The 72,089-nt window shown below is 32.1% G+C and overlaps 2 protein-coding genes and 1 long non-coding RNA gene across 3 annotated transcripts; 1 reads left to right on the top strand and 2 right to left on the bottom strand.

Annotated features, from left to right (window-relative positions):
* Nucleotides 1-11,839: 11,839 nt before the first annotated feature.
* On the bottom strand, nt 11,840-19,825 carry LOC123668744 (galactose mutarotase-like). The gene is made up of 10 exons (XM_045602439.1): nt 19,526-19,825; nt 19,175-19,268; nt 18,934-19,097; nt 18,082-18,291; nt 17,593-17,680; nt 17,358-17,505; nt 15,719-15,824; nt 14,477-14,620; nt 13,049-13,153; nt 11,840-12,059 (listed from the first exon to the last, which is right to left on the bottom strand). Exons 1-10 carry the CDS (start codon nt 19,823-19,825, stop codon nt 11,967-11,969), a joined length of 1,452 nt encoding a protein of 483 aa, XP_045458395.1. The 3' UTR covers nt 11,840-11,966.
* A 1,408-nt stretch (nt 19,826-21,233) lies between these two features.
* On the bottom strand, nt 21,234-55,459 carry LOC123668937. The gene is made up of 4 exons (XM_045602629.1): nt 55,259-55,459; nt 22,594-22,767; nt 22,083-22,378; nt 21,234-21,997 (listed from the first exon to the last, which is right to left on the bottom strand). Exons 1-4 carry the CDS (start codon nt 55,457-55,459, stop codon nt 21,307-21,309), a joined length of 1,362 nt encoding a protein of 453 aa, XP_045458585.1. The 3' UTR covers nt 21,234-21,306.
* A 391-nt stretch (nt 55,460-55,850) lies between these two features.
* Nucleotides 55,851-56,866, top strand: LOC123668938. Its single transcript, XR_006745642.1, has 3 exons — nt 55,851-55,996; nt 56,247-56,469; nt 56,715-56,866. It is a non-coding gene; the product is annotated as an uncharacterized LOC123668938 (long non-coding RNA).
* Nucleotides 56,867-72,089: the final 15,223 nt, after the last annotated feature.

Here is a 72,089-nt window from a genome sequence, read left to right as displayed (position 1 = left end):
TCTCTTGCGCTTATCACGCTCGTCGTACGAGTTTAAACAACGAAACGCCGAATACTTACTTCACGAAATTAACCCTTAATACGAAAATAATAACATCTTTTCTCGCAAGAGTTAGATGCGCATGATTGAATAGATGATAAAATTTATTTACCCACACTTCGTTGCATCGTCAGAGACGTGTATTTAAGTTTTTCACCAAAAACTACGAAATCCGTTATGATTTCTTCATAAACATTAATGCTATATAACATTCCAACCATTATATTATACGTAAATAAAAAAATTCAATTAAATGGATGAAATAATGATAAATAATTAGAATACAAGTAACAAAGTAATGGATGATATAACTGTTAATATATTTCAAAACAAAATCATAAAATTTTTATTTAAATAATCATTATTATTTATGTGCCTCCTGTAACAAGTCAACTATCATCATTTTACAGCAGAGATAAACAAGATTTAAAAAAATTCTTGCTCATAAACGAATTCGTAGTCTAGGTTCAATTGGAGTATTTTCTTTTGTAGGGTAACACTCACTTTCTAGTTCCTAGTTCTCGTTCGTTTTATTTATATTATTCTTTTTGTTTTGAGGTAAATATTTCATTTTAAAGTTAGATAGTTTACGAAAAAGATTTTGAGTTGTACCTTTTTTGACAATTATTTATTAACGGAATGTTCCTCAAACAAAACATAAAGATATAACCCTATAGACTTAATTTTTTTGTTATCACTCACATATTTTACGTCAATTCTACCAGTTTACGAATGTTTTAGGTTCAAAATGATATAAATCTATATACATCAGTATTCACAAAAATGTACTGAAAATTAATTGCGAAATCCAATACAACCGCAGTTAAATTACAAAGCACGAAATATACTGTTAAGTAATGCCAATGAGTGATTATTTACATAGGGTTACATCTTAACAAATATTATTCACGAGATATTAAAACATTTATTTTCACTTTCACTTTGCAAAAAATAAACATTTCCGTAACTATAAGAGATAATAGAAGGTGAATTAGACCAAAAAAAAACGTTTTTTTTTTTTTTGATAATGCCAACGCTTCAATCGCAAAAAGAGTACAACTCGACTTACACCACTCATCACAAGAGATTCATTATCGAACGCTGCGCACGACTTTAAGCCTTTACCTAAGATTCTAGATTTTTTACTACTTCTTAGTAATAGAAAATAGTTCTAAAACAACATTACGAGATTGAGGATAAAAAAATTAGCGCAATATTTTCTAAAAAAAGTTAGTTTAGCGAAACAAACTTTTAATGAGGTTTTACGAACTGAAACATTGATAAATAACTAAAGTCAACATCACTGGTTGGCGATTCTTTTATAGTACAAGACAACATACTTTTTATGAAAGACCAATCTTTGCTTAAATTGTCAATTAACAATCAACAGAGTCTATTATTAACTAGCTGTGTCCGCGACTTCGTCGGCGTGGAATTTCAAATAAAAGTTATTTGTTCAATTCGCAGTTATAAAATAAATAAATTTCTAAAATAAAAGTAGCTAAGTTACTCCTTACTACATCAGCTATCTGCCAGTGAAAGTCCCGTCATAATCGGTCCAGCTGTTTCAGAGATTAGCCATAGGCTGAAGTGATGATGATGCGATGATTTTATATATATATATATATATATATATATATATATATATATATATATATATATATATATAGCTACTAGCTGACTCGGCAAATGTTGTCTTGCCGCTAAACGCTATTTAAACATAGGGGTTGGTGGAAAAAGGGTAAAAATTTAGGGCTGTATGTATCTTTCAACGCCAAATCATAATAAAATAAAAAATAAATAATTTATCTAAAAATTAAAAAAAAAAATATTTAGGGATGGACTACCCTAAACATTTAGGGGGATGAAAAATAAATGTTGTTCGATTCTCAGATCTACCCAATATGCAATCAAAATTTCATAAGAATCAGTCAAGCCGCTTCGGAGGAGTTTAACTACAAACACCGCGACACGAGAATTTTATATATTATATTAATTATTTAAAGTACCGGACTTGATTCCCCTTATTATTGATTATCCTTTTATTGAGTATTCGAAATCACAAAAAAGTCACATAAGAGATGATAGGACATATATCCTAGCGAAAGTTTTTTTTATTCTCGTTAAATGAAATCGCGATTCTAATAGAGCGACCTAAATTCATCGATATATTCATTTATTCGATCGATTCGATTTATTCGATTATACAAAAAAAAAGACAAAGATCATGATAGTCGGTAAATGGATGGAATTTTATTTTATTGCATAGAATGTATATTCTGGAATGAAATGTGAAAAAAATGAAAACTCTTTAGTTTTCATTATCTATACAAATAAATAAAATTGGCGTGTCTGTATTTAATATTAAAGTAACCTCTTTTTAGTAAATGTATATGGATGTATACACGGCACATATACCAAAATAAAATTTCTCACAAGCTTTGTCTGTCTGTCTATCTGTTTGTTCCGGCTAATCGTGGAAACGGCTGAACCGATTTTGACGGGACTTTCACTGGCAAATGCTGCTGTAATAAAGAGTAACTTAGGCTACTTTTATTTTAGAAATTTATTTATTTTATAACTCTACAAACTGATCAATAACTTTTTTCTTAAATTGCACGCGGACGAAGTCACGGGCACAGCTAGTTGAATCATAAAATTAGTCTAAAATACTTATTACCTCAATCTGCTATTTGTCAACAAACGTTACATCAATATACCAAACCGGAATAAAAAGGCAGACAGGAAAATCAATAATGGATTTTTATTACAAGCTTTGTTTGTCATAATTATTAACTAAAAGCTTAATATTTTATCAGCATGCTTTTATGAACCGTAGTTCAGTTACTAGTCAAGAGTTTTTTTTTTATTTTATTTTTTTGTTATGGAATGTGCAGAAAAGCTTTAAGTACTTAATATTAAGTACCTGGGTGACCGAACTTAGCTCGGTATTTTTAGTAAATCGTATTTTTTTGAAATCATATTTAAATACGAATTACATATTGATAAAATTTATTATGTTACATATCGATAAAATAAAATATAAAAATAAAATAAAATAAAATATGAATAATATTTTCCGAAAAAATCATGAGTACAATTAGAAAAAAAGAAAAAAATAATCGATCTGGAGGACATAGAGACTTGAACCGTGGTTTTCTCGGTCGATACCGACCAGCCGATTTCCCATCTGAGCTATTACAACTTTATTGAAAAGCGAAATTTACTTTCGTATTCTAACGACATTGTAGCGATTTTTTCATTTCCAAAAAATAGGGATAAAACGACATTTTTTGAAAATAAATCCAAGCTATATCGATTTATCGCCCCCGAAATCCCCTGCATACTAAATTCCATGAAAATCGTTAGAGCCGTTTCCGAGATTCAGATTATATATATATATATATATATATATATAAGAATTGATCGTTTAATAGTATTAGATTTATATGAACCATCAGCGGTAGGAGATCCATAAAATCAAACTTAAAAATATCTGATACAAAAATAGTGTCCCATATCATAAAATATTTCGCCAAAACAATTAAACGAGTGTGGAGAGCTTACCTTAAAAAATATTTAATATTATATAAATATTTTTTAACGTTTCTACTTAATATTTATTATCCAGAAGTAATTAATAATTAAATTGGAGATTTGTTTTATCGCTGACAAGAATTTAACTAAAAAAATAATAGAATGCATACCTCATATCTACCCCCCCCCCCCTTCCCGCTTTTATATTATGCCATCCCATCGGTGTCCCGATCCCATCGTGTTTATGGTTTACCCTCCACGTTGCTTGCCTACGAGTCAACGGAAATTATATATTACAGAATTTCTTTAGAAACGGTTTCCTCGTGGTAGAGTCCTTCACTGGCAAGCAAATAAAATTTGGATTCGATAGGCATAATCAGCTCTCGATAACACATTAGTACGCACACAAACCAACTAAAAAAGAATAGAAAAGAATAAAAACCCATCATTATCTTCAAACTAATTAGTATTCTTGGATTCGTGGAGTTCTAGATCTTTTTTGTTTTATCGAGACGTGTTATAGACTGACCTTTCGTAATAAATAGACTATCTGATGCAGAAAGAATTTGTATGGCTGTAGTTTATGAGACCAACTTGCTAAATAACAAGGAAGATAATCTTCTATATATTAATACGTGAAGCAAAAACTTTGTACCCCTTTTTACGAAAATTGCGCGGACGGAGGAGAATGAAATTTCGCACACTTATAGTTTATATAGAGAAGGATTGCAGAATGCTAATTTTTTTTCAACTATGCATAAAAATACATTAAATCAATAAAGAAAACATAACACACCATGTTTATGACACACACACGCTTATACATTAACACACGCTCCTTAGTTTATTATTATAGTCTTTGACAACATAACCTTAACAATGTTCAAACTTATAATTTAAATTAATTATGGTCGCATTCCGACCACTGGACGACCACTAGTATAAATAATTCTGTTACCACGCTTGCTGTAACGGTAACACATAAAGAACAAAACCTATTACATTTTTATAAAACGATATCATGTTTCTAAGAAAGAATTGTTTCATAGAAATCTGCGAAATTCTTAATAAGGCATACGAATTAATAAAATAACTTTTAATTTTAATTTTTCTTTAATTTAAATTTTTTATTATGGTTGAATTTCGACCTCTGAGCGACCACTAGAATATAGTAATACGCTAGGGTTAAGATATACTCCACATAAATTATATATCATTTTATAGATAATTTCTTGCTCTACCGGCATCCACAAGTAAAAAAATGATTGCTTTTGTTTTTGTAAATTATTATTTTATTTATTTTTTAACTTATTTAGTGCGAATTATTCGCACGGGTATTGCTACTTATAAATGTTAGTATTATTCGTGAATCGATATAATAATAACTTTCCTCGTTTTTTTATTTAAAATCAAACTGGTCAGTTAACTTTATTGTGATAGATCTATCACGGGTAATGAAACTAAGGTTTTGTATTTAGATTTATTGACTTTTCGAAATCTAAATAAAATTTGACCTAATTCCTCCTAATTCCTTTTTAGAAAACGTAGTTATTAGTAAATAAAAGAATAAACGAAACTAATAAAATATTCAAAATATTTATAGATATATCTACAAGTTTTGTATTGGCCATACAGATGTTTGTCATGGTCTGGGTGTTCGTGGAGGCGTTGTGGGTCTCCCCAGCGTGCCTCGGATAGCACGTTAAGCCTTCGGTCCCGGTTGTTATCACGTAAACCTGATAGCGATCGCTACTAATAGTAGGGAATATATCCGCCAACCCGCATTCGAGCAGCGTGGTAGATTAAGCTGATCCTTCTCCTACATGGGGATAGAGCCCCTTGGCCACCAGTAGGATATTACTGCTGGCTGAAGCGAGATCTACAAGTATATAAATATGTATTTAAAACAAATATTGCATATACGACACAAGTCACATTTAATTATACTAGTATACCCGCCATTTCGTTTGTCTTATGTTATCAATACGTTGTGTAAATTCTTAACTTAGCAACCAAACCTAGACATATTTACAATATCTAACAATGTGCACATTATGCCTACCATTTCCTCCCCCAAAATAACTGTGAATTTCGGGTTACATATATCGAAGTTTGAAGAATACAAGTAAATAGTTTTTGGACAGGAGGCTTAGAAATAGCAACTGTACCTTTGCATATTAAAACTCGTACCTTATTAAAAGGAAATAAGGCAAAAGTGCAGTTGAATAATTTTATAAAGGTGTTTTTAGATCTTGCTCTTTATAATATAAGTACAAAAAAAAACTATAAAAGGTATCGATAAAATTGACATAAAATTAAATAATTCCAAGCAGATTTTTTTTCACAGAGGTTTAATCTTTATAAAGTCTTTTAAGGGGGTGAAAGACGTACGAAGTTAAAGAACGCGGTTTTTAAGATCGCGGCTCGACGTCGTTGACACACGTGAAGCTTTCTCATTCTGTATTGCGATGTCGTCGACAGAGGAAGCTTTGTGTTATTTGGGAATTGTATCGTATTACAATTTAAAAACCAAAAATAAAGACGAAATTTGGAAATAATTCATTTTGAGTAACTTCACAATCAAAAGTAACAAAAATTACAAATACCTACACTACAAACGTTGCGCGTCCACGGACTGGCGAAACATAAATATGTTTGCTCGCAAACGAAACAAAACCGACTACAATTACGACCAGTAGTAACACATCGTAGGTAGATAAAAAATACAGTCAAGTAAGTACGCATTATTAGATATAACCCAATAACTTCTTATTAGTTAGCAATCAAAATTAAATGGGGCCACATGACACACGCCACTTGATTAAACTAAAAATCTGTCCACCCAGTCAAAAGTTCTAAGGTTCTGAATCGATTTGAGAACCTCCTCCTTTTTTGGAAGTCGGTTAACATTAGTGGCTCGCGGCTCGCAATGCTGCCACACGCACGAGCGGAGGCGGGTTACGAGCAAAATTTCAAACTTGTCGGATCGCCAACGATCTTACTCGGCGGTTTTAAAGTACGCGTACTTAGGATGACACACCAGCGAAAAAGGTCGTCGAGCTACAAGTTCGCGAACTTACTTGCACGTCTATCATCCCGTTTAGTTTGAGTATGGAATGGTTTAATAAAATTATATCTTATTTAGAAATGCTTTAAAAAAATACATTTCTTCTTTCACGTGCACCGATTAAGTGGTCAGTATTCCAACGAAGTGGTATTGGGAACTCACACGTTTGAATGAAATTAAGAAATATAGATATATTTTCAAAGTCCAAGTGTAAGTGTAGTGTGTACCTAGTTTTTAAATTCACTCGAATTTACTCAATTGATCCCTCTTTTAGTTAAAAAACTACAATTGCTTTTCAAAGACATTTAAATATAATAGTTTTCATTCATATTCAACTTCCCACATTAATACATATAGAAAAAGTACATAACAATAAATGGGATTTTAGTACTATAAGTTTTAATTTAAGTACTAAGTGTTTTTTATTATTATTTGCATTTAAGTGTCATATTCAGACTAACTTTTACTTATTCAAATCGAATGTTAATTGTAAAACACTTATATATATATAATATATTTAACCTAAACTCGCATTTCCGTGCCTCATTTATATATTTTCATTTCATATCACTAGATTCTAGTAAAATGATGATTAATCTTTCAGGTCAAGGGCGAAGATCTATTGAGTTGTTATTATTAGAGATCTAACCCGGTTAATATTAACCTACACAATGGTGATTTAATTAATGTTCATTGAGAGTTATCTGTTACTAATAATACCTTGGTAACCCTGCACAATTTATTACTTATCTGTGTTTTGTGTAAACATTTTGTGATTTCAAGACGGAAAGGTAAGTAGTTTTTTTTATACAACCAGGTTGCCAAACAAGCGTACGAATCACCTGATGGTAAGCGATTACCGTAGCCTATAGACGCCTGAAATATTACAAATATCGCAAGCGCGTTGCCGACCTTGCCTCCAATGCCCTCAGGAGCTCAGGTACCTTACACGCTTCAGCCTGTAATATCCCACTACTGGGCATAAGCCTCTTTCCCCATGTAGGAGAAGGATCAGAGCTTAATCCACCACGCTGCTTCAAAGCGGTTGGCGGATCATGTACCTTCCTCACCACAGGAATTCAAGACTGCTTGAGAGCAGCATTATTTAGCTTTCATCTTCTTTAAGGTAGAAGTACGTTCACAGTCGAGCTGATCCAGTTTTTGAACAGGATATTTCCTGTTGTGCACTACCTCAGCCTTTTAGTGGCATCAATATTTGTATTATTATATATTGACTATTAGAACTGTAATACTTATAATAAATAATTACTTATTTATAATATATTTTTTGTCAGAATGTTCTCCTTCCATATTATTTTTCATAATATTTCCAACCCCGATCCATTTCAGGTTGTTTAGTTTTTTGGTAACTTATTTTTGTTATTTTTCTTGTTATTGCCACGCAAGGCAGTTTAGTATTAGTTTGAATTACTGTTTATATATTGTAGTATCTGTTATAGTGTTGTATCTGTAATTATTATCTATTTCAAAACTATGGTTTAAACTATACATTTTTTGTCGATTGTATACTCTATAGTCTATACCCTTTTTGGCCTTCTTCTTGCAACTTGTCACCTTGTAACGTAAAGAATCAAAATTAAATTGTACTTTAAAATTCTATTGAGTTCTAATTTTATTAAGGCTCCATTATGTATCAAATACACTTGTATTTGAAACGGCCCACCGATCTCAGTAACGTTTACTACCTCATTTTTACAAGTTGCAACCCAATCCTTGCGACACGCACCTAGATGCTTTTATTTTAAAATAGGTTTTTTTGTAGCTTTTCCAAATATTGCATATTCTCCTATCTATTTCTTTTAAATAATTTGGAAATGGGAAAGTAGTTTAGGAAGACTGACGACTTCTGGCTCGTCCAGTACGTTTATATTATCTCTTCCCGTGGGTGTCGTAAGAGGCGACTAAGGGATAACACGGTTCCACTACTAATTTGGAACGTAAAAAGCCGACCGATGGCGGGATAACCATCCCACTGCTGGCTTTGAAATACACAGGCCGAAGACGGGCAGCAGCGTCTTCGATGCGACAAAGCCAAGCCCTGCGGTCACCAACCCGCCTGCCCAGCGTGGTGACTTTGGGCAAAACACATGAGTTCACACCATTTTTGGCATGAACTTGTGGAGACCTATGTCCAGTAGTGGACTGCAAAAGGCTGCTGTGACGATGATGATGTGATGACCTCCGCGTAACAGGTCGCGAGATATTTGCGAAAAACTGATGTTCGTGACATATTGACCTTTATAACTTTTTAAGCCAGCACGATATCAATTTCAATTTTTCACAACTTTATTACAACGCCGTAATAAAGGTGTATACAAAAATTCAACTCACTAGGATTTTTTCCGCAGATTGGGGGTTAAATGCGTAAAATGACTGGTCTATTAAGCGTGTGAGCTGATAATGTACTTAATCGATTAAAATGAAACAGAACAACTTATTTTTTTTTATTCGACTTATACTTTTATTCCCTTCGTTGAGTTGTGAAAAGAACTAGTTGGGTCTAGCAGTTTTACCAATGTAATTTCCGGGCGTAGGTATTGATATAATAATGATTAAAAAATATATAAAATATGTAATTTAATTTTTAAATTTAAACGGACAATTAAATTAAAATTGTGATTTTCGCTTACAAATAATAATTACTTCTATAAAAAAAACTACAACATATTTATTTATTTATTTAACTATTTTTTATTTATTTATACTTTATTGTACATCACAACTACATTTTAAACATTAAACACGTTTAAAAACATTTACTTGACACTTACTCGCACTTACACTTACATTGACTTACGGCTATTTAGCAATTTCTTCCAGACAACCCAATTTTTTGCAGTTTTTGTGTTAATTTATTAAGCATTTTTAATAATCACACAGTTATCACATTTCATTTATCACAGTTTTAGCAAGCTTTTTTATCTATCTATATTTATAAACGCGAAAGGTCATTCACTCATACACTATCTAATCACGTAATTACGAAAATACTAAATACATCTATTCTAAACTAATAAATGAAGAGCCGGTTTTTTTTTTGGTTGGTTATACTGCGAAAACTACTGAACCAATCGGAATAATACTTATACCATAAGATGCAGCATGTTTTGGAGAAGGTTTTATTATGTTATGGTTATGATATGTTGGTGATTACTTATTGTGTAAAAAATATTGACGGACAGAGGTTGCTACTAAAATACAAATTCAAGGGTAAATTTGCCCATTTATTTAAGGGTTGAAATTAAATAATTAAAGGGATACTAAATAAATACCCCTTGCATTATGCAATTACTTAGTAAGAGGGGAAATAATTAGTAGGTAAGTTTGTGTATAATTTTGTAGTTTTTGGGCTTAGTAGCATGCTAATTTGTTTTTAGGGTATTAATAAAAATAATTATCATAGAAACGTGATGGGTTGGAAGTACATTGAATTGATAACTTGCAAAAAAGTGTGTCGGCTCCGATACGCAACTGGAGTTTACTAAGAATGCATTATAATGTATACAAGTATACATACATACATCGTTCCAAAGTTAAAAATACGCAAGAAACGTTGCGAGGTAAAACTTTATTGTCAGCATCACTTCTCCCCGTTATTGTTTCACACAATTTCAATCAACATATTTTTACACATATCCTTACGTCAGTGACTAAATGCATTTATCTAATAAATGCTTTAATTTGCCTCAAAGCATGTCTATATACAAGTTTTATTATAGTTTTGACTAAAAAACATTTGTATATAGAAAAAAAAAAAAAAATAGCAACAATAATAAAATTATACCCGTTACTTAGATTACACAATTTTTAATTACAAGTATTATTTACGTGTAACAAGCTAATTTAGGTTTTTGTCGATAGTGATACGTTCCTAGAAAACTGTCCCATTACTCCGATTGATAACGGCTTCTATAGAAGGATAAAGTTATTTTTGGCGTAATTTTGGCAATGGGATCAAGAGAGCAAATACTTTAAATTTTCATATTTATAAGGTTCAATTATTTTTTATACTCGTACAACTAAGTGTGCAAGCGGTTCGCTCGTTTGCAGGCCTAATTATATACAAAAAACAGGCGTACAGCACACCTGATGGTAAGCGATTACCGTAGCTTATAGACGACTACAAGACCAGAAGCATCCTTCGCCAGAAGCTCTGGCTACCTTACACCACCACAGGAAAACAATACTACTTAAAACAGAATTATTTTACTGTGATCTTCGTTCGCACGATCTATAATATCTAATGAAGTATATATAGATAGCATCACAGTGTGAAATTGAACAAATATCAAAGAAGGTATCATATGTTTTTTTAGTACCTATAGCAGAAAAGTTGAAGATGTTGAAAAGACGTATGTTTGCAGCTTTAAGAAAATAGTGACTCGTCGTCACCAAAACTCACACAAAGTCACGCCAATCGACCAATTAAATCGTAGAAAACTAACGACGTATTCATATTGAACAGTTGAAGTAAGCCCTTCAAAGAGCCTACTTTTGTAAGTATGAATTTGCTCAGTTCCTGATTTTGCTGTACTTATAAAGTTCGTAGTCTTTATTCACACATAATTACACATTTTTAAAACAGACACATGACCGTAACAGCCAAGTGATAGAGCAACATTTTTAATTTTCAATAAATATACATTTATTATTATTACAAGAACCGGGGCAGGAATCTAAGGCGCAAAACGTGTATAGATAAAGGCGTACAGTACCCAACCATAAATAATGCACATCGACCTTTGGAAATACACAATCATTACTGAACATTATCTAATGTAATGATTATCAGAGAAAACGATCTACGAAATTGAAACTAGCCGACTGTCTCTTTCCTAAGGTCGACGTGCATTATTTAGGCATACCCAGGTTATGTACACTCTTGTATGTTCCTTAAGTTTTCTGGTAGATAATAATTTTAACATTAAACCGACTTTTTGTAAAATTCTATAAAAAAATTCTATAATTCTATAACTCTAAAATTCTATAACAAAGCATTAATAAATTTGTAGCCAACAATTAACCTTAAGCGTGTAATCAATTAAGGAGATTCATTAACATTTTATAATTATAAATTAAAAACAATGCATAAATGAATATAATTTTAATTATAAAAACATAAAACTTTTTTCTTAAAATATTCAAAACGCATCTAGTGATTTATAATATTTATATAAAAATTATCAATTTATAATATGTTAAACGAGTTATTTTTAGTTTTCGACACGTTTTACATTTTTTTCTTATTTAACAATCGACATTTAAACGGCAAACCCTTAAGGGTTTGCCGTTTAAATGTCGTTCAAACATATTTGCCAAGTAATATACCGAATTTGTACTGAATTTTATGTATATATACTTCTCCAGGATTTAACACAGAATTAGGAAAATTTTTCTGAAAAAGGAATTCACAAGTTAGTTAAAAAACAATGGACATCTAGTGTTACAATAAATTTTATGTTACGCATTTTTTGAAAATAAACTGTTGCTTTTAGCATTTAAAATCAACTAAAGTAGTTAACTATTTATAGTCGCTTCGTCGCTTCAGACTGTAATATCCCACTACTGGGCATAGGCCTCTTTCCCCACATAGGAATAGGATCAGAGCTTAATCCACCACGCTGCTAAAAGAGGTTGGTTATACATTTTATAGTATATACTGCCGGAATATAAATATTATCTAAGAGACGATAACCTTTTCGGAATAAAGTTTGCACGGTATCTTCAACATCATCGTAGATACGTTCAATCACAAGGTAATGTTTTAGTTAGGAGAAGGATCAGAGCTTAATCCACCAGGCTGCTCCAATGCGATTTGAAGGATATATTCCCTACTATGAGTAACGATCGCTATCAGGTTACATGATAACAACCGGGACCGACGGCTTAACGTGCTCTCCGAGGCACGGTGGGGAGACCCACAAGCACTACACAAACACCCAGACCACGGCAAACACCTGTATGGCCAATACAGATGTTTGTCATGTGCGGGGATCGAGCCCGCAACCGCCAGCGCAACAGATACAATCCATGGCTGTGACCGCTGCGCCAACGCGGCGTCGCAACTATTTATAGAACTATTTATACTATTTATTTATAGAAATCTACCAAAATACCAAAGCTAACTAAATAATGTATGGACCATAATATTACAATAGTGAAATTCATCAAAATTACATGAAATAATGACTAGAAACTAGTAACAACTTACTTGAAATAGTTCTAAGATGTAGTTTATTCTACTAGCTACAAATTTATTTTTATAGATAGGTTTAGGTAGGAAAAGGTGAAATAATAAATATTTAAACAAGATATGAAACAATCGTTAGGATAAAGGACAACGTTTTGTTATTATACTATTATTGTTATATGTATATTAAATACATTGTTAACAGCATCTGGATAATTTTGCGGCATGAGGCAAAACAGCCCATGTTTTCTATAGCACGCTCCATTTTTCCCCATCAATGGTACATAACCATAGCTTTTCTTGCCCTGAAATAAAAAGAAAACAATAATAATTAGTCAATGAATGAATGACAAAAAAAAGGTTTGAACACTTTAGTGTTGGGATTATAGTCAATTGGCGTTAAGAAAATAGTGGGTCATGAGTGCTAACTTGTGAGCCACGTCTATTGACCACTTAAATTGTAGTAAATTAAAGCTTGTTTGTGAAATTGACCAGTTAAAATAAGCTATTTTATTCAGATCTGAGAATTCACAGCGCTGACTCTTTTTCTGTTTTTGAAACATTTTATACTCGTCTTATAGTACTAGTGTGTAGTATTTGAAAAATAAATGAATATTTTTTTTCTTCATTTTTATACAAGTTACAGACACAGCGCAAAAGAGATACATAGACGTTTCTTTGGCGCGTATGCAGTGTGACGTCACATCTTATGTTTACTTATAAACATTAGACAAGGACAATATGTGTGAATGTGTTGTACGCGTCAGCTTGAATTAATTTATATGTACTAATAAATTAGTAAAAAATATTTGGATTATTAGGTACCCATTAGCTTCTTTATCCATCTATTTCAAGACAATCCAGAGTTAAGAAATTTGTAAAATAAATAAATATCTCACAACACATACACACGGTCGCCCGTTAATACAGTAAGAGATTTAATGCTTGTGAAGGTAACAGCAAAAAAATTTTTTTTCATAAGTATACATAGAAATAATACTTCAGCAAAGTGTTATGCATGAGCCCACAAAGGTTTCTGAGTTGGCAAGACAAAAAAAGCATAGCAACGCGCACAGGATACAGCTAGTATATAATTAAATATACAAATATTACACCCAGACTCAGGTAGGAGTCGAACCCACAACCCACGGAGCAGAAATCAAGACCACAACAAACTGCGCCAATCTTATAAGTTTCATAAATATAGTTTAATACTACTTATTTCACAGAACACATACTATTCATTCGATATTTTTACGCGTGTTTTAAATCTGAACAATATTTCAAAACCCCTCGTGTGTGTGGATGTGAAGAAAACAATAAAATTTTTTGTTTTCAGAGTTTGAAGTTTGGATCTGGCGCCTAAAGTGGTACTGAATCAGCATTGACGGAATGTATTTTCTTTACAAATAAAATAAATGGTAAGCACTAGTTTTTCGTTTATTTTTTTGTTAAACCCCATCAAAAAATCTCACGAGCGGTACCTGGTCTGGACGTTTGTGCTAGTGTCCTTTGTATTTCCGGGACCCCGACACAGGAGCTTCCGCTGGGGGTTGTTAGGCGTGGGACTTTTTGAACTTACTTATAATACAATCTAATAGTGATTTCAGTTATTTATTCACCTTGCTTTCTTCTCCATTCGCCTCTTCGAACATTTCTTCCCCTGCTCTCTCCTCTCTCACACTTGATACGCTGCTCGTGTCACTATCGCTCCCACTTTCAGACTCCTCTCTTGCCTTCGTTTCTTCTTCTTCACCAAAAGATTCCTTCACAACATTACGTATTTAGTTATTATTGACTGAGGTAGGACACAGCAGGAATTTCCTGCTCAAAATATGGAGCAGCCCGACTGGGGTAGTACCTCGACCTTACAGAAGATCACAGCAAAATAATACTGTTTTCAAGCAGTATTTTGTTCCTGTTGGTGAGTAAGGTGACCAGAGCTCCTGGGGCTCATTGGGGATTGGGTCGGCAACGCGCTTGCGATGCTTCTGGTGTTGCAGGTGTCTATAAGCTACGGTAATCGCTTACCATCAGGTGAGCCGTACGCTTGTTTGCCGACCTAGTGACATAAAAAAATATTTCTGATGAACTATTGAAAAATTAAAAAAAATAAGAATCATCATCATCATTTCAGCCGATCACAGTCCACTGCTGGACATAGATAAGTTCGGGCCAAAAATTGCGTGAACTCGTGTGTTTTGCCCATAGTCACCACGCTGGGCAGGCGGGTTGAGTAGACGTAGTAACGGCAGAGTTGGCTTTGTCGCACCGAAGACACTGCTGCCCGTCTTAGGCCTGTGTGTTTCAAAGCCAGCAGTTGGATGGTTATCCCGCCATCGGTCGGTTGTAAGTTCCAAGGTGGTAGCGAAACTGTGTTATCCCTTAGTCGCCTCTTACGACACCCACGGGAAGAGAGGGGGTGGCTATATTCTTTACTACCATAGCCACGTATTATAGTAATAATAATACAAACTTTATATTTCAAGTTCATTACCTTTTTAAGCTAAAATTACTGAAGTATTATCGTAGTGTTAATATGTTGATTGTTAAAATCTATTTTTTATCTATTATAAAAATTGGACAGAACACTATCTGTATATATATATATATATATATATCTAGGTAGTTAATAATAAAGTTTTAAAGATCGGTGTAGACTTACGTAAATGACTGCCTACAGAAATAACTTCTAATATTTTATTTTCCTAACAGTCGGGTATAATTTTCAAATATATGGTTTTTGTAAAAGCATGTTAGCGTACGCGGTACTGTCCGTACAATAAGTCTACATATTGCTAATGTGCACACAGCACTGCGTGATAATATTAGTCGAATTATCTTTAAAACCCTGTACAACAAACCTCAACAATTTTATCGGGGTCAGGCAGTAAATTGCCCGTGTAGAACTGCATACCGGGCTGGTTGCTGTACACCTCTAAAACTCTTCCTGTCATCGGGTGGAGTGCTCTGAAACGTTCAATTAAAGAAAGCAAAGCTTAATATACTTGTCAACCTTATTATTGATTTATACCAAAAGTACATTATACAAAATATGTTTAGTAAAAATTTTATAAATTAATCAATATTCATCTATACAGATTGGTAACAACTTATACGTAGATAATGTTATACGCTTATTCATTTGAAAACCAATAAAACGCTTTATATTTTAGTTTTTTTCGACTGGCCCGTTACGTTAGCGCAGTTGGCACTGACCTTTGTCCCCTATAGGACCGTGTGTACAAGTCCTAATCCGAGTCTAAGTTTAATATTAATATACGTATACAATATATATGTTTATGTATTCATTGGCTGTGATCTGAAGCCTTTATGTTCTATAAAGTAATTACCTAGATAATTTACAAGTAATCATTAATTACAGTTAAGAAATATAAATGTAAATCAACATTACGAAATTGTATACATTATGTGTACGGGTAAAAAGTAATTAAAGTTTATTAATTTGTAAAGGATAGGAAGATTCGGTTGGGTTCGTCGAGTCTTCACTTCAAAGACTCCGCAATGTTTGAACTTTGAAGATTGTAGTCTTCGAGCAATGCGACCTGCCTGTGTTATTAATACGGAGCCGAGGCGTGGACGAAGGAACTGGTCCACAAGTTTAAAGTCAACGTGCTCAACGTGCAATGGAACGGGCTATGCTTGGGGTTTCTCTCAAAGATAGCATTAGAAATGAGACTATCCGCGAGATAACGAAAGTAACCGACATAGCCCACAGAATTAGTAAGTTGAAGTAGCAGTAAGCTAGATCATCTGCGTCGTAGGACCAATGGCCGTTGGACCAGACATGTCTTGGAGTGGAGGCCGCGTCTTGGCAAACGCAGTGTGGGACGTCCTCCGGCCCGATGGACCGACGATCTACATAAGATTGCCGGTGTAGGCTGGATGACGATTGCAGAAAACCGGGATATCTGGCGTGAACTTAGGGAGGCCTATGTCAAGCACTGGACTGAAATAGGCTGAACTGACTGACTGACTGACTGAAGTAGTAAAGTTTACTGAGGTTGGGCACAGCAGAAAATTTCCTGCTTAAAATATGGAGCAGCCCGACTGGGGTAGTACCTCGACCTTACAGAAGATCACAGCTAAATAATACTGTTTTAAAGCAGTGCAATGTTATCGCTTAGCATCAGGTGATCCGTACGCTTGTCTGCTAACCTAGTTATATTATATATATAATCAATAGTTTTTTGGTAAGCATGCTATTTGCGTTTAATTTTCACACATTATTATATGTACATATATTCACAGTGACTATATACTTCGTTCCTCTAAAAAAAAATCTATAAATATTTGGATGTCAAGTGAAACCCATATTACATGGTAGTACTAGCAAGATCGACAGAATAAAAAGAGATTCTAATGATGGAAAATAAAAATATACATGGTAAACATTATAGAATACTCGAGTCCTAATCGGGCAAGCGCGGGTTGAAATCTTAGGTCGTGGGACAATTACGGTTCGTTACTTTCGCTACTTACCTAGCATGGAAAGTTAAGTCTTGTTCCGTTCCCTGAGTGACGCAATAATTAATATCGTATCCTCCCATTGGTATTTTCGGTAACATGCTCCTTATAACTCTTGGTACTCTGAAATCGTATGCCGTTCCACCAACAATGTTTTTCTCTCCTGTTTTATTTAAATTATTAATTAATAAAACGTTTCATAAACACAGTGCTACATTGCAAAATGGTTCCATAGTTTATAGTATTTTACCGGTGACCAATCCGTCGTCATCTACCGCAGTGTACTTATCAGCATTTATGGTGATTATGTGATCGTACATTAGTTCCGGACCGCAGTGCTGGAATAATAAACATTGTATGGGGAGAAAGATTTCTAAGCGTAAGTTGGAAATATTTTGTTTATCGCTATTTTGGATACTGAAAATTTTATTTGCATTGTTTATTTATTTTAATTGTGATTTAATCTTGATAATTATATTTTATTTCAATTTAAGTTATTTTGTTTCAGTGCTTAACTATGTAAATATGTACTTAAATTCAATTTTAATTTTTTGACACTGTTCTATCTATTTAGGTAATTTTAAATTGAAAATATGTTTAAAAAAAAATGCATGAATAATTTCGTTAATTTGTTATTTAAAATCTGTCCACTGGTTTCGGAGGAGTATGTTAACTAACATTGTGACATGAGAATTTTATATATAAGATAAGATTAAAAAACAATTCTAATCGCACTCACATGGCCAGCCAGATTGAAATATGGAGCGTTACTCAAATTAACAATTGTAGGTTCAGTAGTAGAACATTTCATTTCAATTTTAAGCGTGTTATCGCATGTGACCTCAAACGACACCTGCGCCATTACGGTACCGGGATAGCCTTCGTGGAATCGTTCCGACACGTGGCTCATGATCACTTTGTTACCAGTGACATAGGAACGCCAGTTTACCTATCAAAGATTTTGTAAATCTTTTTTTTTTATAGACAACTAGGTCGACAAACAGCTGTACGGCTCACCTGATGGTACAGTAGCCTATAGACGCCTGCAACACCAGAAGCATCGCAAGCGCGTTGCCAACCCTACCCCCTACTCCTCTAGGAGCTCTAGTCTCCTTACTCACCACAGGTACACAACACTGCTTGAAAGTATTATTTAAATGTGATCTTTTAGGTCGAGGTACTTCCCCAGTCGGGCTGCTCCAGACTTTGAGCAGTTTAAATAGAATGCTAACATATTTTGCTGAAAATATTGATTTAACCTTTGTTTGGTCATTAACTTTTAACAATTTCGAGTGTTTAATGTCTTACTTTTGATCAAAGTAAAATATTGTATATTTTAGTTATAATTCTATAGCATTTCATTAAAAACAAATATGTACCTATTTTATATATATGAATTTTTGTCTTACAAAAGATTTTTTCATACTAACATACTTTTAAGATTTGATTAGGTATAAGATATAGTATTTCAAGCGTGTCAAATGTATATTGAAATAGCCATTAGCGATTGTTACGTAATAAGAGTTTTACTTTTTGATCTCAAATATTTTACTTCTAATAACTATTTTATTAAAATATACGTATTAGATACCTTATCAAATCCAACATGTCCCCCATTATAGTGGTGATGACCTTTATTTGTGCTAAGCATATACATCCTACCGGACGGTCTCACTACCATACTGCCATCACGAATAAAATTCGCGTATCGACCAATTGTCGCACCAAAGTATGGATTTCTTGGTTGGAAGTACTCTGTAAAACCATATTGTGACAGAACACAACTGCAGAAATAACAAAATGAGAATAAACTGAGCAAAAGAAGTAAATACCTTCTAAAGAATCAAATCCGGCAATAACCTCATCTGGTACACCTTTTTTGTCAGGAACTTGTATAGACGTAATCGTAGCGCCATAAGTTATGACCTAAGCAAAATATATACGACAGCAATACATACTCGTACAGTTAAGACAAGATTATAAACAGAATATTATTAAATATATTTATCATAGTATAATTAAAAATAAAACGCCGAAATGGATGTACGCGCATAAATTCCAAACGACTTTACCAAGCTGGTGATTCTTTTTTTGTGTTCGTTATTGTCAGAACGAGGTTTGTAGACCAAAAAAAACAAGTTCACGAAAGTTCGCTAGATCAGCTAGTTTTAAGCACATTTTACCTGGACAGTCATTCTATTCTTAGTCTTCCAAGTGTACCTTCTAACTATATCGATGTTTGTACTTGATGCGCAGGGGCTATGTTCCGATTCAGGAGATTTTACATCTTTGACATTTTTAGATAGCCTTCTAGAAGACACTTTCATTTTAGACGACGAGGTATTCTCTTTTGGCATGAAGCCAAAGCCGTCGACTATTAGTTCCACGTCAGGTATCTTAGGAGGCTCAGGCTCAGGCACAACATCAGATTTTGCTATTGACACAGTATCTCCACTTGCTTTTTCTATGGCTTCTTCGGCCATTTTAACAATTTTTTTTTAAGAATTTATGTTTTGCAATGTGTTCAAAGTATACTAAAATTTAGTAAAATATAAAGAAAAATTTGATTTGATTTTTCACGAAAACTTTGACATTTTTATTAATTTTGATTCATCAAAATGACATTTTGAAATAATCAAGACAACCTAATCTAAAAAGTTAGCACTTCTCGATATTGTTATAATTATAAAGAAATAACTCCACAACTTAAACTGCCAAATAATGTATATAATCATTTTTAAATATAAAATGTACGCGCAGTTTTAGCTCTGTTATACTAAAGCAATTTAAATGAAGTCGGCTAAGAGTTTACCCCTGTTTGCGGTAATTCTATATTTTTATTTATCGCTTCAGCCTGTAATATCCCACTGTTGGGCATAGGCCTCTTTCCTATACAGGAAAAGGATATATGTATACATGATAACAACCGGGACCGACGGCTTAACGTGCTCTCCGAGGCACGGTGGGGAGACCCACAAGGACTGCACAAACACCCAGACCAGGGCAAACACCTGTATGACCAATACAAATGTTTGTCATGTACGGGATCGAACCCGCAACCACTAGCGCAACAGGCACAATCCATAGCTGTGACCGTTACGCCAACGCTGCGGATTTTTATTTGTTTCGTATAAATGATAACTATTCATGTTTAAATAGCTGTACAACCTGATATCAACTCTGGTAGCTATTGTTACTAATTACTGTTATTATCAAGACGATCTAATGTAGCAAAGCTATAGAAAATTTACAGCCTTAAATAAAATTAAAGCTCATTTATTAGTTGGTCTGTAATCTACTAAAGTACTAAGTTTAATTCAACTGCGTTTAGTATGTTCTGTGTAGTGTGTATCACTTATCACGTATCTCTAATGACGAATATTTTTACAGGGATTTTATCTCTGTATTTGTAATATTTTCAATGATAGTCGACATTTAAAAAATATCTCTACAAAAAAACACCTTTGCTACAGTTCCTTAATCCTATGTTGTTTTTATGACAATTAATTATTTTTGAATTTTGACAAAATAATATTTCTGTGTATTTATCAGAAAAACATAAAATTCACGACATTTTATTTCAAGTAATAATCTGCCTCCTCATTGGTATAAAAACTCGAAATTGTGAATAAAAAGTTTCTCTTATCTTTATATTAAATTTTAAAAAAAGGCAATTTGGTACGCAATGCTCTTACCAAATTGCCTTCATTTTAATTTCAGGGTCATTTATGTGGTTACGGAGTTTCTTTATACTTCATTTTTTCCTTTATTTGTATTGTAACAAGACATTTAAATAATAAAACTGTTTAAATCTGTCTTTATTATAAATAAAACCGGCATCATTACCTTTGTAACTTACTTTAAGACAAATAAAAATAACGACAACGAGTGTTTCATAAAAGCAAATCTTATTGAACATAAATTTGATTGACAAATATATGTACTATAATTATATCGTAATAATTTAAACCCAAAAAACTTTGACACTTTGCTTATCTAACTCAATGGTGTCCGTTTTCCACTTTTCTGTTTCGTCAGCTATCTCTTCTAAATAATCGACTTCTTTACATGGTGACGGTGGTATTATGCTTATGATTGGAATGCCAATCTCCTGAAATGAACTCATAGACGAAAAACCACTTTCATCCTCTATAAAATTTGATGACCCATTGTATTCGTTTCTTTTGTCAACCGTTTGTACTACTTTCCCACACGATGTAACTAAGCCATTTTGCGCACCCGGTTGTTCTGGTTTAAATAGCTTCACACCAGAAGAATTGTTTTCCGACTCAAAGCTAAGCGGGGATTGCGATACAATAAAATCATTTAGAATACTATTCTTCATGTCAGCGAATTTGTTAGTTATGCCATTGTAAACCTCGCTTTTGCAATCCGTATTCAGAACAATTTTCTCGGGCGAATTTTTTTTATACGAGTTCAAAGAATCAGTTTCAAAATTTGGTGTGTTTTCTTCTTTCTTGGATTCCTCAGTTAGTTGAAAGGTTGGTTCAGTTCGAAAATGGACGCATGCACACGCTAGATCGGGAAGTTTAGTACTAAGTACGGTATTGGCAAGAGTAATCAGTCGTGACATTTCTTCTGTTAATTTTTGTCCAGTCTCGTTTTCGGAAACCAATGACAACTTTGAATGATTCCTAAAATGAACATAAAATATTTTAATAACCTGATTTTAAAATAATGAAAACTAATTATTGCGCTACATTGCATAACTCCACTTACCAAATGCTGCTGCAATCTTTGTATCCATTGACATTACTAATTGATTTACTGATTTTCCTTGTACTAATTTTCTTTGCAGGGCTTATCGAATAATCAAGATTTTTACTGACATGCAAAACAGATCGAGACCGAGGCAAATCAGGTATGTTTATTGTTCTCGGAAAGACCATCGGCGACCCTGTCTCTAACCTAATATCAGGTTCATTTTTTTGGCATTCTATATGTTCCTTGACTCTGTTTAGAAAAGTTACTATTTGTTGTAGTAAAGCTATATGCATCTGCCTGTTGGCTTCTGTCTGAAAACGATCATGCTCAAATTGGCTTTATGCAGATATGTAATACATTTTAATACAATATTATATACATTATTTCGCATACAGCAGAAAATTCGCTAAGCAATTCGCAGCGTCGCAAGTAAGAATTTATAGCAGAAATACATTTAGTAATATGAAAGAAAAAAAAAAACATTGGTGCACCAATTTAATACAAATTCAGTTTCAAAAGTTATTACCTGTGCTAACTGCCACCGCAAAGTATCCACTTCCATGTTTAAAGCGTTTACCTCCGTGCCTCGCATGTCAGCATTGTGCTTGACCATCTTATCTGGGGGCTTTACAATTTCCCCATTCGGTTCTAAATTACTACTCTTCGAAAGTTGAGAACATTGCTCAATTCTTTCTGGAACCTAAAACAAAATTATATTTTATTATTGGAAAACTGTGTCACCTTACTGTATACCATGTCATTATACTATAATTTAACTCAAAACCCAGTTATAAAAAAACGCATTGAAAGATTTCTCGAGACACATTTACTATATCTTTTCTTTAATAAGTCGTCTCTATATTTAATCTGTGAATGTGTTACATTTTTTTAAAGTTAGAATGATTTTTTTAAGATTTTGACGTATTAAATGATATCATTTTGTGTCTCATTAAAACTAAATTAGTACTGGCATTGTGCATCGTGAGATACATGAATTTAGCAACTTATATAATGCTAATGTTATAAAGAAAAAATTGTTAGTTTTTGTAACACTAAACAATAAATATAATTGTTTCAAAGCTTTCACATCGTGATAACATCTAGTTTCCAGATTGTTATAGGTCACATGATAAATCATTATATTTGGATGTTTTTAATGTAAACAATAGCATTCGTATAGATTATTTAACTTTTAATAATAATAATACAGTTGCGTGTTTAAAATGACTAGTGGTCACTCAGGGGTCGAAATTCGACCATAATTAAAAAAAATTATAAAAGAAAACCAAAAAAAAAAAAATGAAAAAAAAAAACCTTTTTTAAAATGTTGATATCAATAAAAGAGTATATCATGCGTGTGTATGTCAAATACATGCTAGTGTGTGTAATATCTTTTTTTTATTGATTTAATATATTTTTATGAATAGTTTAAAAAATATATTAACACTCCTTCTATAAACTATAACCTATAAATATAAAATAATTATTTGCAATGTAGGGTAGACCGAGGCGAATCGGATCACTTTTTCTTTGAGGTTGAGCAAATCATACTAAAGTGTTATATAATATTATTTTTATTGATAAAAACGTAAGAAGTAACAATCAGCTATGAAATAAACATTTGAAAACTTAAATCATACATATATTCTCTTAATTAGCTATTAAAAACTAAAAAAAGAAAAATATCCGAATCGCCCCAATTTTCGGGGTGAATCGGATCGTACACAAAATGTAACAAAATTTTAAGTTTCTTAACACTATAGCTTTGGAATCGCTGAAAACTTAATGATGAGATCAATTTTAATTATGGGCACATAATTCACATATATATGGTCCCCTTTCCCCCCCATATCAGCACATTTTTCGTGGCACCATTCTTCGCAGGCATTGCACTGAATCCAATCCTCTGTTGGTGGATGAACGAATATTTCGGAACAGTAAATGCAGTGCCACTCTCTCTGTTTTGCAGATGGACTCTTAATTTTTATCGCAGGCTTTGCTTTATTCTTCATCTTCTTTAAAGTATTTTCTTTGCCTACAGCCTTTTCCTTATTTTCCTTGATTTTATTGTCTACCTTAAATTTCTTCTTTGTTTCTTTTTCAAGAAGAGCAGTCTTACTCTGAGGTGATGTTAAATGCAAGACCGGTTTTGAAACTTTACGAATTTTTTTAGAGGGAATTGGCGACTTTAACGGTGATGGAAGAATTTCTTTAATTATTTCTGCACAGGTGGGCTGGGCTTCGTGAGCTTGTTGCGAACTTGTGAATGGCACTATATTATCAAGTGGTTTTGTATTTGTGGCTTGGACTTGTACCATTATTTTTGACTGCACTTGTTCTACACTTGAGGATTGGTCTTGTGGCTGCACCTGTTGAAAACTCTTGGATTGGACTTGGGGCACTTGACACTTTCTCTGTTTTGTTGAGGAACTCTTAATTTTTATCCCAGGTGTTGCTTTATTCTTCATCTTTTTTCTTTCTTCATCTGCACAGGTGGAAGACTGGGCTTTGTCAGACTGTCGTGAACTTGCCGATGACACTGGATCAACTACTGGTTGTGTATCTGGGGTCTGGACTAGGGACTCTACAATGTCCGACTTTTGATCACCGATGAACTTGTGGTCAGGTATTGCATTGGCGTTTAGTGGAAATATTCCGGTCTTTTCGAAGCCTTTTGTAGCATTCCCAACAGTGGCAGCCTGATTCCAAGCTCGTTGGAAAAGTGCTCCGAAAGCGACTTTTGTGATTCCTCGATTCGGATGTGAATGTTGCCATGCTGTAGCTTGTTGGTGATAGTAGGTTTTGAGCGGTTTGAAAAACGATAAATCGAGCGGTTGCAGGGCATGTGATGTGTGTGGAGGAAGAAGTACAAGTTCAATTTCGAAAGAATCACACAAGTCTACCACTGAGTAGCTGGTGTGAGACGGGTGCCCATCCAAAATTAGAATTACTTTTCCTGGGGTCCGGTAGCGATTGAAATGTTGCAGCCACAACTTAAAAGCTTCTTCGGTGACCCAGCCCTTTTCTGTCATGGCAACTTCAGTGCCAGGTGGCATACCTAGGAGAAAATCGTCACGTTTACGCACACCTTTGAATAAAACAAATGGAGGTATGTACTGTCCTGCTGCATTCATACAGGCTAGAACGGTTACATTTTCACCTCGTTCAACAGTGGTCATGCTAACAACATCTTTAGCACCTTTTTGGGCTATAATGTTGGGTGGACGATTACTAAGCGGCATCCCTGTTTCATCAACATTGTATATACATTCAGGTCTTCCTCTTAAATTGTTGTTATCTACTATTGTTTCCAAAGTATTAAAGAATTCTGCCACTTTTTCTTTCTTCATACCATCAATCCTTGCTCTAGATAAACCCTCCGGCTTCCGAATAGTTAATTTTTTATTTCTTCGCATGAAGCGATGAAACCAGTCCTGGCCAGCCATTCCAGCGCTTCTGTTAAATTTGTGTTGTATATTTTGCTTTTCTGCGAATTCAAACGCGTACTTACGTACCGCTTTGGGTGTGATTCCAAAGCCACGACTTGCCAAGTGCAATAGCCGGTCAGCTATCTTCTGTTCTGCTTCCTCATCTAAAACTGGCTGTCCACCTCGACGTTTAATAACGCCTCTGGATAAATTAACTCTTCTTTGTAAGCTCGTGTACGGCACTTCGAAAATCTCCGCAGCCTTACGTAAGGTCAACACCTTATTCTGGACCTTATTTACAGCCTCTGTCATTTTTTCTTGAGACCACTCTCCGGCGTTAGTCTTTTTTTTGTACGTGCGAACCATCTAGAATGGAAAAAATATGAATGAATAACCTCAAACATGTAATAAATCAATTTAAAAGTGTGATCCAATTCGCCCCTGACGATATGATCCGATTAACCCCATAATCAAGACTTTTGAAATAAATATTTTAGACGTTAACCTCTAAGATCATACTTAAAAGCGAATTGGTTCTCTAATATAGACACCTTGATTAACAATATAAACCAATGTAGTTGAGTTTTAACACAAATCGTAATATGACACAAAGAAATCGTAAGTACGTACCTTAGATGAGCGCAAAAATTGCGACACGCACAAACGACCTAGTCGCTGATGAACGGCGTCGCTACTGATTCACAAGCGCGATCGAAATACTGTCTATGTCGGGAGGTGCGGGGTGAGAGGAGAGGCGCAAACCGCTGGTTGAGTGCGTTTTATGCGAATGTGATATTTGAATTATCAATAGATTTCTTATTTTGATCCGATTCGCCCTGTGATCCGATTCGCCTCGGTCTACCCTAAGTGCAAAAAATGTGTTTATTTACGACATCACATTATAAACCTCTAAAACTATCAGTGTTCCTCTACTATATTATGTATGTATTATACATATAAATCTTCCTTTGGATTTACTCTCTTTACTAAAGACAACCTAACCTCATTAAAATCCGTTGTTTTTTGCCCATACTTTTAAAGATCTAAGCGTACAGACAGCGGGAAGCACCTGTTTTATACTATGTAATGATGTGCAGCTTAATTAGTTCAAAACTATAATATAGAAATGCAAATACAACACTGTAGTAATAAAACATAAGGTTTGTTATAAATAATGCATCTCTTCTTGAGACAGACTGTCAATGTCATCTCGACGAACAATTAAAACTTGTGTACATTTTTGTCAAATGTGAACAAAAACCTCAATCAATACATCCGTGCGAAGCCATGGCGGATCACAGAATAAAAACAGTACAAGTAACTGGATCTTCGTAAGATGCTTTGTCTACAAGTAAGCAAAAACTTGGGAGCAATGGTACTAAATGGTAGTGTCATACGAGTCCCACGCTGTTGTTAGCTCAATGGCGTACTGACAACCATGGGATTATGTTCAAAAAAATATCTATCGTTAACCATGGTGCTCACGAGCAGCCGTTACTACGGTAACCGAATTAATACAGTTGATTGTATCTGTGCTATGTTGCTAACATATTATATGTAACATATCTTTACTCTCATTGCGTTTTTTTATCGATATGATTTTTTTTTTCTGAAAAAAATACACAGTACAAATAAGTAATGACATTTTTAACTGACTTTCAAAAAAGGGAGAGGTTCTCAAATCGACTGTATTTTTATTTATGTTACCTCAGAAATTTTTACTGGGTGGACAGATTTTGATGATTCTTTTTTAAATAGAAAAGTGGTTGTTATGTGGTTCATAATCGATACCCGATAAGTACTTTTTAAGTGATATCTAATCACATGTATTTACTCGACTATTTTCTCGTCGGCCTACATTGTATCATAACCTCATATGCCTCATAACTTTTTACCGTGTCTACCGATTTTAATGATTCTTGTTTTAATCAAAAACTGATCTTGTCTTGTGGTTTTGATTTACCTTTAATAACGCGTATTTACTTGCCTATTTTTTCGTCTACCCACGTTGTATTACTTGTCGATGTTATTGAAGTCGGTTTTTTTTTCTTTTGTAACGAAAACACAAACAACAATTAACACAAACACAATTACTGTGTTGATTAGTCACCAATTATTGTTGTCGTAATAGCTATCGAAATTCGTTTCGGTAAACGTTCTTATCAAAGTAGACATTCTTATCAAAGTAGTTATTTTTGAAATTATAATTTCGTCGTAAAAATATTAAAGGTTGTATACCTAAGAAAATTGTATGGTCCATTTGAACGCGTTGTAAGAACAGTATATTGAAACGTGTCATGTATTAGGTGTGTTAAATGTTTAATCATACATTCCTTTTATAATTAAAATTATGCCCAGCGTAATTATTTCTACTTAAATTGCGTGCATTATAACAAATGTTATACTATTTATCATCTTATTAATTATATAAAATTCTCGTGTTACAATGTTAGTTACCATACTCCTCCGAAACGGCTGGACCAATTTTTATGAAATTTTGTGTGCGATATGCACACAAAATTTTAGGTAAGCCTGAAAATCGGCCAACATCTATTTTTCATACTCCTATAAGTTATAAGGGGAGAGAGGATTAAGGGGGTTAATAACATATATGGCAAAACAACGTTTGCGGGGTCAGGGATAAATTGTTAATATAGTATTATTTTTTTAGATTCAATTATATATTTTGTAACTTTATAAAAACGCAAAAACAAATTATGGTTGTTTTCAAACGGCCAGATATAACGACCTTTACATAAGAAAAGTACAAAGATCTCAGAAGATTAATACACCACCGACGTAGCTCCTGTAACAATTACTCATAGAAATTATTGTACATCAGTACTCATCCCGAGATAAAAAAAGTTTAAGCTCTACGAAATCTTTTTATTGTAAATACTAATAGAGTGAAATTTATATAAAGGTTTTTCGAATGTTTATTTTATGTGTAAATGCTATTAAGTAAAACCATTAATTTTTTGCGTGATTATTTTCTATTTTTATAAAATTTATCTAATATATAAAATTCTCGTGTCGCGGTGTTTGTAGTTCTAAACTAACTCCTCCGAAACGGCTTGACCGATTCTTATGAAATTTTGTGTGCATCTGGTCTGAGAATCGAACAACATCAATTTTTCATCCCCCTAAATGTTAAGGGTAGTCCACCCCTAAATTTTTTCTTAATTTTTAGATAAATCATAAATTTTTTTATTTTATTATGATTTGGCGTTGAAATATACATACAACCCTTAATTTTCACCTTTCTACTACCAACCCCTATTTTTAAATAGCGTTTAGCGGCAAGACAACGTTTGCCGAGCCAGAAACTTTTATCTGTTGGATATCCATACGAAGACTAAATATCAAGGTTTTTATAAAACTATGTTCTGTCCGTAAGGAGGAACTACACTACTTAGCTGTCTTATACATAGTAGTAGATGTATTGAGTCTTTGATTAATGATAAAAAAACACTAATTAAAATAGAAAATATTATGAAATATTTAAGTTTTATTACACTACTTATACACATTTGACACGAAATACATACATGAGCCAATCTTGTTAATTCTTTATGAGATTTTAAACTGTTATTTCATCTCATTAACTCAACTGTTTTACGTACTTAATTTTGTAATTAACTTTTTTATTATGTAAGCTTTATAGAAATTTAACGTCTTTGGATTTTTGATTTGCTTAAATACAATAAAATATCGTCTATCAAGAATAAACATTGCTAAACTCTTAAATCGTCGCTAAAGTTAGTAGGTAAAATTAAAGTAGGACAGCACAGCAGCCAACATCCGCGCTAACAGTGGACAACAATCAAACGCCCAGCACCATTCAAATTATACACAACAAAATAAGTGTTATGGAATGTCGCTTACACATGATACAAATACAATCACAATTTTTTTATTGTAAATTTAAAAATAAAGTGCCCCGTGAATGAAATATATGCACTCACGTGACAATATTTAATAAAAGCAGACGACTTAAAATATTTGATGAATATTTTTCGCAATAATTATAACAAATCCGACTTTCTAATGTATTCACTCTTTCTGACACATTTATTTTCCATCCCATACGATGACCCATTAAACTGTTTATACAGATATTAATTACATAGTATCCAATTGCGAGGTGTTCGGTTCCATTTCTCAGATGTCAGACGCATCAGCACGGAACCACGCACCAAGGCTAGCTAAGGTAAACCTAACATATAATTCAACAAGCTGGCCTATGTTTTAACTGTAAACCGTAATCGATCTTAGCAGGCTAATATTCGGTTACAATTATGTCGGTCAATGATAAATTTAAGTATAGGTAATGTTCGATTTGAGTGAGATTGTGTAAATAATATTTTTTTATGTAACTTACTTTCATTATGCGACGCATCGATCCCGGCATGCATGAGTATATAAATAATAAAAGTATTTTATTTATTTACCAGCGCGTGTAGATATTTGCATGCACTCTGTGATTCTATTACATTTTCAGTCTGAGGTGCAAAACTGCGAATACAATCATGGCACAATGGGAGATCATTCTACTCTACTAATTCAATGGTGTCGTAATTACGCCATAACACAGCAAAATGACGTCATAATAACACCATTGAATATTTTGTAGCAGACTGTTAGGCCCGATCCACATTACAGTGCTGATCTCAGTTCCTGCTCGATCCGGTCTCGATGCTATCAAAACCGATTAATCAAACGACAGAATAAAGAACCTATTTTGAAACATTTTAAAAAGAAGTTGTAGGCGATTTTTGTCATTTGTATGTCGAAGGGGCGTTTGTTCGTTTGAATTTGTCGGTAAGCGTGAGGCAAGCCCGTAACGCGGCGGTGCGTGACGAACGCATCCGCTGCGGGCCCTCGGAAGCTATGGCGATGGCGCCCTACCCTCGTCCTGACAAGTGTATAACTAGTCACGCGAAACAACGGATATAATGCACAATTTTAAAATGAACTTGTTTTTACTGCAGTCGTGACATGGACGACTGATTTGTTGTTAATTAATTTTTTAGGTGCTCACTTATGTCACGATCACGATGTTATGAAAATACAATACTTTCAAACTATTACGGTTTATTGGATTCAAATATATATGTTATATAATGTTATGATTTCTTTTTAATTTCGTATACTTATTATACCAGTTAAATAAAATTTGGCAAAAGAGATTTTTGATTTATGAAACAATACAGAGAAAGTATGTGTAACAGTATATATTTTTAGTATTACGTCTATTATGTATCTCACATATCGATAGTTAAGTATGTATTTAGATCAGTATCTCCTTCTCCAAATATTTTGCATAGAATTAGAAATTTAAACTATCAAATATCTTATGAATCAGGGTCTTTACGTTTTATCTTTCAATCTTTTATGTAACTCGCCAAATAAATATTTATAAATTTAAAACCTATTCACGTCTTTATAGATGTATTCAAATTGATATGGTATTGTTTTTTTTTTCCTGCTTATTGTGTCAGAAAAACAAACTGTTCTAGAAAATAAGTATTATATATAATTTTATTATATTAATTTTATTATATATAATATTATTATATTTATTAAAAAAAAAAACATGAATAGTTATTTAATTTTTTACACCTTGAGAAAAATACAATACATGTTACAATATAACATTTTTTTAGAAATAAACTTTTCAAAAAAATTATTAAATTTTACTAATTATTTTAACTTTTATTTATTATTTATTATACGCCATTTCAAAAACAAAAAAAATTCCTTATTAATACTAAGATTTCTTGTGTACTTGTGTAATACAATGAAACGTACCCTCTAGTTGATTCCAAAATTAAATTCACTGTTTTCCAACGTGAACGTATCTATTTACAAAACAATTCGAATGCAGTTCACTGCTTGATTATTCACGTGTATTTACGTAACATTTTAGGAAGTCTATACGCGAAACAACAATAGATGAACATATTGTAGGTGACGATAAAGCCGCTAATAGATTATTAATAGTAATTAAAAATTAAATTATAAGTGCACTATATTATACATACGTTATATACATTATCCATATACTTGATATTTGGCTGTCCTTACAGTTGTTTGACTAGAACAAGATGACTTGATAGTAGGTTGATTATTCATTTGTTTGTTTAAACGCAGCTAATTTTTGTGTGCTAATTTCTGAGCGTTTTTGTTAGTGTTGATGACTCCCCGACACCGACTCAGGAGTACTTCCTACGTCCTAATGGTACGTGGAGTGTAAGGCGTTCATTTTATTTGCGTTATATTCTGTCGAATGCTGTAACATAATTCATAGAAAATACTACTACTGTCTATTCATATTTTTGAGTTTGTCTACAAGAAGTTGGAAGCCATTAATCCAAATGAATGTAGTTTATACGAAAAATTGACCCATAAAAGATGTTTTTCGTAACATATTATGTTGGATAATAATAGTGATGTCTGCAGTTGTCTTTGTAAGTCGTCACGTCTCCAGTTCGTGTCGGTACTTTATGTACTTATATTAGATCCGGTGCCCGATTCGTATTTATGAGGCGTCGCGGGCATTACGGCGACCGACGGAACTACATGTTGCCTGTGTATGTTTGTGTGACTTTATAATGATATTTGACAGAACTTAAATTTCCGTATATAACTATTTAAAAAAAATCAATCCAGGTTTGGAATTAATCTTTTCTTTTTAAATAGAAGTCCGTCATTGAAGTAAAATTCTATTAACGATGTTTTATATATAAAAGTAACCCAGCGGAAACCTACTTTAAGTTGCAAAATGGAAAGTACGACAAAAAACGTTCCCGCAAAAATAGCTTTTTTTCGACAATTGTGTATTCTTTGAAATGAAAAGACCGTTGATTCAATGAAGCGTTTTATGCCAAGAAACAGCTATTTCAAGTGTGATTAAAATACGTCTAAACTCTTCCTTTTAAAAATAAATACACTATATATAAAAATAAATTTATTATAACGAAACTTAATTGCAACAACAAATAATGCAATATCATCCAAACAAGTAAATTACTTATACAAAGCATGTTAGTGAAACATGTCCACACGTAAAGAATACAGAAACACACAGAAAACGTTTGATGTACCATCACTATAAGAAAACGAGCTAGAATTAAGACATTAAAACTTTAACGAGAAATCGAGAGTTGACATTTTTGCTCTACCCACTCTTTTTTTATTTTATTTTCGTTTTATACATTAAAAAAAAAATGATCACATTAACTTGTTACGCAAATAGACTAGAGTTTAAATATATATAAATTTATATGATTTATTTATTTATTGTATTTTAGTTGCATGTGTATATATGTATGTATGTTTGTAGACATTTATATATGTATTTTGATTAAACTTTATTACTATTACGCAAGCCCGTTACACGGCTAGCTTTTTTCTGTTGGGTAATCTGGAAGAGATCGCTATTTAGTGATAAAATCGCCCATTGCACTATGTATCTAGAATTAAGGTTTGCTATGTTATACTATCTTTAGTTGCAATAAAGTGGTTTATTATTATTATTATAGACTAGTAATAATAATAATAATGAATAATAATTAATAAGAACAAATAAACTATTGTAAAAATAAATGACTGATTAGAAAATTATATAATCTGGATATTTTTAATTAATTGTTTGATCGCAAACGAAAAAAAAAACGAAATTCGTAAAAAGTAATTCGCGTTATCAAAGATTACTTGAAAAACATCTATCAGATTTCGATAAAATTAAAATGAGACCACATGGCAAACACCAGCTTTTGAATAAAACAAGAATCATCAAAATATGTACACCCAGTGAAATAATACAATGTAAATAAAAATTAAAAAACAAAAATAGATACAGAAAATTCCTAACTAAATTTCAAAAATCGAAATCGTAGTATAATGAATGTAAAATTATTTTTTTATTGAGGAAATAAAAAACGCTTAATTATTATTATTATTATTATACAACGTAGGTTGACGAAAAAATTGTCAGGTAAATAGGCATTATTGGATATAGCTCGAAAAGTACTTATCAGATCGCAATCATATTTAAATGAGACCACATAATACGGCAGCACCTTTCCATACAAAAAATCTTCGAAACCGATCTATACCTAGTCAAAATTTCTAAGGTAACATATGTACATTATATATATATATATATATATATGTGTGTGTGTGTGTGTAATCGAATTGAGAACCTACTCCTTTTTTGGAAGTCGGTAAAAATATTTTTTACATATCATAAGGTAACATATGTACATTATATATATATATATATATGTTTGTGTGTGTAATCGAATTGAGAACCTACTCCTTTTTTGGAAGTCGGTAAAAATATTTTTTACATATCATAAGGTAACATATGTACATTATATATATATATATATATATATATATGTTTGTGTGTGTAATCGAATTGAGAACCTACTCCTTTTTTGGAAGTCGGTAAAAATATTTTTTACATATCATATATTAAATTTAATAAAATATAGTCTATTGCTTCTCAACATAATTATACGAAATACACAAGTTTTATTTGTTGCCATTCTATTTGCCTAGCTCGAATAAAGACCGGAATTAAATTTTAATAACGACATACACATAAAAGAACAAACTCGAATACAACTTCCGTAACCCATATAACAGTGTGTTACGAAATAATATCCGACTTAAATATATATACATATCAATTAATTACTCGTATAATTTAATATATCTTTAGAAATCTTCATATTTAACTATATATATATATATTTACTAGCGACCCGCCCCGGCTTCACACGGTTGCAATGCTGATACTAAATATAAAATAAATATAATAAATAAATAATTATATATTTTTTTTAATGATGGATTGAAAAACCATCCTATCGATAAAAAAAAAAACATTAGATACGCACTTTACCATGTATTTGACACACACGCATATATACTGTTTTATTTATTGTACAAACTTATAATTGCAATTAATTAGGGTCGAATTTCGACCACTGGTCGACCACGAATCACGAATCTCATTTACATTTCATTTAAAATAAATAACCATTTAATCTAACACCGGATCGCATACAAACGCAACAGTATCGGTTAAACACAAGTGGCTAAACACAATTTTATTATTCCCTAGGCAGATAGCAGCGAGTTGTTCACTACGGTCGGGTGGGTAAGGCATACATTTACTTAAATTGTCGGGATCCGGGCAGCATGAGTCACAAGTGTTTTTACTTATAAGGTACGTTAAAATTACACAACACATCGTTTGCCAACTGTAACGGTAGAATTAGGCAGATGAACTTTATGACTTGCTAAAACGATGCCTGTGTGGATTTTCTCATCCAAATAATCGTACAACAGTACACAGATTTAATGGGTATGTTTTAGATTATTATAATTATTGCCAAAATTATGAGACGTCAAACCAAGATGTGAGTAATTTAAAACTTCTTTAGCTCCATCTCTCTCTCTCAACTTTTCCGTTCGCCTCGCCCGATCACACTTTCGTAACGCCCTTATCACACATTTACCAGCTTACTCCCCAACTCAAGAGTTCGTAAAGAATTTTACTTCGAAAATTCTTTTATATACTTACTTGTAAATCATTAATTTATAAATAAGTATAAATAAACATATATAAATTAGGTACAAAGTAAATAATTATAAATTATTTATTTATTTATAAATTGATAATTGAACACATTATATAAACAACTATTTGTCATTAAAAACGATTCCCTACATTTCTACTAGAACAACACAGTCGGTACATAATGTACTACTTAAATTAATAAATTAATGGTTTAGCTAGGTTATTTAAATAAAATGTTTGTTGATGTACATACATTTGTGTTTTTTAACTTGCATTTGTAGCTGAAAAATACCAGAATATTCTTATGTGAATTCTATAACTACTCAGCAGAACCAATTACTGTTGTTGAAATAAATCTTCTTTTTCTAGAAATAAATACTTACTATTTCCACTGATGTACTAGAATATTACACAATTATAGATAATCTGTTACAGACCTTTGTCAACATCCAGTGTAATTAACCCTTAACTATTGGTCGCCCAGTGGTCGAATTCGACCATAGTTAAACATTTAAATTTAAAAAAATAATGAAAATAAAGAACTTTCTTTTAAATTTTTAAATTTGACTATAGACTTTGACAGTCAACTAAAGAGTATAATATGCGTGCGTGCATGCATGCGTGCGTGTGTGCATGCGTGTGTGCGTGCGTGCGTGTGTGTGTGTGTGTGTGTGTGTGTGTGTGTGTGTGTGTGCGTGTGCTTGTGCGTGTGCGTGTGCGTGTGCGTGTGCGTGTGTGTGTGTGTGTGTGTGTGTGCGTGTGTGTGTGCTTATCGATTTAACACATTTTTATGTATTTTTTTTATACACAGTTCAGTATCAAATAACACTGTAAATTCCGAACTGAAGTCAAAAAATCCTGATCGAATGGTGTAGACAGGCAAATACTTATGGTTTTTATAATAATATTGCAGATAAGGTGTTTACAAGCTGAAACCGAAAATCTAAAGAAAAAAAAACAACAGTTACATCCATCTATTTTTTTTCTACAAACTTTAATTACTAGTTCACTTCATAAAAACTTCAGTCAATGAACTTAGCACAAAATCTCCTAAATCGAAATGAAAGCGTGTTTAGTCATTAAAGCGATAGCGCGAATAAATGATAAGTTGCTTTTAGCGTGCATTTTTTTTTATATTATCAAGCATATGCATGTATATGACTTATTCGAAATTAAATTAATTTAAATAAATTAATTCCTTTTTCTTTTGTATTAAATTTAAAAATATAATATAAATATATAAGTATGTTGTTATCTGCTACATACTCGTAATATAATTTTATATCTTTGTATATTATAAATATCATTATTTGATTATCGAATAAAACATTTGAAAATAAAACTAATAATTAAATTAAATAAGAAGTGTACCTTGTAATAAGTTTCTTAACTGATATTACATACATTAACCTACTTTTAACAAAAAGCTATTAAAAACATGTTACTTCAAAACAGTGGCACAAGAATAACTGAATGGTATTATTAAGAGGCTAGCGGAATTATTATAGTAACATACTTATTGTAAAAATAATAAATATTAGCTTTGGCTCGCCCGCGGCTTCACCGGCGTGAATTACACCATTTTGGGTGTTTCGTTTTTTACATTAAAATAAAGCCTATATCATCAGTCAGTGATGGTGTAGCGTTTTCATGGTGAAAGAATTTTTTTAAGCGGTTGTGAAATTATGGGCTTGTCTATAATCTATAATATATATAAAAGCGAAAGGTCACTCACTCATCACGAAATCTCCGAAACTATAACACGTACAAACTTGAAATTTGGCAGGTAGGCTCCTTATAAGACGTAGGCATCCGCTAAGAACGGATTTTACGAAACTCGACCCCTAAGGGGGTAAAACGGGGGTTGCAAGTTTGTATGAAAGTCCTATGTTTTTGAAGTAAAAGACTTGAAATTTAAAATGTATGCTGTATAGATGACGAGAAGACGTCCAAATAATGTATCTTTAGAAATCAACCCCCTTTTGGGGTTAAAACGGGGGATGGTAGGTTGACTCACTGATCACGAAATCTCCGAAACTATAATACCTACAAACTTGAAATTTGGCAGGTAGGCTCCTTATAGGACGTAGACATCCGCTAAGAACGGATTTTACGAAACTCGACCCCTAAGGGGGTAAAACGGGGGTTGCAAGTTTGTATGAAAGTCCTATGTTTTTGAAGTAAGAGACTTGAAATTTAAAATGTACGCTCTTTAGATGGTGAGAAGGTGTCGAAATAATGTATTTTTAGTAATCAACTCCTTTTTGGGGTTAAAACGGGGGATGGTAGGTTGACTCACTGATCACGAAATCTCCGAAACTATAATACCTACAAACTTGAAATTTGGCAGATAGGCTCCTTATAGGACGTAGACATCCGCTAAGAACGGATTTTACGAAACTCGACCCCAAAGAGGGTAAAACGGGGGTTGCAAGTTTGTATGAACGTCCTATGTTTTTGAAGTAAGAGACTTGAAATTTAAAATGTACGCTCTTTAGATGGTGAGAAGGTGTCGAAATAATGTATTTTTAGAAATCAACTCCTTTTTGGGGTTAAAATGGGGGATGGTAGGTTGACTCGGTCATCACAAAATCTCCGAAACTATAACAGCTATAAACTTGAAATTTGGTAGATAGGCTCCTTATAGGACGTCGACATCCGCTAAGAACGAATTTTATGAAACTCGACCCCTAAGGGGGTAAAACGGGGGTTGCAAGTTTGTATGAAAGTCCTATGTTTTTGAAGTAAGAAACTTGAAATTTAAAATGTATGCTCTATAGATGGCGAGAAGGTATCTAAATAATGTATCTTTAGAAATCAACCCCTTTTGGGGTTAAAACGGGGGATGGTAGGTTGACTCACTGATCACGAAATCTCCGAAACTATAATACCTACAAACTTGAAATTTGGAAGGTAAGTTCCTTATAGGGCGTAGATATCCGCTAAGAACGGATTTTACGAAACTCGATCCTTAAGGGGGTAAAACGGGGGTTGGAAGTTTGTATGAAAGTCCGATTTTTTTTAAAGTAAGAGACTTGAAATTTAAAATGTACGCTCTTTAGATGATTGAGAAGGTATCTAAATAATGTATCTTTAGAAATCAACTCCCATTTGGGGTTAAAACGGGGGATGGTAGGTTGACTCACTCATCACGAAATCTCCGAAACTATAACAGCCACAAACTTGAAGTTTGGCTGGTAGGTTCCTTATAGAGCGTAAACATCCGCTAAGAATGTATTTAACAAAACTCGACCCCCAAGGGAATAAAACGGGGGTTGGAAGTTTGTATGAAAATCCTATATTTTTGAAGTAAGAGGCTTGAAGTTTAAAATGTATGCTCTATAGATGGTGAGGAGTTGTCTAAATAATGCATAGCAATGTATATATATATAAAAAAGAAAGGTCACTGACTCAGTCATCGCGAGAACTCAAAAATCGCTGGATGGTCCCATCCATCCAGGATGGACAAAGATGGAATTTGGCAGGGAGGTAGATTATAGTGACTAGACGTTCGCTAAGAACGGATTTTGCGATATTCCACAGCTAAGGGGGTGTAATTGGGGTTGATAGTTTGTATGAAACATTTACAACAGCTATAAGTTCGCCTGATAGGTTTTTTATACCGCAGCCTGAAAATAAAACTAAAAATGAGGTGTATAGAGAGGTTTTATAAATATAACTATTAAATTTTACTAAATTGTGGCTTTTAAAAAGTTACCCAGTGTGATAAGCATTTCAAGTGACTGAAATAAAAAAATAATTGCGTTAAACATCTTAATAGTAATGCATATCTTATAACCATGCGAGCGTAGTCGCGGGCAACATTTAGTGTATTTTATAACAAAGTCCCCAAAAGTGTATGTGATCGATTCCCTCAAAATCTATTGAACGGATTTTCATGCGGTTTCACCAATGGAGAGAGAGCTTCAAGAGCTTCCTCTTGAGTTTACGGAACGGCTAAGCCGATTTCGATAATAGTTTCACTGGAAGTTTGCTGGGAAAACTTTGTGACACACTGATATCAACGCGGGCGAAGCCGCGGGCACAGCTAGTATATTATATAAAGCTTTTCTAGGTAAAATGTATTTAAACGAAAAACATCTGACAATATTTATAACGTTTTTTTTCCTGTTTTTCGATTGGTTATAACAATTTATCATAACAAAAATATTTTTGCATTTAATGGTACCTACACCAAAAAATTTAAAATGAATTATAATTCAACTTTGTTCAATGGTTATATACGAGTATATACTAGCTGACCTCGCAAACGTTGTTTTTAAACCTCCCCCCCCCCCATAACTTAGGGGGTATGAAAAATTGATGTTGGCCGATTCTCAGATCTATCCGCAGCACATAAAATCTCATAAAAATCGGTCCACCCGTTACGGAGGAGTATTGTAGTTAACATTGTGACACGAGAATTTTATATATAAGATCATATTGTATTGTCAAAATTATATGCGGAGCAGGTATAAACGCAGCAGAGTTTTACTATTTACATGATGATACATAACGCGCGCTGTTTAACTCGTGTTGATCCTTGTGGTTGCTATCCCACTTCTATAATAGTGCAAGGTAGCTCTTGGAAATTCTTTGTAAGCCTACCTCAATAAACACGAAAATAAGTTTTCAAATCAGATTAACAAATCTTAACAATAAAGCGTTCAAACATACAATCGAATGTTTATTTCATACTAGCTGACCCGGCGAACTTCGTATCGCCTAACACAAACTTTATCGTATGGTATTAAAGTTCAAATTGACTTTTAAGTATTATCACAAATCTTTTGTATGGGAGTATAGAAAAGTGTTGTTTTTAGACTTTTTCAGGAAATTAAATTTTTTTTTTTTTGAATTTTTCTCTCCGTAAGAACCATCCTCGTACTTCAAGGAATATTTTAAAAAAAGAATTAGCAAAATCGGTCCAACCGTTCTCGAGTTTTGCGCTTAGCAACACATTCAGCGACTCATTTTTATATTATAGATTAAATATTAATAATAATAGATATAAATAGGTACATCGATTTGTGAAAAGATTTATTTTTGTAAGTACATCAAAGTAAGATGAAAATAAATCTTACTACATTTCTTTTTTTTATCCTTTCATCAAGGATTACGGTAAACCGGGATGTCTGGCGCGAACTGGGGAGGCCTATGTCCAGCAGTGAACTGCAATAGGCTGAATTGACTAACTAAATGACCTTTAATCATAATACTATAAAAGAAAACGTATTCTATATACAAATGAATGCCTTAAATGCTATGTGAATATAGTCGTCCTCCCACACCGCAACGGTACCATTCACCATTGTTTCGGTACCTACACGAATAACTGCGTTACAATTATTGAAATGTCGGACACCAATCCGAGTACGAAATAAAATCGGCGGTATTTTATTAAAAAGCGATAAACAATAGAAAAAGCGGTTCGTATCATTTATGTTTCACGATATTATTATTATTAACATTGCTTTCTGAGTAGGGTTGATGGGCACAGTTGATGGGTTATCCCTTTGATAAGTCAATGAAGCTTCGTTAATCTTTCTTAAACGACACGGACATAAGAATATTACTTTTTACCCAAAAACAAGCCGAAATGCGAATTTCTGTTTTGATTTTAGAATTATATTTTTTTAAACAATTATATTTTTTTTAAATAGAATATTTTAGTTTTTAAATATTACGATAATCGTTTCTAAGAAGTAGATTCCAGGCGCGTGTCGGAGGTTAAACATGCTTTTTTTAACCGACATAAAAAGGAGGAGGTTTTCAACTCGATTTTACATTTTTTATGGAATTTTATTTTAATATGGAATATTCTTACTAGGTGGACCGATTTCGATGACGCTTGTCACGTGGTCCATTTAAATTTAATTGAGATCCGACAACTAGGTATTTTTTCAGTTATCTCTTATAATGCGTATTTCCTTGACAATTTTTTCGTCAACCGTCGTAGTGTAATTATATATCATATATACGCTAAGGTTGAGATGTTTGCCCCCTTTTTAGAAATAACCTCACAATTACTCCACATAAATAATATAATATCATTTTATAGACGGTAGCTTGCTCTACCGGCATCAACTGCTAGATTTAGCAGCTAGCTAGCTAGCTTTTGTTTTTTGTAAATAAATAAATTATTAAAATTGCATAAGGGCTTTAATTTTGGAACAAAGTCAACATGATTGACGGTCGGTAAATTTTTTTGTTCAACTTCAAATCGACTCACGATAAATACTTTTTTGTAATTTTGTAGTGGTAATTATTATACTTATTTAGTGCGACTTAATTGCACGGGTATAGCTAGTATTATATTATAAGTACCTCGTAACTTTTTTACTGGGTGTACTGATTTCGATGATTCTTTTTTTAATCGATAGCTAGTGCCTGTCACATGGTCCCATTCAAAGTCGTTTGAGATCTGAGGAGTATTTTTTAAGTGACAATTTTTTTTTCGTCTAACTGCGTTCTATTGGTTTATGTAATTGAAGTGGGTTTTTTTTTTCGTTTTCGAGCAAACACAATTATATAACTAAACACTTATAGTTAGCTCTTGATCCGTTATAATCTATTATAATTTAAATGATTCAAATGACAAGAAAAAAAAATTATCCCGGAAGATTTTAATGAAACGACAAAAGAGAAACTAATTTTATAATATATTATGTAAAGAAATATGAAAAGAACTCAAAATCTATTATTACTAAGAAATGATACTTTCTATATTAATTTAAACACATAAAAGGAAAAAGAAATCACGACATCCTAAATTCCGGTTTATGTTAAATGTTATACATTATAAATTTATATCGTTTTTTTGTTACTTTCTAATATAAAAGGTAGTCAATTATTATGTACACATATTTCGCATGGGTATTTGTTTTTAAGCTACATAAAAATACGAGTTATTGTTATATCACGCTCCTAAATATTAAAATATTTAATTAAATCTAAATTATTAGTATTATGCACATTTATTACTCGTCTATTAACCTATGGTACACGTTAAAAGTGAATAAAAGAAAAATGTAATTATACAGTCTAAATAGGTCATCAGCGGTCTTACTAACTGATACTCACTGATAGTGATGTTTTATTTTTTTAATTCCAATTTTATCTTATTGCAGTATGCAAGAGATCTTGCCCTCTAGGTTCTTAAATAAATGTTCTAAATTATTCTATAAAAATGGTAATATCCTCTGCAATATTTTTCATTAATTAGTTTTATATTACTTTATATAGACTTCATCGAAAAATGGACTATCCTACACAAATATTTTTTTATTGCACTTCATTAATATTCTTGAGATTGGCACATTATTATCATTATTATGTTATTTATGTATACTTTTTATCCTGAATTAATATAATTCAAAGTCATAAATAAAATATGACGTAATCGTTCGCTATAAACAAAGAACATGAATGTAAATTAAGCAACAATTCAAATATAATCAAATTAAGTTATTTGTAATATTGTATAACATTTTCTTAACCAATCTACTGTGGCATTTCTTGATCCAAATATCTCAACAATAACATTAGCGTACAATTTATTGTTGCATAATGCGATAATTAATAGACAGAGTCGAAAATTTTCCATTAACCGAAAACCTATAAGATGTGCATGTGGTCTTGAGGTCATATAGTTTTGTAATTTATAATTGTAATAATCGTCTTTATTTTGTTGATAGTAATGTTACAAATTTATTGATTTTATTGTAACGTTAGAGTGTAGAACTAAGGAGGTGTTCCTCTTCGCACATTTTTCTTTATCTTTGTCACTAAGTTTAAGAAGAAAATATTTTACAAGAGTTTGTTTGTTAATTATGACATATTTCTCTGTAGATTAATTTGCCGGAATAAGTTTGCCAAAAAGTTGCGTGCAGCCAAAAATCACCATATCACAATATGTAATATATCAAAGTATAATAAAGGCATCAAAAATGAAAGAAATAATTTTATACGCAGACGTAGAAGTTGTCCTATAAGACATACAGATATTGTATTATTGTATGAAAATACCTATCTACATTATCATTGTAAAGCGTAGGCATGTATTAAATTTATTTTTAACACAAAACAAAATTTAATTTTAGCGCCACTGACACGTTTACTTTACATATATATTGAGTTAAACAACCTATTGAGTACATGGGACCTTGTATAGTAAATTCTGAACACAGGTAGCTGATAATGTTAGGTATTGTTTGGGTACGGAAACACGTAAGTTCCGCCCGCACCTCCAGTGCTAAAATTTAAGGCAAACTTCTCATTGTTAAATAAAATTCTCCTTTTACCTTAATTGTTTGTAAAAGTTTAGTTATGAGCGGTAATAAATACTTTTCTTATATTATGGTCATTAATCCTAATCAATAAACGATATATATGTCTAACACTTAAAAACAATCTTAAGAACTATCTGCTTTCCATAATCAGTACAGATGTAGAGAGGATGATGTATGTATGAGTGTATATTTATGTATGTTTATGTATGTTTGTGTATGTATATGAAGTGTATGTATTTTATGTTTTTTTTTTAAATCTTATATTCCTGCACTACTTTGCCCCACGTTCACAATATCTCTCACTACCATGGGTTAACTCGAAGAAATATCTTTTAAAGATAAGTTCGCCCTTGCCAACTTCCTATATTATAATGACTATTGCAAAATTACTTAGTGCAATAAAGAATATATATATGTACTTTAGTTCGTTACGTAGATTTCTTGAGAAGAAGGATCCAAATATTTAAAAACCTTTTCAATGAACAGATAATAACAATACTGTACAAGCATACCTGTCTACGTATTCGCATTCGGCCTGTAACATCCCATTGCTAAGCCTCTTTCTCTATAAGAAGAAGCCTATGCCATACTGACTATAGACCTATCTACAATGTCTTATATGTTTTGGTAGTAAGGTAAGTGATACACTTCCTAATATAAATATCATTAAAATGAAGTAATAATTAATCTAAGTCCAAAATCATAACGTTCCTATATCTAAGTGAATGCACGAAATAACATTATTAAAAGCATTTAGCAGTTAGTGTAAAAAAGATAAAATATTTATACATTGTTGTCAAAACTTTTTTGTAAAATAAAAAGATAAATCATTGACAGGATATAATTTTGTTTAGCAATCTTTTTTAACAACAATCAAACTTTGTTATAGTGATCTTTTTTAACAACAATTTCAATATATATCTCCTTGTAAGCTCAATCGATCAATTTCGTTCGAGACATCCGGCTCCAAATAAGATTGGAATTTTTTCACTATAATATTTCTTTTACTTTACAGCAGCAAGAGCAAAAAGATAAAAACAGCATTGAATTTACAACTCTCACAACTGTGACTCGATAAATGATCCAACGAATGTCGTATAAAATGTCACTGATGATTAAATGATAAAAATATATAAAGTTTATTACCTATATAAAAATATTATATTAAAATTTTTGTTTAGTATATGTAACGAACTCAAATTTCTAAGAATAAGAAACATAATTACTACGTTTGTGTTGTGTAGTTGTGGTAATAATACCTCCACGCCACGGATTACAGGAATAGACCAGTAACAGTAACCATAAATAAAAAGACGTGTATCAAAACTAAAAAAATAAAAACTAAAATGGTACAAAACAGCAAAAGAATATCGAGTTTATATTTATGTATATCAAACTTTAAAAAAGAAACAGTGTAATTATATCAATTTATGTCGTTCTCAATAAAGCAACAAAAAAAAACTAAAATGTTTTTATTATACAAATGTAGCAGTTCACAAAAAACGAAAAAGACATCGCTTCATGCTCAAAAGTCGCTGTGATCCGGTTACGATGAGAAAAAAAACGCATTATTTTCAATTAATTGCACTCCGAGTAAGTCTATCTTGTTACCAGTTTTGGTAAGGTTGCCGAGTACAGGTCAAGATGAACAACAGCCTTAGTAATCGAAAACTAGCTCTAGACTCATCCATAAGGTAAGACATGGTCCTGATTCCAAGGTAAGAATGGTACGACACTATTAAATGACGAGTTATTTATTTTCATTCAGACAATTAATTCCACTCTAAACATGGCTTAAAGATACCCTCGTATAAAGCAGTCCTTGGAACTGCTGAGGCAGGCCAAAAGTTTTGGTTTTAGTTAAATTCTTCGCTGAAGTCAATTAGATATATTTTTTATCAATCACGATTTTGGAATTTAATAGGTCAAACACATCTTAATCTCTAGGTCAAAATGCATGAACGTGTCAAGAAAATAGGAGATACACTGACACAATGACAAACTGCTTCCTATGTTTTCTAGTGATTGTCCCTTATTTGCGAACATTTGACGTCATTTTAAGCATTCACCACTACGGGGCACGTAACGGCAATAGAATTCGCCAAAAGCAAAATAAGTTAATCTAAATTATCTCTGATTTCCTGCGGAGCGATTTACCGTGATAAACAAAACGTATGGTTCTTTACTTATTTTTACAGTGTCCCGTTGAAATAGAAAATTTCTTATTTTGTGATTCATCCGCTTTCTGAGGGAATATTTGCTGTAGCGTCTAAGTTTTCTAGTTGCAAGTGCTTAAAAAGTCTTTAATATTTAATATTCGTCTCGTTTTCAAAGGCGAAGAAAGATATAAGAAATTGCTTGTTTGGGAGGGTATTCCGAGGCATGAAGAATAGACAAAAACACATTTAACGTTACTCTCTAAACCTGCGCCTTAAACAAAACATTTAACATAAGGAGGAATTAGTTTTGACTCTTACCTTACGATTTCTTGCCTATTTTTAGCACTACAAACAAATTGTTTTGTGGCTTGCTGTAATATTTTAAATAAGCCCATAAGACCACATTCGTTGTCTTGGCATAGCAACCAATGAAAGTAGAATACTTTTTACTTTGTATTTAACATAGATGACGTCATTACACCGTATTTATTTTATCTTTGAATCGGTTATTACGGATGCAAATACTGCCATTACGATCTATTGAAGCATGAACACGCAACAGAAAATAAAATTACCGACATCGACATGAATGTACGTATTTCGTGTTTGGTTGAGTGCCATATGACATGATTTGTATATGTACCCTAACGTTTTACAATACATTTGTAGCAGCTTTCTTACCTAATTATTTCTAATAAACTGTATTATTAGTCTGGGATGTTAAGTGAAAAATTATTATGATACATTATGCGTTTATGCAAAACATTCGACTTGAAATCTTCGCTTAAATATTACGAATAAATTTTAGATAAATCTTAACCATACTCTTAATGTAATATTATAATAATTTAAGATTTGACTATTTAGAAGAATTAAAAAAATACATTTAAAAAACAGACATAGTATCGCTTCAGCCTGTTATATCCCACTGCTGGGTCCACCGCTGCTCCAATGCGGGTTAGCGGATATACATATTCCCTACTATGAGTAGGGATCGCTATCAGGTGTACATGATAACAACCGGAACCGACAGCTTAACGTGCTCTCCGAGGCACGGTGGGGAGACCCACAAGGACTACAACAGACCACAACAAATGTCTGTATGACCAATATAAAGGTTTGTCATGTGCGAGGATCAAACCCGCAATCGCCCACAATAGAAACACGTGAATCAACAATTAATTTAAAAAAAAATACAAGTTGGTAGATATACTGCAGATTTTAGGTGAAGATAAACATAACGTTAAGTTGTTTTTGTATTATTTATATAAAAATATTTAAATATAGAAATAAAGTCGTGCGTTTGTAAGTTATAGCGAATACAAACTAAGACAAACGATGGTAACCAACTTAAACCATCCCCCTTATTTCTCTTGAGTTAAAAAACGTGTTGTTTTTCATAATTTTTCATGCTAATTTCCTTAACGACTAAGATGATTTTTTTATATTACAAAACTTGTATATAAAAAGGTACTGTAAAATAAGGTACATGTACCTACGGTTTTTTCTTTTAATATATACAACTAAACGAGGCGGTAACGAGCATACGGCTCACCTGATGGTAAGCGATTATCACAGCTTATAGACGCCTGCATATCACCAGAAGCATCGCAAGTGCGTGGCTGACCCTATCGACAAATCGCTTTAGGAGCTCTGGTCACCTTACTCACCAATAGGAACACAACATTTCTTGTAAACAGTATTATTTAGCTGTGGTCATCTGTAAGGTCGAGGTATACTACCCCAGTCACGCTGCTCCATATTTTGAGCAGGAAATTTCCTGCCGAGCCCTACCTCAGTTACAACTGTATATAACATACTCACTGTATATAATTTTACTATGATTATTAAGTTTTTTAGACGCGACAAAATCCGAAAAATTTGTTTCATATGATGATATTCGGATCAAGAATTGAACCCACAACCAAAGTGGAAAACAGGATCAATGTCAACTGCACCGATTGCCCAGTAAAATAATAACATAATGATTCCATACGGAATCCCCAGTATGTAACATATGTTCGGGTTTTGGAAAAAATTCAACGTAAATTTGTTCAATATTTAAATTTTCGCACTGGACATAGGGATTCGAAATATGATACCTCGTGTGCTCATTATAAAATTACCACCTTGGAAGATCGCCGTAACGTAGCGGATATGATGTTATTACATGACATCTGATCTAGTTCTATTGATTGCATTCAGTTAACATCAGATATGTTACAGTCTTATACTCCTAGCAGACGTACCAGACAAACGAATCTCTATCGTGTTCCCCTTTGTGGCTCAGACTATAGCAGGCATTCAATAAGATGTCGACTGCCACGACAGTATAACAAGTTGTTTTCTGAGATTGACCTTTTTTCCACATCTAGAAGTTCCTTTAAAAGGGTTGTAATAGAGAAACTTGCTAGCACGTATGAATAATCTACACAGTCACATATCCTTACCCACACCCACTTACATACAAATACATAGGCATACACACTCACAATCTACATATTATTGACCATGGGTATTTTACATTTTATATATTTCTCATTTTTATTGTAACTGTGTTTTATACCTCAACTCAACTTTGTCTACCTTAACTGTGTAATTTAAATAATGTAAAATCCGAAATTGGCTTTTCTTTGGATACTCTGTATTGGTTTAAGAAACATAAAATGTAGCTGTGGATTTTTGTACAAATAAATAAATAAATATAAAAATCGAATATATACTATAGAAAAAAAATATATTGCGGTGTTAAAGATATTAAAACTAAATTAAAATTTTGTAGTTTCAGTGAAAAAGGAATAATTTACTTTATTTTAACCAGCCAAAATAAAGATTTATCGGTAAATTGTTTAATACTATAATTAACAATGTGTTATATAGGGTCTAAATTGATATACCTGGCGGAAATGTATATTCGCTTATACACATAGCATTGTGAGTTGGATCAGCGATATGAAAGGCAGATAACGACGACCCATTGTTCCTTGGTCTTCATATCTCCTTGGCTGTTAACTCATGTGAGAATCAAACAAGCTATCGGCCGAGACATGAGATTTCAAAACTGAATGTTTTCCCTCTTCATTGTGTCACGTGATATCTAATTGAAACTCTACTTATAATTAGTTTTACAATAGCTTAAATACATTAAGACTTATGTATTGTAAAGGTAAAACGTAATTTCGAGCTTAAGAAACGATTTTTTTTTTCTGCTTCCATGATATCATATTAAACTTTTTCAAATTAATGTTTATTGATTACTGTCCTTATGTCTCGATACGTTGAAAACTTTATTCATCTCACAAGAGGGAGGACATATGACTGAGGACATAAAAAATGTTTTTGCAAGCATGTTATTTATTTTAAAAAAAGTATTTACAGTCCGGCAGCCTTAAGAATGCTTATCGAACACATGAAAAATGATCGAGAGTGCCGATGGATAAATAACGTTATCAATAACTAATATCCAACAGCGTAAGTTTGTTTCTTATAAGTGTTACTATCTACGTCTCGTAGGTCACAAAAAGTAAAGGAGTTGAAATTTTAAAGGCGTAATAGAATCAATGTTGTGAAATGTTTGTATTAACCTATTTGTCACAAATGAAATGAGAAACAAAAAAAAAAAATCATCGTTTTTTTTTTTTTTGACACGTGATTTTTTGGTGTTTCTATTTTGGCCATCGGAGTATAGTCAGCACAAAAAATTTCCGTTGGTTCCGCACCACATGAACGTGAGCCAGAGGTAAATTAAAAAATATAAATTAGAAAAATATGTCATATACTGTAAGGAAAAATAAGTAAGATCTTTAAGAATAGTCAATAAAAACTTATCATAATTTTTTTGTAAATAAAGACTTAAAAAATGGCCCCATGGACTAAACAAGTGAGCTCCAACTGGTGTCTCCCATGGCGTCAACGGGTTAATATTTTTCATTCATAACTAAACATTATGCGGTTAAGTTAATTTCGTAGTACTGACGTACAACTTTGAAACTACATATTTCTCAAATTAAAAATAAATTTAATGATATAAAATGATTAAGTAATTTGGAGACGCCAACGTGGGAATAGGACAACGTGCCATCGCGTAGGATCCCCTTTATTTGTAGAGATATATTTTGAGGAAACACTCCCAATAAGGTATTTTATAGCTCGTTATAATTTAGTTTTATTCAGATTTAATTTTTAGTTTTTACTAATTTTAGTTGAAAAATATTGTAATTCTTTACCTAACACCTAACCTTTAATCTTCAAGTACAACCATAAACTATACTTTTGCTTTATAACTCAAATGTCTAATAGACAACACAGAAACTATCAATAAATAAATCCTACATTTATATGTAGTTTAAAACAATTATATATCTAAAATTACACTGTTTTAATCAATAATACTATAAATTGGTATAATTTTAAAAATTCCCTTTCCATGATTAAGTTCAACCTATATACTGATGAAAGCTGACATTTATTATTTTGCTACCCAGACCCTCTTGTAGCAGAGGCTTGTAAATACGTAGGTAGACAAAGAGCTTCTTCCAAACCGACTTCGTTCTAACCCGAGGTGCGGTCTTGCTAGGAGGAACGGACATCCCGAGCCCACCTAAAGGGCTCCCCTATTCTTTCACGAGTGGGTCTCAGTACCCGGTCAACCCACTCGGTGACGCTGTAAAAACCAGTAAGGGCCAACAGCACTAGACAGTCCGAAAAAAAATTGTATTATTCGCTTGCATAAGGCGGCTTCTCACAATGGGTTGTTTTACGGATTTCATCACGCATGGCCGACAACTACAGACCGACGAATGAACGTTACAGATACGGGCTTGACCTTCCAAAATATGACTGTAATATCAATATTAAAACATGCAAAATTGCTCTCAAGTAATATTGTCTTCCTGTAGTTTGTACAGAAACCAAAGAATCTAGTTTGGGTCGGTAAGCGCTGGTGATTCTACTGAAACCGCAGGCGTTTAGAGGCAGGTTTACAGGTGGATCATACGCTTGTTTGCCAGTGGTACAAAAAGGTACAGGTAATTAATAATATTACTATAAAGGTATTGTATGTACCTACTTCATAGACAACAACAGAAACGTTTGACAAAGTACAGCATTTGCATTAGAGATAACTAAATTACGAACTGCCCACTTCTCACTACACGCTCAACTAAACAATATTACTGGCTCCTATGTCGCAAAGACAGGTGAACATGGGGTCAAAAGACATTCACATTAGATGCGTTCCCATTGTCACCATAAATGTAAGTTAAAAACTCGTAATACAAAGAACTAGACACAAGTGCGAAAATATAAACAATTTTATAAAACAGTCAACAGTCTTGGGTTCTCAAGATAAATTACGAATAAATAAACCACTAAAAAGAAATAATCTTATCAAATTAGTGTATTGTCATCGGCCCTCGAAATCTGAATCTTGGAAACAGCTTCAACGATTTTCATGAAATTTAGTATGCAGGGGATTTCAGGAGAGATAAATCGATCTAGCTAGGATTCTTTTTTAGAAAATGTCGTTTTATCCCTGTTTTTAGGCAAAGAAAAAAAATGGCTACCATATAAAACACAATACGAAGGTAAATTTCTGAAATGTAAATAAAGTTGTAATAACTCAAGGTGGGAAATCGGCCGGTCGGGGTCCACCCAGAAGACCACGGTTCAAATCCCCATGTCTCCAGATCGATTATTTTTTCCTTTTTTTCCCAATTATACTCCTGGTTATTGATTTAAATAATCACTTAATATGAATTTAATTGTGAATACGTTACGCAATTATTTTATATTTTTACTGTTTTACCATCATCAACATTATTTAGCAAATATTATTTAGCAGCTTCCTAGCTGAAGTACGTTTCTTTTAATTATACCTCTACGAATAGAGGCAAAATAACTAGTACAATATAATTTTTGTATTGCTGTCATTCGTAATTGAGAGGTCGATATAAAAATCTTGTAAATGGTCAAGTTAACCCCATTCATACAGAGTAAATGCAACGTATCTTCTAAATTTTAAATGGTCTGTCGTGGATCAAATTTCAAAAAGACTATATCTAAACTACAATTATTGCTGTGGTAACCACATTAGAACGAAACTTAGATATGATATAATTCGAAATTAATAATTTATATTGAAAATTATATAAGATGTAAAACATATTATTTTTGGCAATAAATATTATTCGCGCACTTACGTGAAGTATAGAGAGATCAAATGTCTCAAATAAAAAAAAAAAACTGATGATATTCAGACATCAAAAAGCACAAAGACATCCTCTTTATTGTATAAGATACTTTTAAAATTGAACTATCTATGCAAGCTTAACCCTTTTTTGAATGCCGATAGGTAATATAATCCTCACCCACATATTTTGGCAAACGAGGCTGGATGAGGCTTGCGGAAAACTGTGATGTCTGGCGCGAATTTGGGGAGGCCTATGTCCAGCAGTGGACTGCAATAGGCTGATATGATGACGATGATGATGATGATAAAATAGTGTTTAGATATAGAGTAAGATTAGTCTGTAAAGAAACAAGATGTCACGTCAAGTCATAGCAAGCGGTGTTGTGCACAATAAAAGTGTACAAGAAGTGTTAATTAGATGTATGTGTCAAAATTATGACTACAAATTGTATCAAAATTTTTAACGTGACGGAAAACGACAATGGTAACTAACGCAAGTTTCAAACGCTGGTTTCTGTATAAACAGACAGCACTGTGTTCGAAAGGGCTTATAATTTAATAGAGGCTAGCCAAGCGTTACTTAACATCCGGGACTAAATGTCAGGCTACAGGTAGGGGACTGACTTTTGTTTCATATCAGGTAGGAAATATTAATAAATATATTAGCCTTTTATCTACTCACATTAAATAACAAATATTTGTAGGCATATTTACAATCGATAAATACGGTTATAAAATTAAAATATCGAAAATGTTGCTTTAAGCTATCGAGCTTTGAATGGTTACGAATATTATAAGGGTAATAATAACTATAGTTCTAAAACAAGTAAAACAAGGAGAAAATTCTTGTACAGATTGCAGGACTACATCACTATAATAACATTTCGTTATCTAATACATTTTTATCGTAGCAGATCTTAAGAGCAACTTGAAAATATCAAAAACTAAAGTTAGGAAAATCGATTTATGACACTTTTATCGTAGTTACGAAAGAGATAAACACGGGTTATATCTCGCACATTTTGGATTTATATTAAATCTATACAAATAAATAAAATTGGAGAGTATGTTTGTAACATTAAAATAACCACTTTTTACTAAATGTATATCGATGTTTACACGATACATGAACCAAAATATTTTTTTTTACAATTTTTGTCAAATTTTGTCTGTTTGTTCCGGCTAATCTCTGAAACGGCAGAACCGCTTTTGACGGGATTTTCACTGGCAAATAGCTGATTTATAAGTAGTAACTTAGGCTACTTTTATCTTAGAAATTTATTTATTTTATGACTCTGCGAACTGAACAATAACTTTTTTGCTCTCCTCTTGTCTATCGGCTACGGTAAGCGTACCACCATGCGTGAAGCGCACGCCTGTTTGCTTCCTAGTTGTATAAAAAAAGTTTTGTACATGATAATAATCTTAATTATTAAAACACTTTGTAAACCCTCAAAAATAAGAAAAACCCTTTTTGAATACGGAAATAAGTGAAATAGGCAATAAGAATTTACGCAATTTTTTTTTTTTTTTTTTTTTATTTATAAGAATGAAGAACTGAATTTAATTTTTATGTCCTTGAATAAAAATAAAAAAATAAAAATAAATATCAACCTACTAAACATTTCTTGAATTTTTTAGTATAATTGTAATGTTAACAAGTTTCTCCCCTCTATAGACTCGATGTTGTATACGCTTGTTATTTTAAGTAAAAAATGCTATTTAATTCAACGGTTTGTTGGCGCAAGTTATGGTTAATACTTGACCTTGATATATAAGTAGAAACTCACTCGAACGAGGTTGCGGGCGATGAGGAGTATCCAAGTTTCACACGGGACTTCTTATCTAACTAGATTACATTCGTATCTCTTAGTTGTCACTTCGGACTATTTTCTGGATTATTTCTAAATACGAGGCGTATTATAAATTTCAAATAGTTTTCAGTTTTTTATTCACAAAATTCTTAGGACTGGTGTCCTTAATATATAGCCAGTCGGAACCAACAAAATCTATCCTTCCTTCCATCTTATAACCTATGTTACACCGCATTAAAACTAAGACGTCATAACATTTTTTTTATTAGGTACCGCTATAATGAACAATATTATAAATAAATGTAGAATAAAAATTACGTATGATCTCTATACAAGAAAAATATTTTTTTAATGTTTTAGCTTGTTCTTCAAAAATATTTAGTTGTAAACCATTTACATTGTATTGACCGTTTTTTTTTTAGTGTTTGCGAAATAACCAAGGACAGAATACAAACACGAAGATAGTACAATTCATTTCTTTATTGTAACAAAAAGGTTTCATATACAAATGGCACATAATACAGAAACGAATTATACCTTTTATTATTTCAATAGTTTTCTTATAGTACCTAATAATACTAAAACGTACGTAATAATACCCGTTTCTTAATGACTGTTTGTAAATAATTAAGGAGATAGGCGTTTTAGATCAATTAATTAATTTGTGGAACATAACTTAATAGGTAATTGGTAAAATCATTAATTACTGTTTGCGGATATGCACGCGTCACACGCAACTACTTTTAAAATCCAAGCAAACCCTGAAGTTATATAATTATAATAAAAAATAGTTGTAACTACAAATAATTATTATTTTATTTCATAAAACTTTCGCTGCAAGTTATCGTTATACATGTATACCAATAAAAATATAACAATTACATGTATGTATTTTCACAACACAAACTAAATTTTATTTTGCAAGGTCAGAACAATTAAACGTAATGTTATAACAAAGAATCGGAAATTTGAAATTGTTGTACCTATATACTGGAGTTGTTCTTTTATTTCGTTTATTAACATAAACAAGACAAAAAAGTTAAAAACTAAAAACCGACTATGGCATATAACTAGCGGACATTAAGACAAAAAATAAAAGTCTAAATATGACAAATGGTTTGGGAGATATGAGCGAACAGATGAAAATACATACATACATACATAAATAGACTAATAAAATTATAAACTTCCTTTTAGCTTTGCCATAGTCGGTTAATAAGCTGACAATCAATAGACAGTGAAAATATAAAACCATAATAGAAAAATTTCAAATGAATTTGGTGCTAATGTTCTAATTACGAAATAAATCACGTCCGATTATGAATATTGCAACATCCTTATTAGAATGCAAATCATTCATAGATCGTAACCTTATAGCGTTTTAGCTTTAAACTGTAATAACAATACACACTTTTGATAATAATATTAAATACACTTTTAAGCTAAATTAAGCATGTACAGTAAACCTAAGAATCTAGAAATCTAAATATCAAAGCAATAAGTTAATGTGAAAAGAAAACAAATGACTATTTTTGCTAGGTATTAAAAATAAAAACATCAAAATTATATACTTTTGGTCTTTAAATTTATAAATTTATCGTTACCGGACATGTAGACAACAATATTTCGCCCAAAAACAGCCGTTACTCTTGAAGGCGTTTATTTTAAAATTAATACTGTTAAAAAATAATTTCCGAATAAATAAAGTACTTACATTATTCAGTATTTCCTGTTTGTCAGTTGGTCGCAATTTCAACACAGTATTTTGCCTTGAACCAGAAACAGAGGATCGGGAAATATATCGGTTTGAAAGCCTCCTCGCAAAATTACTTTTGAAGTCCTCGCATCGCATTATAGACTCTACTGGTCTCCCAAATTCATCGTCCAAAAACGAGTCACGGGCTTGTGCCAGCATTTTTTCATTGAAGCTAGTAGCGACGTTTTAATGCACAAGTTCATCAGTAAATAAATCAAATTCAAGTATGGATGAAATGACAGTCACGACCGTTAACTAACGATGTAAGCAGTAAACCAGGGGGAGGACACTTCCCTTCATTATGGCTTTATCAAAGATAGAGTCTCCATCTGTTATTGGTTCCGGAACTTGGAAGTCTTTACATAAATAAAACTCTCAACAGATGGCTCTTTACAGATACAGAACTTTGTTTAAAAACATGGCAGTCTAATGTTATTAAAGCCAATTAAATAATTATTAAAGTGTTATGGAGTTGGTTGTAGCTTTATGTCCATATTGTGTTTTTCCTGTGAATATGCCCTGTGTTCCTCCGCTTTGCTGGCTAAATATCTTTTTGGAAATTGTGGTGATCAGTGTGCGATAGAGACGTTTTTAGAGTATAGTGTTAAACACTTTTTCAAATTACTGAAAAATGCCGAGACGTTGTGCTTTTAATATTATACTTTTTGCGTTGTGCTTTTGGTTGTGAACCTAGCGGTAAGTGTATAATTTTGTTACAAGATATTTGAGGTTATATTCATTGTTTATTTCACATTCGCATTTGCACCATTAGTTACACTTATATTAATTACTTATATTTATATAGACTTTTACCTTTTAAAATATATTCATGAGAGGAAAGCAAAGACTAAGCTAATTTTGTACTATTTAGCTGTTTTCGCCAATAATATTAAGCATTATTTGATTTGCAAATAAACTAATATTATCTTAACTTTCTTACTTGCAGATGTTCCAATTATGCATTGTTATTCCAACACGATTCCCTAATCTTATTAAGTTTCCTGAGATATTTCAATCTTGAGTGTCTTTTGTTGGGGCTAAACTGAAATCAACTTCCGACCATGAATATTATAAAGATAAGAGAATTTGTGATATTCATTTCACTGATAAGGACAGAGCTGGAAATAATCGGATGTGCAAAGAATCAATTCCTTCATTACACATACCTGGTAAGATTTTAGTACTAGTATAGTATATTATTATGTAAATGGTTGGCACTTCCTTTAGTAGGTTACTAACTTATAAAATTTTCAAATACTTATTCTCATTATGAAGCGATTATTCATGTTATTATTATCTTTATCTTAATATACATTTGTTTATAACATATAGAATAAAACATCTTTTTAAATAAAAAGAAGTATATTTTCTTTAAATATTAGATATGTGATTAAGAATATGTATTTATTACCAGGACAATTGCCAGATCCAAAAGCATTGGAACAAACTTCAACTTCAGTACAACAGACAGTGTATACAGTGTATACAGCTGGGAAACTTACATAATAATGTTGGTGTGATGGGATGAAAACTGCTGCGCAGTTGTATTATAATGAATATAAATATTGAAAAAATAAAAAATTATAAGCAGTTGGGTGGTTTTATTTATTTTTGTTGTGTGAGGGCTGCAACATGATATCATTGCATCGAAATAGTTTATTTGTCAATTTATTTCTGTAACACATTTATATTATCCGAATGCAAAATTATATATGAAACAGCATTAAAAATTAAGCGATTTCGGTACAAAGATTAACAATAAAGTACTTTTTTGTTTTAGTTTTGTTAATTATTGCTAATAATTAACAAAACTAAAACAAAAAAGTACTTTATTAATAAATTTTGAGCTATATGTAGTATGAATAGGTACGTATATATAGGTATATTGAAAATTAGTTCGGGGCCAAAAGTCTAGATGGCGCTGTTTCAATTAGGTTGGCTGAAATAGACCTTGAGTGGGCTCTCTGTTTCTGTAAGTATTACTATACTCTGTGCAGTAAACTAAAGGTGAACACCGGTTACAATTTACAAACACCTGGCAATAATAACAGACCGTTTGTGTTTGTTTTTTTTTCTTTTTTGAATTTATTTATTTCATATAGATGAGATGATATGTAAGTAAATAGATTTATTAAAGAAATATATAATTTAACCTTGAAGTTTGGACGTAACGACTAACGAGATTTAAAAGTATTAAGTAGGTAATATTTGAAAACAAAAACCACTTAACAACGCCATCTACTATCGTATATCCCAATCTATTGCTTACAATAAAGTGTCTAACTTAACAACAATAAAGTAATATACTTAGAAGTACGACTAAAGTTCACTAGGTGGCTCTAAAAGAGTATAAAAAATAATTCATTTAAAATACATAATTATTATAAAACCGCACTTATTTTTCATTAAAAAAATTGACGTTATACTATGTCACGAAACAAATATTATCTATACTGAATACAAACTAAAAAATTAAATAAAATTAATAGATTTATTAAAGTAATATATAATTTAACCTCGAAATTAGGACATAATGACTAACGAGATTTAAAAGTATATAAAGTAGGTAATATTTGAAAAAAAAATACAGTCGAATTGAGAACCTCCTCCTTTTTTGGAAGTCGGTTAAAAAAAACTGCTTAACAGCGCCATCTATTATCGTATATTCCAATCTATTACTTACAATAAAGTGTCTAACTGACTAATAATAAAACAATATACTTAGAAGTACGACTAAAGTCCACTAGGTGGCTCTGAAAAAAAATTAAACAATATATTTAAAATATAAAACCTCACTTATATTTCATTAAAAAAATTAATGTTATACTATGACACGACACAAATATTATCTATACTGAATAGACAACTAAAGAAATGTACTAATAGTATTGTTGTCTCCAAATTGTTATTTAAACAAAAATGATTCGGCCACAAAAATAGGTAAATAATATGTTTAATTGACCCTAGATTAAATAAGTAATGTATTAAATATTTACTTAAACAAAAAAAAAAAAAACAACAAATAGCTTCTAAAACTTCTGTGGTAAATATTGTTTACTTAATAGTTACGATAATTTTGAATAGTTACTATAGTGTGGTATGATAGATATTGTGTAAAGTATATTTAGAAACTTTCATAGATATGTATTGATTTTATGCTACTTAAAATAGCTATTTAATTGCAAGTACCTAGATCTTATAAAAAAAAGAAAAACATAATCATCATCGATCTTAGAAAAATCTTATATAGATAAAGAAAAACTAAATTAAATTTGTTTTTATTTTTAGATTTCATACTAATTTTACTCAACGAAATAGTGTTTATATGATTACTTTCTCTAACTTAATTTATTTATTAGGTATTTCTTTTTTACAATATATTTTTTTACCTTCAAAAACATTACTACGCCCTACTGAACTTATACTCCATGTTGGGAAGGGAGCTGTAATTACGTTAGAAAAAAATCTTCAGCATACATAGAAAGTATATACATTTGAAAAAAAACATACGATATCGTTAAAAAGTAATATCCGTACTTTGTTTTTCATTTTCAGATATGGGTGATTTAGAATTTCCATTAAAGTCTGCCTATTGCTCAAATTTCGATTTGGTAGAGATTGTGTTTATCTGCGTTGCGTTCACTTTTCTTTTGATCGTGCTGACTCAAGCGAATCGTATAATTTCGTCTGGATTCATAGATTTCTCTTAAAGAATATGTAGTAAGTGAATGTGTATTGATCTATTTATTAATCGCTCGGTCGCTCACTTTAGCCTCTCGCGGTCTACTGCTAGAGATAGGTCTTCCCAAGTTAGTTTGAAACTACCCGATTCTTCGCAGTCCTCATTCAGCCCACCGGCTTTATTAATCGCTTCGAACTAAATGGTACGCCTTTCGTAAGTCTGTACACAGTATGACTGACATGATTGGTCTACGCATTCAGCTTGTAACATCCCATTCTTGGACATAGGCCTCTTTCTCCATGTAGGAGAAGAATTTGATCTTAATCCACCACACTGCTGGTGTATTAAGCTCCAATTCTTCTCCTTATTCCGGTATTTATGATAACAACTGGGACCGAAGGCTTAACGTGCTCTCTGAGGCACGGTGGGGAGACCCACAAGGACAAATATCAAAACCAGAAAGAAATATTTGTACATATACAAATATCCATCCCGCGGGAATCAAACCCGCAAACCGTTGGTGTCTTAGGCGAATATTCGTGCCACTAGACCAGAGCGGTTGTTGCTTCGTCAACATATACCTATTTCTTTAAATTTTTATTTCATTTTAATTTTAATGACTAATACTATTTTTCTTTATACATTATGTACAAAGAATACATCACAAAACAACACAACTAAATACAAAGTATTTTGTTGTAACAAATATCTATCTTTACTAACGAAACCGCAACAGATGCAATTATGTAATTATACAACAATAAATAAAAATACATAATTTTTTTTTGTTTGAAGGGCTTAAAACGATATTAAAAAATAAAATTGATTTCATTTAATTTTTGCTAATTTGTTTATCAGCCTATCGGAAGTATCAGAATCTTAGCTGCACATGATGTCGAAAATACTGGGTTGATTTAAATGAAAATTCAGATGATTGTATGAGAGCACTGATAGGTACTTTTTATTCCAAAATTCAGCACTTCTGTCCTAGAAGAGGCGATGAACATGAAAATGTGCATTTCTTTGGTAACTTATTAACGCTATTCTTGTCTTGTCTGTCTGTTTGTTCCGGTTAATCTCCGAAACGGCTGGACCGATTTTACGGGACTTACACTGGCAGATAGCTGATATAGTAATGAGTAACTTAGGCTACTTTTATTTTAGGAATTTATTTATTTTATTACTTTTCGAAATGAACAACAACTTTTTTGTTAAATTCAATTAATGATAATTTACTTATATTAAGTTATGTATTTACGTAATAAAACAAAAATACTATGACAAACCGCAGAGAGTCTTATGATAAATCTTATTGTAGAGTAGTTTGTAGAGTTCCATTTCGTGAGTTTTACATTACACATTATTTTTTACATTTAGTACATACTTACCTGTATTATTGTAAGTAGTTCTCAATCTAAGCTATAACTTTGAAAGATATGTTTTATAACATAATTTATATTTCACGTCTAAGGTGTTAAAATCAACGGAGGAGAAATATCAGAAATAATTTGAAAAAAAAATAACAATGTCAATGTAACGTTTAACATCAGCTATGAGCTGATTTTAGAAAATCCTGATTTGAAAATTATTAAAAAAAAAAACAAGATACCCGTGTTTACCCTTGAAGATATGACTCTTGAAGAAAGATAATTTGATAAATATGTGAAACTAACATGCATTAACGAAACAAACAGAATTGCAACACCAAAACAATGTAACTCATCTTGCAGTTGTTATATAACTATAATTTGAAAATTACGAAGTTAATGACGGTCGACGCAATTTTTTAATAAGCGTTTGGTAACTACAAGCGTAATAGTTCACATACAATGCTCTAACGTTTCACGCTCAAAATAAACTTTCATTTTATTTGTGTTAATAATGACCTTATTGATAAATGTTTTTTCGCGATAAGGTTCATTGAAGACTGTTATTTATATATCTTTTTATATAAAATGTAATTTCATTTATATAAACAAAAATAACATTTATATTACGTGTTTTCTTTATTATTAATTTATAGTTCTAAATTACGTAAAAAGAATATTAAACAATTTATTAAATAAAAATAAATCGCCTTAAATGAAAATAAATCGCCAAAATATGTGTATAAAGGTTGGTACGCGCTTGGCTTGATAAGTATGTATATAGGTGACTTTAATTGATAAGTCTATAGGTAAAGTAAAAAAAAACACGGTATTATATTTTTTATAAAATATATTATATTATATGAAATTAAGAAGTTTTTTGAATCAAAACAGAACTGGCTGAATTGTAGAAGGCTTTTTTAAATTGATGTATGAACAGTTGCTGACTTCTGTAATGTTAGGTAGGTATTCATTTAATTGTTTGTATTGTTAGGTAGGTATTCAGTAAAATAATTGTTTTTATTAGTAGCGTTTCATATTTAAGTTTTAAAAAGTATTCTTTTATTATCTTCATTCTTATACAAAATGTTAAATGAGCGTATTTTATTATACTTATAACGTAGGTATATTATTTTATTAAGAGATAAAAAGATGTTACTTGTGCCTTTTCAACGCAATTTGCCTGAGGCAGACTAATAAGGTTTACCTAGTCTTTTCCTAGTTAGAGGTCTTTTAGCTGTCTGAATGTGACTTATTAAGTTTCCATTACCTACTTAGAACTTAGTTAGCCCAAATAAAACTTAAACTTTTAATATCCGAATAAATAAGCAACCAAACGTACAACACTTAAAAAAAATGGTTTGGGTACCAGCCGCAAATAGAATATGTAAGTAATATGACCTAGAAATAAAATATAACCTGTTAGAGTAGGAAATAGTCTATATTTCAAGGCTGGCTTCTGAAGTTATTTTAAGTTTAGTGGATATGATCAAATAAAAACGAAATCCATTGTCCTTCGTTGCGTGGTAAGATAGTGGGATGTATGTCGCCGAAACTGTTTTCCAGTACTGGAGGATGTCTTTAAGACGTTGTATTGGGGTCGAGGCATCAACGTCAACGGCGAATATATCTCTTTTACTGGAAATTGTCCAATAATTGTATTTTTTAAGTAATTTGAGTTTTTATCACTTTTCTACTTTAATTCTATCGCAATTGAATTTGTTATACTGTAGTTTCAACCTCAGTCATCCTCATCACGGACAACTCTGTCCGTCTTTGGGCGCTGTCTAATAACTGTCACGAATACCGACTGTTTCTCCATACAAGTAGTCAACCATTCATTCCCTGGATAATGACACTATAAAAATATTTTTGTAACATAAAACCTTTAACTGCCATGACCATGCCCCTATGTCTTGTTTTTTTTTTCATATTCTTATTATCATAGGGATTAGGAGTCTTCAAAAAATAGAAAAATTGCCTAATTTTTTAAACATTTTCAGACACTCTTTGAATAAAAATAAGGTATATAAAAAAGAGAACATAGGCGTATAGCTAAAGTTTTTTTTAGTTACATATAAAAAATTGGCAAGTTTTGGGGAGAAAAATAGTCGACTACGAAATGCTGTTTTGGTCAGTAATTATACTAAAACGGTCTGAGCTGCAGTTGTTCCTTTCTTGGCTCGGGGCGCGGCGGCGGCATACAGCGAGACAGGAAAATTTTATTCAAATACTTATTTTTCAAAGGTCTCTCAGGTGCCATGTTCTTTTAATGTGTGGAACCGTTATAGGACTTCATACCGCGATCTGTTCCAACAGAAGATGAACAGGTTTTCTAATAACTATAGATTAAGGGGTGTTAATGAGTAAGGTTTTCCTATTAATAAGAGTTGAAAATTTTTCTTAGTAAAATTCTTTGCCTAGTCCTTTTAAGGTTAATTACGCTGGGTATCGGTTGGTTAAAGCATTATTTAAAAGACACCCTGATATTGTCAACGTACGAGTGAGGGAATCACACAGTTAAACGTACTAAACGTCTTATATAGAGACAATGTATATGTTACTGAGATACGCCAGTATTTAGAAAAAAATGTTCTTTTTCATTCGTTGAATGACCCTACTAGAGTGTTCAATAGCGATAAAATTGGGTTTCAGTTATGTCGAAAAACTGGGAAAAATATGGTTGTCTCTGAACTAAAAATGTATACATTGTATACACCAATAATTCCACAGACTCAATTACGGTCATGTTTATTTTCTCAGCATTGAGGTGAGTAGATTTAATTTATCATTGGTTCTCAGCTTCTGGAGAAGCCTATCCAACTATACGTTGATTATAAATACCAGAGAAGACAAGAAAAAAAATTGAAAGTTCCAACAGACAATTGATAATAACAAACATTTTTTATTGTTTTTTGTGTTATATTACTTGTATGATTAATATTTCACTTTATTCAGCGAATGTCCAACGACTGTAATATACGACGAGTACTGTTCGATAAATATAAATTTTGTTCAATAAAAGTGTTTTATTTGTTTTTCTTTTTATAAGACTGATACCTATTTAACTATTATTTAAGGAAGTTTTTTTTTAAATATTTTTATAGTATCTATATGTGATGTATGTATTTGCCTATAATTGAGAAAGCACTTTTGACGTTTTTTAATATTAATTTTTATGTAAGTACATTATATATATATATATATATGTAAAATAAATAAATAAATAATCATGGAAAAAAATAACTCAGGGGTTTCACAATGGTCACAATATGACGGTAAGGTGTTTTTAGCTGGGTGAAGGTTATTTTATTTACCAAACTTATGCGTAACAAGTTTTGCTCGCGGCGACAAAATATTGTCGTAAGATCCCGACAATGGACGACTGACACACATTGAGAAAGTAGGTGCAATGTACGAGGAAATTCATATACCTACTCTGTTCATCGTGTTACAGTATAAGTTTGTCGTTCTATAGGTACACTCGACGGCTTAGTTATTAAGTTACAATTTTTGTAATAAGTAGATATATTATTGAAGAGATAGTTTTTTTTTTCTTTTAATAAGTATAGTACCTGTATAATAAAGATACGAAATCGTTACTTTTATTTTTTTTTTAAGACCACACTTTTAACATTCTTATTTTATAATGTTCACGTGAATTTCATTCTTTATGATGATACAACTTTTTCGCATTATATCGCAGTTTATTCAGTTTTTTAGATACCCCATGCATGCAACCATGGTCGCGGGAGGACCTTCCGTGACCATGGTTGCATGGATGGGGCTATAAAATCCGAAAAAGTTCTTTCATTATGTTTATTTTATTTTTTTAACCTTCAAAATTTATAAAGATTGTTTAAAATCAGTCCAGTTGTTTTTGAGTTTATCTATTACAAATCAACAAAAATTAAATATTTCCTCTTAAAATATTACAACAGATGTAATTAATCAAAATAAATTACTTGTCAATGTTTTATACATCTCACATGAAGCGTCGTATTGCCATTTCTATAGAGATGCACTTTACGATGACAACCTTGGCCCGAAAGCGCCTTTCTCGTGTCGTGTCGTTGACTCATGTGGTTCTAGTATCGTCACATCGAACTTTAGCTTATAAGTACGGTTGGTGGTACTAAATTTATGGTATCTAGTTAGGAAAATAAATCTATACAAATAAATAAAATTGGAGTGTCTGTTTGTAATATTAAAGTAACCGCTTTTTACTAAATACATATGGATGTATACACAGTACATATACCAAAATCACATTTTTTACAATTTTTGTCTCTGTTTGTTCCAGCTAATTTCTGAAACGACTAGACCGATTTTTACGAGACTTTCACTGTCGGATAGCTGATGTAATAAGGAGTAACTTTGGCTACTTTTATTTTATTACTAGCTGACCCCGCAAACGTTGTTTTGCTATATATTTTATTAACCTTCTCAATCCCCCCCCCCCCTTGTAACTTAGGAGTATGAAAAATAGATGTTGTTCGATTCTCAGACCTACCCGATATGCACACAAAATTTCTTTAGAATCGGTCAAGCCGCTTCGGAGGAGTTTGACTACAAACACCGCGACACGAGAATATTTATATATTAGATTTTACATATTTTATAACTCTGCAAACTGAACAATAACTTTTTGTTAAATTCCATGCGGACGAAGTCGCGGGCACAGCTAGTATACAATAATACAGAAGTATGGTTGATTCTAAAGTATGCTATGGTTGAACTTACTAAACAGTATGTACTCTGTATGTACAGAACATGTCTCTAAAATCTGTCTTTTTACTAACTTACTAAGTAGTAGGTACTGCATTTCAAAACATTATTTTTTACATTAAAATTAATCAATGTTTTGTAATTTTTGAATTATGAATAATTTATATTGACTAATCCAAAAAACACAAAATAAATCATATAGTTCCAGCAAGTTTATTATATTTTAATTAACTATTAAAATAATTATAATAAAAACTACGTTATAAGTAAGCGAAGTAAATATCGATTACTAGACTCGCTGTTCAAAAGATGTTACCTCATATACAGTAAACCGAGTAGGTAACTTCTACCTATCTCATGAATATATTGAAAGTTGTCAATATTACTTAACGATATACTTACCTACTTTTCAAGTATCAATCGTGATTTTTCATAATTTAAATCAAATTAATTATTTGTCACTAACATTGACAACGGTTTTAAAAGATTTAACTTCTAGTTACAAAGATCGGTTTCGTACTCGAAAAATATACAAAATTATTATCACGAATTAAATTTAATGCTTTATATAAATAAAATTTTATCTGCGATCTATTACTCTCGGCATACTTAAAAACACACACAAACATACACACACTAATAAAATTCGTAAAACATTGCAATGATGATAAGCTAACCCTATGTTTTTTTTTTGCGAAAAAAAATGTAAAACTGACGCTATGACATAATATATCGGTAACTTCAGGCGCCGTAATGTTAACTCCAATGAACTCCAAAAATTATTTAAATATTACTAAATTATTTTGAATCAGTCTCAGCCTAGTTGTAAATTACAATATGACAAATAGAAATGTGGACACATTTCGTAGAACATCAACATTTTTTAATAAGTAACGTACAGATTCTTATGTAACTGAGTTTATTCGCCAATTATTTCTAACAGGTTGATGCAACGTTGTGCTCAGATAGTCACTTGATACTTATATCTATATTAAATTTATTTCTGATGCAATCTTAATCACTAATTAGAAGTGATAGTATGTTATACATTAAAATTTTCTGTACTGTCCCAAAATTTTATATAATATTTATTGTAACATATGAAATCACTAGCTGTGCCCGCGACATCGTCCGCGTGGAATAGTGACTTTGGACAGCATTTTGTTTGATATATCTTTTGGTTTATTTTGGACATCAGAATAGCTCTAATATTTTGTCTCTTGTCGCAAACTTATAAAATATTCACATAAACCTTACATATTTCCGTACAAACTTTCATCCTCTATTCCTTATTGTTATTTTACACCCTTGAGGGTAAAACTTGTCCAAACTGTGAATGTCATATTTATTTATATCGAATCAACAGTCCAAAAAATAGGTTTCAAGCTTCTAGCTCTAAAAATTACGATACTTGCATACAGCTTTTCATCCCCACTTTTCAACCCCTTACACCCCTTTTTTCGCTTTAAAAAGTAACCTATATCCTTTCTCCGGCTCTAGACTATTTGTATACCAAATTTCGTTTAAATCGGTTCAGTAGTTTGGTGTGCAAGCGCGACAGAAACACAGGCAGATAGACAGAGTTATTTTAGCATTTATAATATTAGTAAGGATATTAACTATAATTACTTTCATACAAAATGTTTTCAAATTTCCTTTGTGGTACTTAATCTATACATAATACAATAAAATCAAATGCATTGTAACAAATTAAAATTGTCACGATAGACATTTTTATGACCTTTCTTCATATTTATAAATACTGAGGTAGGGCACAGCAGGAATTTCCTGCTCAAAATATGGAGCAGCCCGACTGGGGAAGTACCTCGACCTTACAGAAGACCACAGCTAAATAATACTGTTTTCAAGCAGTATTGTGTTCCTGTTGGTGAGTAAGGTGACCAGAGCTCCTGGGGGGATTGGGGATTGGGTCGGCAACGCGCTTGCGATGCTTCTGGTGTTGCAGGCGTCTATAAGCTACGGTAATCGCTTACCATCAGGTGAGCCGTACGCTTGTTTGCCGACCTAGTGACATAAAAAAAAAAAAAAAAAAAAATTATAAATATTTTCAAACCAACAAAATAGTCTCCTACTACAGTTTACCAATGCTAATAGCTTTTGAAAAAAGCTTTTGAATGACTTTTTCTATATGATTTGTTAACTCTATATTAAATTATTTTTATAAATTGACGCTCGTAGTTAGAAATATTCTGAAATAAAACTTTAGTAATTATATTTTCAATAGTATTGTATTTTTTAACCGACTTCAAAAAAGGAGGAGGTTACTTAATACGACCGTATATACCTATATATTTATGTACCTATGTTCGGGGACAGCTTCGTCGTTTATAGGCCGATTTAGATACGGCCGAAGGAGATATTCTTGGAATATGGGTGCTACCATGATAAGGAAACCAGGAGCTGATGATGGAATCCCAGAGAAATCGAGGGATCGATCGAAAATCGTAGTGACGACTAGTGCGATTGTTAATTTTTTTCTTCTACTTACGTTATCATTACAGCCTATACAGTCCACTGCTGGACATAGGCCTCCACAAGTTTACGCCAAAAATAACGTGAACTCAGGTGTGTTGCCCATAGTCACCACGCTGGGCAGGCGGGTTGGTGACCGCAGGGCTGGCTTTGTCGCACCGAAGACGCTGCTGCCCGTCTTCGGCCTGTGTATTTCAAAGCCAGCAGTCGGATGGTTATCCCGCCACCGGTCGGCTTTTTAAGTTCCAATGTGGTAGTGGAACTGTGTTATCCCTTAGTCGCCTCTTACGACACCCACGGGAAGAGAGAGGGTGGCTAAATTCTTTAGTACCGTAGCCACACAGTACTACTACTACGTTACTACTACTTACTACTTACGTTATATTACTTGTTAATGTAATTGAAGTCGGTTTATTTTCGTTTGCTAGCAAACACAATTATTAAAGTACGATTTCTTGTAGCTTGTACCATAATTTTTTGTCTAATATTAAATGCAGCTTTAAATTCAAGCATATTTTGGTTTTGCCCATAACCAATGCTTATCAATTAGTTTTAGAATTTTTAGATCACTTTAATTTAATATTTATAGCAATCTGTTGGTTCACTTTTTGATATTTTTCAATATTAAAAGGACATTAATCCCAAGCTGAAATTCGATACTTCTACACACGGCGGATTCATTTTTTTTAAAATTACTATTTCGCTCCAGAAACCTCATCTGCACAACGATGACTACTCTGACAAGAGTGACCGACTATTAAGAAGTTTACGATTAAATTATGTGTATTAGGTCTTCTTTCAAAATTTAGGTCTTAACGAGTTGAATCTCCATTTTTCCTTATTTATTACTATTGATAGTGCGACTAAATCGTTTACAAGAAATCGGGCCTGATAGCATTAGTCCTAGTAAGATAATCATTCCTCTCCTAAATTTATTTACACCAATGTTAACAAAAATCTTTAATACTTCCATGTTCTCTACTTCTTTCTCGTTTACGTCGAAAAATTGAGCTTAAAAAAACATATCCTAAAAAAATATATAAATTCATCTTACTTATTAGAATATCATCCCATTTCCATTCATTATTTTCTATCCAAAGTGCTTGAGCGCCTTATTCAGCTAAACCATTTCCTTTGGAACAAAGTTTCCTAAATACCTTGCAATCTGGTTTCCGTCCAGACGATGACAGTGCGACTACTTCACATGTCAAAATACTGACTATATAGGGTAAAGCATTGATAGTCATGTTGCTCGATTTTAGTAACTTTCAATACATACCCTGTGATATTATGTTTTCTCTTTACTTATCTCCAGAGGCTACTGATTGGTTTCAAAGTTCTTGCACGGTCGCCGGCAGCGCATTAAATTGAATAATTTATTTTCCAATTGATTATTGGTGGTGTCCCTCAGGGTGATGTGCTGTTCCCTGTTTTATTTTATATATTTATTTATAACATTTGCAATGTTATAACTTCTCTCCGCTCTCTCTATGCAGACAATTAATATTCAAATATATTCTCAATATCTATATTTGCCCCATTGTGTACCACGTGTAAATGGTGGTTTACTTTCTATCGCTACATGGCGATAAGCTATAGCTTAGTAATAAGTCTAAATAAGATTAGGACTTATAGGAAGTTTTAAATAACTTAGCCGAATAAATAAATCTCATATCCTTTAATTTAACCTTCCTTTAATGTAACTTTTTACCGGATGTAGCGATTTTGATAATTCATTAGTTTCATTTAAATTTGATTGAGATCAAATATAAATGAAACTTCGTATTGCTTTTTTTTTCTTCAATATACAAATTACATATATCAAAATAAAGTAGGTAGAGCAGCTATATTTCAAATTGGATCAAACCGCAAATTTGATTAAAATTACGGTTATAAGTAGTTTAGGAGTCCATCGTGGACGAACAACGTTACGCGTAACTTATATATATTAAGATATATATATATTTGTGTTAAGTAAATAATTATTATATAACAATTGGACCTTATTTAAATATAAATTAAAATAAACACACGCATCATTGTAAGATAATGATATATAAGACTTTACGTAACGATATGATGTACTTTTTTGTCACGATTTTTAAATTAATTCATCTTTGATTATGACACTGTCACACGACATCAACACTAAACGCCTCACATTTCGCAGTTCTCAGTAGGACGAAAATCTCTATCGGCAACGCAACACAAACGCAACACAAATAGATACAAACGCCTGACCTATGACAAAGAACCGTATGACCTACTTATACAAAAAATTGTCATTAGCAGGTATCGAAATCGCGATTCTATATTATGGCGAATATTGTCTGCCATTTGCCATATAATATAGATATACTATTTCCTTTTTATCTGCCATTCTTGGGCATAATTCAGATTCTGTTACTGTATTAGTAATGGGATAAAGTAAAGAGATCATTGGTCAATTCAATGATTATAAAACTATTATTACATTATACTTCATTACATGAGTAACTTAAAACTTGTTCTTCTTTTTTATTGGATCTAAAAATTTTTGCTGGTCATTTTTGTCACGCCAAAAGCGTGGAAAACGTGGTGGTTATATAATAATACCTTGTTTTCGACATTTGATTCAAATTGTAGTGACCTTAATGTTGTACGCAATGTTTGCTATTATTTGATTTATGTAACGGTCAGTGTAACGAGAGAAAATTCAGTAAAGTCAAACCTTCGAATGTCTTTGTTACGCCTATTGTTATTATACTTACATATTTATTTATTTATTTATCAAATAAACAATAATGTACTTATTTATTATAAATAGCATTAAAAAACCTGATGAAAAAAAAACCTGCTTATGACAATGCTATTTAGTAACCAATGAAACAATAAATATAAAATAATCGCACATTTACCCACCCTCCTATTAGAAGCAAGCTGGGACTGAAAACAAAAACAAAAATCTATATAAATATATTATCGCTAAATTTTTTAAGATGATACATGACACACGCTTATTTAAAAAATATATCATATAAGCAATGAAAATTTTGCGACATAATTTGATATAGGTATGCAGTTATTTTATTTTTGAAAATATTACCATCATCGAGACACTCTTACATTTGACGCAGTTGGTATAACTTTACTGTTGTTTTAAAATGCCCGCACTATAGGATAGGCCTCTTTCTTTGCTTAGACGAAGGGTCGGAGCTTTATCCACTAAGCTGCTTCACTACCGGTTGGCGAGTATATACCCTACTATGAGTAGCGATTATTTATTATTCTTTGATAACATCCGAGATCAAAAGCTTGATGTACTTCTCGAGGCACGGTAAGTTTTTTAACAATATCATTATATTATAAATAAGTAGCTTGTTGTAAATGTTGCCAAGATCTGAACCATCTACCAGTCGTGTCTCAACTTCTTACAGTAATACTTGAGGGCTTTAGAATGACTTCATCGGCGAGAAGCAAAACCACGTGAAATATTTCACAAGTGTCCAGTGCGAGCCGTTGCGGCGTTCTGTGTACACGTTTTTACATTCACTTGCCGGATTTTTAAAAAATGTAAGTCATTTATTTACATTATATTATATTTCTTATATAAAGACATATATAAATGGCTATCGAACCTTAAAAGGAATAAATAATAAAGGCTTCTTGTTTATTATTTACCTAGGTGCTAAGCGAAAAATATTTTGTTTTAAATTTGTGCTTTAATTATTAAAAAATTTAAAGCTAAGCGATTTTATTTTATAACGTTCTGCAACTATTTGTGCAAATTTAGGAATGAAATATTTTACTAAAAAAGCGTTCGAAGAAAAATAATTACCTACTATGAGTAACAATTGCTATTAGGTATTCCTATATGTTAACACCCGGTTGTTACCGACAGCTTCACGTGCTTTAAGAGGCACGGTGGGGCACCCACGTGGACATACATCCAAACCGGCAAAATATTTTTTTAAATACAAATATCCGTCTCGAGCGGGAATATAACCCGCAAACCGACACATCAGATCATCAGATACGTCAGAGCGGATGTTGCCTATTATTATAATAAACACATTGTAGCAAAATTGTAATTATATTATGTAAATATATCGTATTAAAAAACAACCCGGTCTACACCCAGGTCCAAGGTTATATACGACGCCAATATCTTTATTATATAATATAAAGCTTTATTAAGCGTATATATGAATACCTATATTATTATAAAGATATTAGCATCATATATATTAATTTATATTAATTAGACTTTTTATTAGTACCTATATATAGAGAGTTTAACAATTTATAAAACATTTACACATAAAATTTATAGCACCAACAATTTTAAACTAACATAATTTATTTACATTAAATGAACAAATGTTGTACAAATTACAGTATATTTAAGGTTAATACCTTAATAATGTGTTAAGTAATGTGCGTCTCTTTTTTAAATTTACCAGACTTCAAAAAAAAAAGAGGAGTTTATCAATTCGACTGTATAGTTATGAACTTTTTACTAGGTGTACTGATATTGATG

This window comes from Melitaea cinxia, chromosome Z, assembly GCF_905220565.1.
Source record: "Melitaea cinxia chromosome Z, ilMelCinx1.1, whole genome shotgun sequence".
Taxonomy (NCBI): Eukaryota; Metazoa; Arthropoda; class Insecta; order Lepidoptera; family Nymphalidae; genus Melitaea; species Melitaea cinxia.
Note: the sequence above shows the minus strand (reverse complement) of the source record. Positions and strands in the feature narration are given on the sequence as shown.

What these genes read in the sequence shown, in the direction of transcription:
- LOC123668744 (XM_045602439.1), bottom strand. Translation starts at nt 19,825, where the DNA reads ATGGCCGAAGAAGCCATAGAAAAAGCAAGTGGAGATACTGTGTCAATA. An exon ending in TGACGACGGATTGGTCACCG is followed by an intron (nt 17,506 to 17,592) that starts GTAAAATACTAT and finishes TAAATAAAACAG; the next exon opens with GAGAGAAAAACATTGTTGGT. An exon ending in ATCCAGATGCTGTTAACAAT is followed by an intron (nt 12,060 to 13,048) that starts GTATTTAATATA and finishes TTCCTTTTTCAG; the next exon opens with AAAAATTTTCCTAATTCTGT.
- LOC123668937 (XM_045602629.1), bottom strand. Translation starts at nt 55,459, where the DNA reads ATGCTGGCACAAGCCCGTGACTCGTTTTTGGACGATGAATTTGGGAGA. An exon ending in AACAGGAAATACTGAATAAT is followed by an intron (nt 22,768 to 55,258) that starts GTAAGTACTTTA and finishes ATTTTGTTTTAG; the next exon opens with GTTCCAGAAAGAATTGAGCA. An exon ending in AAAGATTGCAGCAGCATTTG is followed by an intron (nt 21,998 to 22,082) that starts GTAAGTGGAGTT and finishes TGTTCATTTTAG; the next exon opens with GAATCATTCAAAGTTGTCAT.